The 72089-nt window shown below is 39.5% G+C and overlaps 1 protein-coding gene and 1 pseudogene across 1 annotated transcript; both read right to left on the bottom strand.

The window, feature by feature from the left end:
• Positions 1-2079: 2079 nt before the first annotated feature.
• LOC129530252 (proline-rich protein, Y-linked) lies at positions 2080-5173 on the bottom strand. Its single transcript, XM_055377115.1, has 5 exons — positions 5142-5173; positions 4166-4172; positions 2808-2857; positions 2329-2691; positions 2080-2197 (listed from the first exon to the last, which is right to left on the bottom strand). The coding sequence occupies exons 1-5, from the start codon at positions 5171-5173 to the stop codon at positions 2080-2082; spliced, it is 570 nt and encodes a 189-aa protein (XP_055233090.1).
• An 8608-nt stretch (positions 5174-13781) lies between these two features.
• On the bottom strand, positions 13782-70905 carry LOC129530327 (RNA-binding motif protein, Y chromosome, family 1 member B-like; annotated as a pseudogene).
• Between the last annotated feature and the right edge of the window lie 1184 nt (positions 70906-72089).

Here is a 72089-nt window from a genome sequence, read left to right as displayed (position 1 = left end):
TCACTCAATACAATTTGTTTTTAATGTTTTATTTAAAATATGTAATCTCAAACGATTACACAAGTAGAATAATGTCGTTGGTAATAAACAATGATTCAGAATTTCCTTTAATTTGTTGATTATTTAAAATGTAAGTAAAATACTAAAAAGTAGTAGTACTAAAAAGCAGCCATGTAGTTTCTCTATGGTTTTTTTGTAAATTAATAGTATCAGTGGAATTCTTTTACACAGAGAAATCTCCTTATATCATTTTATTATTGTACTTCTACTTTATTACTTGCTTCCATGTCACAACTGATAGAAATAAAAATATTTTTATTTATACATATATAAAGCATGGATTTTTGTTTATGTTTTCTAGTGAGAGAAAGTCACCAATAATTTTATCTATATAGGAAAATTTTGACAAGCCCAAAATTCTTAACTTTCTTTTCTTTTGAAGGTTCTTATTTCAGTCTAGGTATGAGATGGAATTGACTGTGATCACTTTTTTATTTCACTATGACTACTGAGTTTCTGATACAGTGTTACAAATGTATAGACTTAAAAAGTTGCTTTCTTCTTCTTCTTCCTTTGGACCTGTATCATGTGATTTCTGCAGTAATGTGCACCGTTATCTGAAATGAGGTTGCTGAAAGATACAAGCATAAATGGAATTTTTTACTTCCGTGAACCTTTAGGAACAGACAAGTGAAGCTGTAAGATAATTATGATATGAACTTAAATCCACAGTTTCTCACAGAAGCACATAAGGGTGAAAATGCATTTAAAAATACATGCCGCATCCAAAACATGACGTAGGAAAATGAAAATTTATTTTGACATAAAGAACAGTTTAAAAGCTGTGATTATTTCTGGTGAGAGCAACTACCACTAAAAATCCTATTTTCTCTGTTTTAATACATGAAACTATTAATGTATCTTCATGCTCTAAAAAGAGTTAGCTCTAACTTAAGCAACAACTTTACAGCCATTTCAAACACTGGGTGCATCATCTTAGAATTTCTCCAAGAATCTTTTGGGAGAAATATTATCTAATCTAGCTATATAAACAATTGAGTTAATCAATAAAATTATTATGACTGTAGCCTTGCAATTTCATTGTCCTTCTCTTTTTGGTTCTTACATATTCTCATTAAAATTCAAAAGCCCCTAGGAAGCATATGATAAATAACAATAACTGAAACAGCTGAAAAATAAAAACTGAGCAGCAGACACATTTCAAGGTTTCCTTTATGAGAATGCTACATTGACCATGTGACATACACATGGTATCAATCCCTGTGAGAAAATAATATTTGGGTAGCACTTGACAGTTCATCCAGTAACAACAAATATTCTCATTTGACCTTCAAAAGGAATTTTAAACTTGTGTTTCATAAGTGAGGAAAATGTGATTTAGTAACAGAAATCAGAGCTGTTACATCTCTTTAAGAACATGTCAACCAGTAAAGCAGAGGCATGAGTTTTCTTCTGGAGTGAAGAAGGCAATGTTTATTAAAATCATGAGTCTTTTTTTAACGTTTCATCTTTTATTAATGTTTTGCTTATCAAAATCGTTGCCCTTATTTCCAGTTATATTGCCTGTATTTGCCTATTACAGCAGTTATCACACTTACTATTCCTCATTTATCTCTGTACCTGTTTCTACTGCACACTCAAAATAGCAAGGAAACAGTGTTTTTCTGAGGTTCTTGCAGACTGCCAGGCTTATTGTGGCATTTAGAAACTATCTGCTGAATGTTTGTGACATTTTCATTTAAGTTACATTCTAGGCCACTTGATTCTCATTTTCTATTTAGTATTTGGGTTTGGAGAGCTATTTTTAATTTTAAGGTTTTTTTTTTTTTTTTTTTTTTTGTTTTTTTTTTTTTATTATCCTGTAAGTTCTAGGGTACATGTACACAACGTGCAGGTTTGTAACGTAGGGATACATGTTCCATGTTTGTTTGCTGCCCCCATCAACTCGTCATTTACATTAGGTATTTCTCCAAATGCTATTCCTCCCTCAACCCCCAACCCCCGTGACCGGCCTCGGTGGGTGATGTTCCCTGCCCTGTGTCCATGTGTTCTCATTGTTCAACTCTCACTTATCAGTGAGAACATGCGGTGTTTGGTTTTCTGTCCTTGTGATAGTTTGCTTAGTATGATGGTTTCCAGCTTCATCCATGACCTTGCGAATACAATGAGATACCATCTCATGCCAGTTAGAATGGCGATCATTAAAAAAGTGAGGGAACAACAGATGTTGGAGAGGATGTGGAGAAATGGGAACGCTTTTAAGTTTTTTTTTGTTTTTTTAAGTATATTTTAAGGATATACTTACACAGACGTGGAGCGGACAGTGTACCCCGTTCAAATTGGAGGCTCTGCTGGAGAGGGCAGCCGGGGCACGGAGCGTGGAGGCGCCCTAGGGGGAGGAGAAGGTGCTGCTGTGGACGATATCGTGGCAGTGGTCCAGGTGGTGGTCGAGGAGAAGTCTGACATGGAGAGGCAGGAGGAGGATCAGCGGGCACAGCCATGCCCTGGCGCCAGCACTCCCCAGCCAGTAACAGACTCGTTGGAGCTCCGTGAATGCCCCAGGCCGCATGGCCTGCCAGCGGCTGAGGTAGAAGCTTTGGCAGAGGTTCCTGCCCGGCCTCCGGGGCGAGCAATGAGGACAGGTTGTGGGGCTCCGATCCCAGGCAGCATCTAGGGGTGGATGTTTACAGCTCCTGAATCCCCAGCGGCCATGTGTTATACGGTGTTAATTTAGTTTATCCATCTGTAGGCGGCTTGTGTTAGCTCAATAAGACACTCTGCCTTACTGCAAAAACAGAAGGCTTTCTGGATCCCGGGGTTTCCTGCCTTGGTGTACCTGAAGAATTGGCTCACACGTGGGCTTGGAGAATAAGTGCAAGGTTTCATTGAGGGGAAGTTGTCAGCAGATGGATGGGGAGCCAGAAGGGAGATGGAATGGGAACGTGTGCACACCCGTGCCTGTGTGCATTTGTGTACCTTGGTTTGGGGGGGCCCACACTCCGGCCCACAGATGTGCCTCAAACTCAGCTCTTGCGCTGGCAAGCAGGGCACCACCAGGTTTGGCAATCCAAATTCAGGACCCCTGAAGCCTACACGCTAGGGAGACGCGAAGACTCCTCATGGTTCTCACAAATGGCAGAGGGAGGATGAAAAGGGTGGCTGGCTCAAGCTACCTAGAAGAGATGCCATGGACCTGAAATGATATCTGGAGGGAAACAAAACCTAGCTGGTGCACGTGGGTCCCTTCCACGCCTTGAGGCCTGTTAACACCTGGGGCTCAGTTAGGCTCAACTAAGGCCCTCTTACCCTCCACGCAGAGGTGCACAGGAGGCGAACCCAGGTCTACGGCCTTCTAGAGTGGCCAGTCCTATCATGTTCTGTTTCAATGACTCCAGGGTCCCCTGACATGCTTTCTCCCCTCTGCCACCCTCACTCATGCTTCCCCAGCCCTGAGACATTTCCTATGACATTAAAAAACAGACATAAAATTTGTAAAATACCTTAATACTATAGATGCAGATAAAGTAATTTGTTATGAAAAGTGCTCTTCCTCCTTACTTGTATCAGTCTTTTTCATGATGGGGGAAAGAATGCAACATACTTTGGTAAATTAAAAAAGTATAAAAGTAAAAATAAATCTCACTGTAGATGATCAATTAACTGGCAAGGAACCTTCTGTGTGTGTCCAGTGAAGCAATGTGGCTGAGCATTAAGGTTCACCTGAGTATTGGTGTACACACCCAGTTTCCCTCATACCAGTGTGAGTGTGGGCATGTTCCCACCTGCGTGTCTGAGCTGGTGCACGAGTGTGCACACCTGTGCCTGTGTACCTTTGTGTACCTTGGTTTGTTGGGGGACACACTCCTGCCCTCAGGTGTGCCTCAAACTCAGCTCTTCAGCTGGGAAACAGGGAGCCACCAGGTTTCGCAATCCAACTTCAGGACCTGAGAAGCCTGTGCGCTAGGGAGACGCAGAGTCCTCATGGTTCTCCAAACGGCAGAGGGAGGAGGAAAAGGGTGGCTGGTGTAAGCTACATAGAGATGTCATGGACCTGAAATGACATCCAGAGGCAAATGAAACCTAGCAGCTGTTTCTATCTTCCTGTGTGTTCAGTCGGGGCATTCAGGGAAGAAGCAATGGAAACTGCGGGGCTTTGGGATTCGTTGTCTGGGAATCCCTGTGCACCAGAGAGTGTCCAGCCCATGAGACAGGAGGACAGCATGTGGGTCCAGCAGGGCCTGAGTCTCCAGGGAGGCTGGCATTCTCCCCAAGCGGGCATGGGTCGGTAGGTGGAGGAGAAACCCGGGCTGCGGGGTCAGGTAGATGAGACACTTATCACTTAGTCAGGTGTGAGCTCAGAAACAGGCCGGTGACACCCAGTTCCAGTGCTTCATGTGAGCACACAAGCTTCGCCCCACGCATCCTCTCCAGGATGCCTAACCTGGGCGGATAGGAAGCAAGGCACACAGCATCCTAAGCTTATGGTCATGAGTGGACCCAGAGGGAAGTCTCCAGTATCACTGGTCCCAGGAGAGGCAGGCATGCACGGTCTCTTCAAGACGGGAGTAAAATGCATAAGCCCAACTCTCCACCCAGTGGGTGTCTTGCCCTGATGATGTCAGCCATGGCAGACACAGCTCTTCCACCTATATTGCAGATCCACAGGCTTAAAACATCCCCCCGGCATTCTCCAGGAATGGTGCCTGGACTCTGGACCAGCCAGTGCCCCAGGACTGTTCCTTCCCAGCCGCCAAGCTCATGGGAGGCTCAGTGGGGACTCTCCTCCTAGTACATGGCCACCCACAGGCACTGTCAACAACCCAGGGCCCTTCTACAATCCGGGGTCCTGTCACCTTACCTAGCAGCGGGATAACGGGAAGGGAAAGAGCTGGAACAGACAGAGTGGAGGCCACAAGCCTCACACTCCTGCATGGCAAGTGAATGGGGGGATCCTGTTCAGCCCAGGGAGCTGCTTCCTGAACATACCTGGAAGCCCAGCACAAGCTGAGGGATTCATTCCACTACAGCTGGGCATGGGGGATTTCAACGTGTGCCGGAGCCCCGGATCCTAGTCACCCTACCAGGTGTACTTCTCCTCCAGGTCACATTATGTTCACAACCTTTTTAACCCAGATGGACTCCTCCTCCTCATCACATGGTGTTGGCTGTAAGGGTTACTTCTGGTGCCCCAGCTGCTGTTTCAATGTGCAGAGATGGACCAGCAGACCCCTGAGTCCTTGTCCTCCTGTCCAAGTAATATCCATAGAAATAGTAAAATAGTGGCACATTAGACCTCTTGACATTTTTAAGGCTGACATGTTTACAGGCATTTCATCCAGATATTTATGAGTTTATCTCATTTATTTTATTTATTTATAGCTGTCATTTCAAAATCTATTTTTGCTTGAGAGTTATTTATACATGTAACCAAATGTTCAGAGCTATGACATATAGGTTTCAAGGTTAAAAGTCTGTATCTGCTATTGTGTTGTTTAAAACCCATCCAGCACTTATAAAAATAATTATTGATTAGGCATGGCCACTGTAGTGGTCTAAAACACACTTTGAAATTCTTCTCAAACTCATTTGAAAATATTCCTGATGTAACTGAACATAGTACTTGCTTCTAATGCTTTCTAATAGAAAACAGGGCAAGCATTTTCTAGATACTGGGCCACCTCTGGCCTAGGCTAGAGAAGGTGACACAGCTCTGCCTAAGTCTCCTGCTCTCATGGGGATAAACCCCTTAGGAGAGCCCTGGACCAGTACATCATGAAGTCTAAAACCCTGATAACACTATACAGAAGGGACATGCCATGGAAAGACTCATAGAAATAGGAGATGCCCAAGGATCTCAGCATTCCGGCCCCAGCTATTTGAGTCATGCTAGCCATGGCACCAGGGACACAGGAAGACAACTGACAATGTCCCCATCCTGAGCCATCACTAGACTGCATCCTCCTGAGTGCCCCTGAACCACAATCACTTGGCTGAGAGACTATGGAAGATTGCAGAGATTGAGAGTTAGTAAATTATAATGATTGTTTTAAGCCATTACGTTCTAGATAATTTTGAAAAGCTCTTTAGACTCCTAGAAAAACTGAGTTGTCTACTGATTTGAATAATTGTGGAGAGCTTTAAAGGCCAATGTCACGAATGCTAATACCCTGGAAAAATCAAACCATCAAGACTCTTCAAAACACAACAGATCTTTAATGTCCCTTTGCTATGGCTGGAGAATAATCTAACATGTATCTGATAGACCTTTTGGAAAGCCTCTGTTCACATCTCTCGGCCTGGTATGGGTCAACTCTGGTCTGGCTTAATTCTAGGCAACTGCAGCAGCTCACCTTTCATTTTAGGTCATGGCCTACACTGATTTTTTGATCACTGACTGTGTCTGTGTCTGTGCGTATATGTTTTGTGTGTTACCATACTTTATCCGAAAGACCTAAATAATAGTGTTATAGTTTTTTTGTCAACATAAAGCATTCCAGGAAGACAATATTGCTCATCTACTGAGCTTTAAAACAGATACGAGGCAGGGCACAGAGGCTCACACGTGCATTCCCAGCAGTTTGGCAGGCCAAGGTGGGCAGATTTCTTGATGTCAGGAGTTTGAGACCAGCCTGGAAAACATGGCAAGATCTCATGTCTAATATCATATGAAAGCTAGCCAGCCTTGGTGGCCCATGCATATTATCCCAAACCCTGGGGACAGAGTTTGCCCTGTATTAAGATTATGCCACTGTGCTCCAGCCTGGGCACCAGAGTGAGACTCTGTCTCAGAAATAAAAACAAATAATAAAATACTAAAATAGATAGGAGAGATCACTGAAGAGAGAAATGAATAAAACTGGGTGGGTATTATGGCTTATGCCTGGTTTCCCAGCACTTTGAGAGTCTGAGGTGGGTGGATCACTTGAGGACAGGAGTTTGAGACCAGCCTGAGCAAATATTGTGAAAACTGGTCTCTACTAAAAATACAAAAAAGAAAAAATAGGTAGGATTAGTGTCATATGCTAGCAGTTGCAGCTGCTCAGGAGGGTGTGATTGGACAATTGCTTGAACCCAGGATGGGGAGGTTGTAGTGAGCTGAGATCATTCCACTGCACACCAGCCTAGGCAACAGAGCAGAATTCTGTCTTCAAAAAAAAATCAAAGAGAGAAAAAGAGAGAGGGAGGAAGGAAGGAAGGAAGAAGGGAAGGAAGGAAGGATGGAGGGAGGGAGGGAATAAGGAAGGGAGAGAAGAGAGAATGAAAGGTATAAAACCAACAGGAAATGAATAAAAATTAAAACTTGCCATTTTGCCCATTATCCACATGAATTTTTGAACTATGTTTAAAATAATATTTGGATCTCTAGTCGACTAACTGAAAGTTTAAAGTAAGCTAGTGTATATTGTCAAAATTACTCATGTAACTATGGTATTAACTAAGATTCTTATAGTTTTCAACAACAAAATCAAATTAATGTTTATCATCAAATCACATACTAGTGAGTGCAGGGTAGTTTGTTATGCTGCCTAATCTACACTAAATTAAAAATGAAATCAAATCTGCAAAAGGCTTTACAGTTACTATTACCAGTAAAGACTGTTTTGTTTCCTGACTTGTGGAGGGTTTTATTTCCACAGTGTTGAGGGCTCTGGCAGAAAGCCTTCTTGGTCCAAACTCACCACTTATCATCACAGTATTTATGTGTCAGGCATTAAGGGGAATGAGCATCCAATCCCACTGCTTTTCTGCATTGGTTCCCATGCACAAGCAAATGTGCTGTGTTAGTGACTATCAAATATTCTTACATTTGATCAAGGAAATTTGTGTTTTCCAAGCTGTAAAACAAAAATATTACTATCAGTTGTATTTTTATTATTTATTTACTTAGAGGCAGGATGTTGCTCTGTCATCAGGCTGAATCATACATCACTGTAGTGTCAGACTTTTGGGCTCAGAGGATCCTCCAACAGCAGCCTCCCAAAGTACTGAAATTACAGACCTGAGTCATTGCACTCAGCCTCAAGTTTAGAGATAAAGGCTAAGGAATATATTGTAAACTATGTAAATAAACATAATTGCATGTTCTCTAGAGAGCTGTAAGAAACCCCTGCAAAACTGCCATTGTGGACAAGGCTGCTGACAACAATGTAATGCAAGCAAAGGAGTGGGTCCTTCCCCACTGAGCCTTCAGATGATACCAGAGGCCAGCTTGGCATTTCCACTGCAGCTTTTTGAGAGAACATGAAACATAGGTGTGTGCATTTGTGTGTGTGTTTGTGTGTAAGCATACATACAGAACCTGTTGAACAAACTAGGATCACCCACACAATGGAATATGATGTAGCTTTTTGTAGATCTGGTAGAATTCATCCGAATCTATCAGTTTCTGGGATTTTTTTTTTTTGGCTGGTTGGTCACTTATTACTAATGATTCCATTTTGGAAATTGAAATTGGACAGGTTGGAGCTGAGACTGTGTCCACTTACATTCTCTTGTGGAACACAGAATGGCATGGTTGTAATTTTGGCTGTGATGGTTACTGGAAGGTCTCTGCACAGATAGGCTATCTTTCTGCCAGCAGCAAGAGGGCCTAGGACTACAATCAACTCCCTTGATATCTGCTGTTGAATGGTGGGAAGGGCTGGAGCTGAGACTGGGATTCTCTGTTTCTGAATAAAGTCATGTGCTCTAGAGATTCTAACGCCCCAGTGATTTCCGTCAGATATATCAGAAGTGATCTTCCTTCCAGGGGTACTAAGGCTTATTATATAAACTACTTGCCCACTGGGTCCAGGTAGGGCCAGAAACTTCATCCTTCACTACTAAATTGCCTCTGCTTTTCAGCCTGGGGATGGGTGGAGCACACAGGGCTAGGATGGTCAAAAGTATGGCAGCTGGGATTGGGTGGGGACACATGCTCCTTCTGTGGACAGTCACCAAGCTGCCTCTTTGTCACAGCCTTGGAATTTTGCAGAGAAAATCATTGTGGGATTTGGCAGTTAGCCAGTGATTTGAGCCTGGCAGACCCATCAACCATGGTTCGTTGCTGCAGAATGATGCTGTTGCTTCCTTTCTCTGACGGTGCACCTCTGCTGGCTGGAATGCAAAGCCACCGGTAAGGTCACTGTTATGGGCACTGTGAGCCCCCTCCATGTACTTTGTTTCTAACTGACCCCAGTTGTCTGATACCCCTAGTGTTTCCCACAGGGTAAGAGTAGAGAGAACATCATGTGAAGAATTGCAAAATGGAAAAGAAAAGGCTGAATGTACACCTTCAACTCTCTCCGCCCTGAAGAAACTGTGAGTCCGGGGAAATTTTTTGTATGCAACGCTATGCTGGCTTGAGGGCGAGAAAAGTATCACATTAAAACTGTTATTTTATCCTATTTGTGTGGCTATTCTTAGTTCTACAGTCGAAGAAGGTGTCTCAGATTCAATCGCAAGTTATGGAATCATTCACTAAGGTGTCCTTACCTAAGGACAGTTGTGAGTTAAGGTTTTTGTTTTTCATAGATGGAGGGAGTTAGTAGAATCACAGAATGCCTGTTGTGTCACATCAGATCCCAGAAACAGGCAAGTTGAAAGACTGTTCCAGGCTGAGCACAGTGGCTCACACATGTAACCCCAGAACTTTGGGAAGCTGAGGTGAGCATATCACGAGGTCAGGAGGTCAAGACCATACTGGCTAACAGGGTGAAATCCCCTGTTTACTAAACATACCAAAAAATAAAAAATAAAAAATTAGCCAGGCCTGGGGGCACATGCCTGTAGTTCCAGCTACTTGGAATGTTGAGGCAGGAGTATCTCTTGAACCCAGGAGATAGAGGTCAAAGTGAGCTGACATCATGCCACTGCACTCCAACCTGGGTAACAAAGTGAGACTCAATCTCAAAAAAAAAAAATAGTGGTCCTAAGGGAGGAGGAGTTTAAAATGTTGGGGTGCTTCCATGGAAAAGCTGAAAGCTAGAGCAAGCCAAGGGTTGGATTTAAAGAAGAGCTCACGGGACCACTGAAAACCACCTCTTTGCCCTCTATGGAATGAAGGAAATAGTGAATTCTGAGCTCCACTACTTACTGATATAGGCAAGTTATCAGCCAGAGATACATGTCTTAATCTGTTTGTGTTCCTATAAAAGACTATGAGACTGGGAAATTTATAAAGAAAAGAGCTTTCAATGGATCCTGGTTCTGCAGGCTGTAAAAGATGTGTGGTGCCAGCATCTGCATCTGGTGAAAGCCTCGCCAGGTTTCCACTCAGGACAGAAGGTAAAAGGAAAACAGACATGTCAGGTGTGGAGAGAGCAAGAGAGAGAAGAAGAGAAGGTATCAGGCTCTTTTCAACAAACTATTTGGATGTAATCTCCACTGTGGGAATAATACGGTGGAAAACTCACTTATTAACCATTGCAAGGTAGCCAGGCCATTTATGAGGGATCCATCCCCATGACCCAAACAAACACCTCCCACTAGGTGTCATTTACAGTGTGGAGGACCATATTTCAACCTGAGACTTGGAGGAAAAAATGTCCAAACTACATCAATAGGCAAGTTTAAAAATCATGCAGAGTTATTGTAAAACAATCCTTTTTCCTCTTTAGAATCCTGGAACTACAAAATGCTGGGATTCATTAGCTTCCAGAGATTGGTAAGTTAGTGTGCAAACTCTTAGGCAGCAACCTGAGAAGTCAAGGCCATAGTTGAGTAGTTTGACTTCTTGGAAGGAAAATTTAGAAGCTCAGTATATTGCTAGAGTGAGTGATGATGAAGACTGATGAGAAATGCCTATGTGCCTGCTCTCAGAGGACCTTGACAGATCCAAGAGTCAAAATTAGAAACAAGATACCTGGACAAAAGCTATAAAAGTCAAGATAAGGCTGGGTGCAGGCTCACGCCTGTAATCCCAGCACTTTGGCAGGATGAGGAAGGTGGATGAGCTGAGGTCAGGAGTTTGAGACCAGCCTGACCAACATTGTGAAAACTTGTCTCTACTAAGAAATACAAAAGTTAGCCTGGCATGGTCACAGGTGCCTCAGGAGGCTGAGACAGAGGAATATCCGTTACTTGGGAGGCTGAGACAGGGGAACCGCTTGAGCCTGGGAGGCAGAGTTTTCAGTGAGCTGAGATCATGCTATTGCACTCCAGCCTGTGCAGCAGAGCAAGACTGTGCAGCAGAGCAAGACTCCATCTCAAAAGAAAAAAGAAGAAAAAAATATCAAGACGTTAAATGTACAATCTAAGATCTTCGAGGAACAAGGTGGGAGCTGAGCTTTCTTGATTGCTTAAGATTCAGTAAACCAGGAGGAAACAGTTTTACAAGTGCTTGAATGTCTACTTAAATCCCTCTTTTATCTTGGAGGTCCTAGGAGAGCTTTGAATGCCAATCTGTGCTAGAATCCAGAGATAGGCAACCATTTCGTTAAGAAGCAGCTGTAAGAGTTGGGGCATTACATATGTGGCTTAATACTTCAGTCCTCTGAGAGAAGCTGTGAAATAACAGTTCTCTATTGACTCTAGGGTCATGTGTCAGCCACAAATTCTAGAACAAGATCGCGATTCAGTTTCTCTTACTTCTTTTATTTAAGTGAGTATTTTCATAATCCTATGTGCAAGAGTATCTCAACTAGTTTGTGAGTTTATCTCATAGGGAATTGATGTGGGTGTGGCTTTTTATTTGTTGCATTTGTGGATGGAGGAACAAATTAGAGCCTCCCATTTTATCACCTTGTTGGAGATACCCTTTTAATTTTTTACTTATTTAAAAAAATTTGTACATAACAGTTGTAGATACTTTTGGCATACATGCGATATTTTGATACAAGCAATGTGTACTGGTAAGGAAGGGATCAAAGAGGGAATGGGGGTGGGTTAAATTATAGTTGCTTAGAAGGAATAAGATCTAGTGTTCAGTAGCACAAGATGAGTACATTTAATAATGGTTTATTATATATCTCAAAAGAATTAATAGAGCGAAGGTGGAATGTCTCCCAGGTTAGAGTGCATGGTGCAATATCGGCTCAATGCAGCCTCAGTCTTCCAGGTTTAAACGATTCTCCTGCCTGAGCCTCCCAATTAATTGTAACACACTACAGGCGTGTGCCACCACACTGGGCTAATTTTTATATTTTTGCTAGAGAAGGGATTTCATGGTGTTGGCCAGCCTGGTTTTCAACTCCTGACCTAAAGGTATCTGCAAGCCTCAGCTTCCCAAGTGTTGGAATTAAAGACCTGAGCCATCACACCTGGACAGTAAGATACACAAGACTAGGGAGTTGTATCTTTTCACTTCATCCTCACAATCCTATGTTATAGGTGAATGAAAACACAACTTCATAACATGAATAATTCACTTAAAAATCGAAGTTGGTAACTTCTCCCTTTAAAATTATTTGCACCCTTACCCTATAAAAAGTGATGATCTTATAAAATTTTCTAAAGAAAATACTCCTTCCTTGCAGATTAGTCTGTTAATTGTAAAAATTATGGACTGCAAAACTAGGTTGTATAATCAGGAAAAGTAATTGGTTTAGTTATTTAGGTCCAAATCTTTTTATTTTTAACATTCGATGATTTCTTAAACCTTTAAGCAATCCCATCTGAAACTTTATGCAGTTATGTTTTATACACTTCATTGTCCCAAAAGTGTGAGGTTTAAAGCATTTCCATTCATATCATCAATTAAATCTGATAGGCTGAGAGTGGTGGCTCATGCCTGTAATCTTAGGATTACACTTTGGGAGTCCGAGGAGGATGGATCAGGATTTTAAAGAATGGCCTGGCAAACATGGTGAAATGCAGTCTGTACTAAAAATACGAAAAATTAGCCAGCTGTGGTGCATACTTATCTAATACCAGTTACTCAGTATGCTGAGGCAGAAGAATAGCTTGACCCAGAAGGCGGAGTTTGCAGTAAGCCAAGACGGAGCCACTGCACCCCAGCTTGGGCGACAAAGCTACGTTTCATCTCAAAAAAAAAAAAAAACTGATAAAATCCCAACCATTCTAAATTATTCCTATTTGTAAGAACTTATTACTAAACTGTTATAACAACCATTGCCAAAACTTTCAAGAAAAAATTATCATGAGTACCACCCAAGACAAAACACCTACTTTCCACTATTTAAACTAGGAACATTTAATTTCATTATGCTATGCACTTCAGAAACTTAGCTGGTTCAGTTTTGATTTAGGTAAAAAAAAAAAAAAAGGTTTCATTATCATATCCTCTTTCAGTCACAGAACGCTTCAAGTAGTATGTTCCAGATGTTTTAAACTTTAGTATCAACCACATCTATTTATTTCCTTTGACCTGTACTATTCCTCTAAAAAATAAACGTTTTATGGTGAGGCAGACAGTTTTGTAGTCTTTCTGAAGGCTTCTCAAATATTTTAAGCTTGTAAGTTTTTAAAGAGAAACAGCCTAATTAGAAAACTTGCGCCGCTTGCAAGGGAGATGTAACATATGCCTAATTTTGTATCTATTTATGTTCAAAGAAACAAAGGAAAATGTTCAGCAAACAACAGAATTTACTCTTCTATTGAATTTGCTTTTAAGCATGTGCAGCTAACCAATAACATCATGAATTTTCTATTACTGTAAAATTTTATTCTGAACATTTTAATGTAGATATTACATCTAAACAGATAGTTTTCAAATAGCATTAACAAGTATGAAATTACTTTGAAGAAAATTCCTTTTCCTTTGAATACCTCAAAACCTTCATGGAGGAAGTTAGTATCTACCTGTCTCCACAAAACCCATATGCTTCTTTTAGTAATATGCAGGTAACAATGCAGAAATAACATTTCAATTTTCGATTTGCAAACAAGCTTTGGTATGCAATAGCTATTATTTGGAATACTTGCTTTAATATCCGCTTCAGTCTCCTTTTCAGATCGACTTTCCCGACCATCTACTGTAGATGCCACATAACTTCAGTTACCATATGCTTCACGACAAGCAGGGTGAACCCTACCCAGAAAAGGTGGATTCCTTTGGTCTTTTCTGCCAGTGTGCTCATGACCACAAAAGTAAAAATCACCGCAGCTTCTTGAGTAACTTTCTTGACTTCTGCCATATCTATCTTGTGTATTGTTATAATCAGAGTGGCTGCTTCCACCATAAGATATCCGAGGCCCTCTTGCAGGTGGTGCACCATGAGAGGTCCCTGCAGGGTTGATAAAATAATACATTGGACTATATTTAAACACTTTTACTGCCACCACTAAAGGATGAATTAGTTAAAGTGCTATTTGGAAATATCTGCTTTCCTCTGCCCTTGTTGACAGGATAGATATTAATTAAGCCTGCATTGGTCAGAAGGTTTTATTTAAAAGAAGTGTAAGAGTAGTATTTTGAAGCTTAACAAATTTAATTCTGAAGTAAACATTGAGTCACTTTTTCTGCACATGAAGTTCTCTCCTTCATATTGTTCCCTACACTTTATACTGTTAAGACTACTCAATATTTAAATATGTTATATTGTCCTTTATAATTTTCCTTAGAATTTCATTAAAATAATGATCTGGACTATTACATAAAATTCTTTAATTTAAAAATCCATCCTGGACTCTTACCATATCCCTGAAATGCATCTTTGTAAGAACTTCCACTTGTACGATCAGAATGATCTCTACCACAGGTTTCATCGTAGCCACCACTATCACTAAATTGAAAAAAAATTTTTTTAATGTCAGAATAAACAATTTAAGAAATCTATTTGATAAATCCAGATAACGTTATAGTACCTATATCCTCTAGAGGAATGTTCATCCCGACTAGAGCGACCATTATCACGGTATGCATAGCCTCTAGATGGTGGAGCATAATCCCTGGTTTCTTGGGAGCTTGGATGATTTCTGTGTGAGTAAGTTTAAGCAACAAATTTTAAATTTTCAACTTCTACTATCCAACATATAACTAAATTACAACTTAAACACAATTAAATTGCCAAACATCTAAAAAGATATTTCTCCAAATAAAATAGGCAAATGCCCAAAAACACATGGAACAGATACTAATAATCAGTGATTCATAAAATGCATTTCAAATCCAAAATGAGATTCCAGACTTCACACACACACTAGAATGGCATTACATTTTAAAAAGCAGGAAGTAGCAAGTGTTTGAGAGTATGTAGATAAATTGGAACCCTAATACAATGTTAGCTGGAATGAATAACTTAAGAAATCTTTTTGACAAGTCCAGAAAAAGTTATAGTACCTACATCCTCTAGAGTAATGTTCATCCCGACTAGAACGACCATAATCATGATATGCATAGTCTCTAGATGGTGGAGCATAATCCCTAGTTTCTCAGGAGCTTGGATGATTTCTGCGTGCATAAGTTTAAGCAACACATTTTAAATTTTCAACTTCTAGTATCCAAAACGTAACTAAGTTACAACTTAAACAAAATTAAAAGGTCCAAAATCTAAATGGATATTTCTTCAAATAAAATAGGCAAATGCCCAAAAAGCACATGGAACAGATACTCACAATCAGTGATTTAGAAAATGCACTTCAAATCCAAAATGAGATACCATAATTCACAAACACACACACACACACACACACACACACTGGAATGGCAATAAAAGCAGGAAATAGCAAGTGTTTGACAGGATGCAGATAAATTGGAACCCTGATACAATGCTAGCTGGAATGGAAAATGATGCAGCTACTATGGAGAAATGTAGTGGTTCCTCAAGAAAACAATATAATTATCATACTACCAAGCAATTCCACTCATATACACCCAGAATTGAATATGTGTACTCAAACAAATATTCGTGCATAGAAATACTGCAGTGGAAACAACCCAAATAAAATAATGAGTTAACAGCTTGTGGAAGGAGTGAAGTGCTATGATGTAAATGAACCTTCAGGACATCATGGAAAAGGAAAGGAGAGAGATACAAAAAGTCGTGTAGTGTTTGAGCCCATTAACATTAAATGCTCACAACAGTAAGTTCAGAGGCAGAACACTGACTGGTGTTTGCTAGCAGCTGAGGGAAGGAAGAAAATGGAGGGGACTGCTTAACTGGTAGTTGGAGTTTTATTTTGGAGTCATGAAAATGTTTTGGAACTCGATGGAGGTAGTTGTTTCATGACTTAGAATGTATTAAATGTCACTTAACTGTTTACCTTATAATAATTAATTTTGTTATGTTTATTTCATCTTCAAAACAAAAATAATCAACTTTTTAAAATTTTTTCCTTTACCCATCCTTAGTTGCATAACCATCACATTTTAGAGACATATGGTCATTTCTCCAGGAAGACATTGGCTCTCTGAGTGGAGGACCTCCATAATTCCCTCTTCCATATGATACGGGACCTTTAACATCAAAATGATGGAACATTATGTAAAGAACACCTAGTCTGAAAGACTATTTTCTCTTCTCTCAAACAACTTTTTAAAATTATTTCTTCTATGACTCCATTCTTTGTTTCCTAAATTACTAGACAGTCATGACACTGTGAATATTTCTTATGGCTTTGGATAATCCCATGGCTCCCACAAGGCCAGTTCTTTTAATGAAGCTGAAGCCAAACATTAATTCTTAGGTAAAAGTTCATTTGTAATGGTTAAGAACTACTTAGTTACTATTTTCCTTTTCATATGAATTACTGATGACTACAAATGACACAGGGAAAACATGTAAAACCACCAAATCTTCACAATTTTAAAGTTTACATACATTGTCCTTTCTCAGCTGAGGAAGGTAAATTTTCCCACATATTTCAATCTACCTCACAAACACAAATACTGCTACCTTTGAACGACTGCATGCTAAATTTTTACATAAAAGTTCTTTCTCTCTAAGTGGTTGGCTCTATCTTAAATGTTGACAAATTAAAATGTACTAGTGAAAACTTTCTAATGATAGCCAAGATTTACTTTTACTGCAATAAACAACACTATCAAAGGGGTCATTACAACATTGTTGCTATTTCAAAATAGAAAAAATTATCCTTTAATATACTCTTCACAGTGCTATTCCTTAAAGGTCAGCCTTTCACCTGTGATATGTTCACTAGCTAATTTTACAACGGAAATGTGTTGGCTTGGGTATCCTGAAGTCAATAAATACCTGACTTCACTGATACTCTACCTATGAAATGTAAAATTGAAAATGTCAGTTTTTAATTTCCTCCATATTAGGATGGAGGACTAAGTAAGAATTTTAATTTGTTCTGCTTACTTTCTTTGCTGAAAACTTCTGTTTCTTGTCTTGCTTTCTTCTGTTCAGTCTGAAATCTTACAATTGTCCTTCTCAAAAATATTACTTCTACTCAATCCTACTGCTCACATCATGTTGCTTAGTTCTAAATTCTCTCCTCAAATAATTTCCAACCTTACACTAAGGATATTGTGTTAATGTTTAAACATCCTAGAACAATCTTAATTATTGATTTACAGTTCAGCTAATAACTTGATTTAAAAATTACACGGATTTTGTTATTTGGGGGAAGATCTTAAATCCCTTACAAGACCTCTTGCAGCCACGTCGCCCATTGTTTCTACCTTGAAACTTCTTTTTTTTATTTCTGGGCCCAAAATATTTGCCCAGATTTGCACATGACTGCTTCCTCCCCAGTGTTCCAAAGTCATCCAAAATTCCTTAAACTCTTTATTCACCTTGAAAACTCTAAGAATCTCCTTTACTAGTCTTCTCAACATTTATGTGCACATAACATTCATATTTATTTTTACACAACAAAATATGTGAGATTAAGTAGTTTAGAAATAACATTGGCTGGGTGTGGTGTCTCACACCAGTAATCCCAACACTTTGGGAGGCCGAGGCAGGTGGTTCATGAGATGAAGAGATAGAGACCATCCTGGCCAACAGAGTGAAACCCCCTCTCGCTCAAAGTAGCAAAATTAGGTGGGCATGGTGGTGTGGCCTGTAGGCAGGAGAATCAGTTGAGCCCAGGAGGCAGAGGTTGCAGTGAGCCAAGATCGACCCACTGCAATCCAGCCTGTTGACACAGCGAGACTCCATCTTAAAACACAAACAGACAAAAACTCTACACAAATTACCTGCTCTTTTGCTTGAAAACTAGGGGGAAAAAGGAAATTATCATAGATTACTATACAGAAGTCAAAATTATATCCAGAGTTACCACAAAGCCATGAACCAAAAGCTACTCTTGGTTTCTACCACAGCTTGAAATACTAATTTATAAGAGTGAATAAAAATGTACTTTCTGCTATGTGCCAGGAAATGTGCCAGATGTAACAGAAATAAAAGCAACTACGAAGACTTAAATATGCACTATATGCAATTTCACAATCAATAGATTAGTACATGGTACAGCAAGTACAAAATACCTACAATACGCAATGAGGAAGAAAATATGAAATCTAAGTGGTTTTTGAAGCATAAATTTTTATTTTTGAGACACACACGGGGAAGGATAATTCTTAAGAAGTCCAAGAAAGCATTTTGGGGATAGCATAAAGAGGAACAGAGGCTAAAAACAGATTGGGATAATGTTATTTATCATTTTTTTAATTTGTTATTTTTTTTGCTATAGAGTCTTGCTCTGTTGCCAGCCTGAAGGGCAGTGGCGTGATCTCAGCTCACTACAACCTCCGCCTCACAGGTTCAACTGATTCCCCTGCCTCGGCCTACCAAGTAGCTGGAGCTACAGGCACACACCACCACTCGCGGCGGATTTTTTGTATTTTAGTACAGACAGGGTTTCACCATGTTGGTCATGATGGTTTCGTTCTCCTGACATCATGATATGCCTGCCTTGGCCTCCCAAAGTGCTGGGATTACAGGATTTAATAAAAAGTGCACATAAAAACAATGGCGCCTTAGCACCATCTCTCACAACTTGCCCAAATTTCAGACATGTCTGACAGTTAAAGGTAGAATCCTCAAGAAAAATCAATGAGTTTAACAAAAATGAATTTCTTAAAAGGACTAATATCACACTGCTCCCACCAAGCCCAGCCTGATTGGGATCATGTTATAAAGCAAAAAAGTTCTAAAGGGCCCAGAATGGAATGAACTTGACACAATGTAAAGGAATTCAACAGTTAACAGAATTACATAAAAGTTTAAAGCTTTAGTAAATACACAATCCCTAGATTTAAGACTCAATAGGACAAGAGACCAATGGTTGGATCAAAACAAATCCTCAAACACACTGGGGAAATGAGTAATTAGGTATTCATGTTACATACATCACTCTGGTGACAGGAAAAAAATGTCCTTAGGAGAAAAGAGCAAGGATGGGGAAAAAATGCCAGTTACTTCTTGTGTTATCCAACTTCAATGTTCTCCTATTTTTTTCTATTTTCAAGTACTTAACACTTCCTTAAATGTAAAGGTCTTATTTAAACACACTTTCTCAAAAATATATTTTCAGAAAATGGGAGAGAATCTTTCCTTCTTGTGAGTCTGTCGAGATGTCTATCCACAGTTTGTCTGTGCTCTAGAAGTATTTCCATGAATTGGAAGTAATTGCATTAATGGCATGTAATAAATGTTGACTTATTCCTTTCATTTACATGAGGGTCCCTTATAAGTTTTAAAGCTCTTCAAAACCTTTGAAGATCTATTTACACTCATATTGAAATACAAACATAGAAAAAGGTTACCATATATTAATTTATATAAGGTTAATTCCAATACCCTTCCAACTACAGTTGAACGTATACGGCACAAAGAAGAGGATGTCTTCATATGGCATTCTACTATCTTCAAAAGTTACATAATACTAAAAAGACCTAGAAATACTGTTAACTGAAGAAGAGAGTTAGAATATTATTAATAAAGGACTCTACTCTCCATTCATATCTTTGGCAGCATTCTTAGCATCTGCAGGGTTCTCAAAAGTAATAAATGCAAAGCCTCTGGATTTGCTGGTTCGATCCTTTATCAAAAGAACTAAAATATATGAAAACACTTTACATTGATATAACGGACTCATCAAGGTACTAACCATCTAAAAGTTACATCAAACCAAAAATAATTGCATTTCACATCACTATAGTCAGCCTATTTTGTTCCAGTTTGTTCCCTAACTCCACAACACGTTTACTTTTCCTTATTTTCGTTTCTAAGTAGTAGGTGATCCTTACCACAGATCCTTAACCTGCTACTATGAAAATTTTCCAAATATCAACTAGATAACTTCAAAATAAGAGTTTAAAAACAATAAGGCATTTTAATGTAGGTATACAATGAACTTTGAAAAACATGTTTTTTCAAAACATATATATAACAGACATATTTTAAATATACATATTGAAATATGAAAATACACACACACACACACACACGCACATACGGTTTTAAGGGTTACCTTCTGATATGGGACCATGTTTCTCAAATACTGCTTTAAGCATCTTTTCATTGGTTTCCCTATTGAGGCCACCAATGAAAAGTTTGCCCGCATGATCTGCTTCTACCATTGTGCTGCAAATGGTCAAAGAAAAATCTATATTTAGATAAAAATAAATAAGCTAAAAAGATAAAATTTTATTACATACCATGTTGAAAACTCAAGTGAAATTCCCTTTCAGAGGCTGACATCTTTTTAGTACTTCTTACTTTAAATACAAAAATCAATTCAAGATGGATTAAAGACTTAAACGTTAGACCTAAAACCATAAAAACCCTAGAAGAAAACCTAGGCAATACTATTCAGGACATAGGCATGGGCAAGGACTTCATGTCTAAAACACCAAAAGCAATGGCAACAAAAGCCAAAATTGACAAATGGGATCTAATTAAACTAAAGAGCTTCTGTACAGCAAAAGAAACTACCATCAGAGTGAACAAGCAACCTACAAAATGGGAGAAAATTGTTGCAACCTACTCATCTGACAAAGGGCTAATATCCAGAATCTACAATGAACTCAAACACATTTACAAGAAAAAAACAAACAACCCCATCAACAAGTGGGTGAAGATATGAACAGACACTTCTCAAAAGAAGACATTCTTGCAGCCAAAAGACACACGAAAAAATGCTCATCATCACTGGCCATCAGAGAAATGCAAATCAAAACCACAATGAGATACCATCTCACACCATTAGAATGGCAATCATTAAAAAGTCAGGAAACAACAGGTGCTGGAGAGGATGTGGAGAAATAGGAACACTTTTACACTGTTGGTGGGACTGTAAACTAGTTCAACCATTGTGGAAGTCAGTGTGGCGATTCCTCAGGGATCTAGAACTAGAAATACCATTTGACCCAGCCATCCCGTTACTGGGTATATACCCAAAGGACGATAAATCATGCTGCTATAAAGACACATGCACACGTATGTTTATTGCGGCACTATTCACAATAGCAAAGACTTGGAACCAACCCAAATGTCCAACAATGATAGACTGGATTAAGAAAATGTGGCACATATACACCATGGAATACTATGCAGCCAAAAAAAATGATGAGTTCATGTCCTTTGTAGGGACATGGATGAAATTGGAAATCATAATTCTCAGTAAACTATTGCAAGAACAAAAAACCAAACACCGCATATTCTCACTCACAGGTGGGAACTTAACAATGAGATCACATGGACACAGGAAGGGTAACATCACACTCTGGGGACTGTTGTGGGGTGGGGGGAGGGGGGAGGGATAGCACTGGGAGATATACCTAATGCTAGATGACCAGTTAGTGGGTGCAGCGCACTAGCGTGGCACATGTATACATATGTAATTAACCTGCACAATGTGCACATGTACCCTAAAAGTATAATAATAAAAGAAAAAAATAAATAAATATGTAAAATTTCTAACATACAGAGCAAAGGGGGCACTGACTTCATGGATAAATGCTGCATTTTAATATGGACCTGACAAAATCTCATTTCTAAAACTTAGATAAGAAAAGTTATTGTAATTTTCCTAAGTTGTAATGTAAAGGAGTGCCCCATTTAAATAATTTTATTTGAAAACTATATATGTATGAGGTACAGTGTGAGGTTTTGTGTATTTTCTTTCTTGAGATGTATATCCCCTGTTGCCAAAATGCACTGCTCATTGCCGCCTCCTCCACCCAGCCTCAACTGATCTTCCCATAACTCAGCTTCCCAAGTAGCTGGTACTACCGGGGCTTTTTACCAGAGCTGGGAAATTTTTTGTGTTTTTTTTAAATAGACATGCGTTTCCCCATATTGCCCAAGCCAGTCTCCAAATCCTGGGTTCAAGTGATTTGCTGGCTTGGGACTATTAAAGTGATGGCATTTCAAGGGTGAACCACCACGCCTAGCGGGATATGTGGATAAAAGATTAAATCAAGCTAATTAAAATGTTCTTGGGGGAGAACATTTAAAATATCTTACCATCTTTAGGTGATTTGAAATATACAATAGGTCAAAGATCCCTAAACCCTGGCCTTCAACCCATACCTATCTGTGGCCTGATTGTGATGCCGGAGGATGAACTGTAATACCTGTCTGTGGAGAATGTAACGCCTGAGGATGACCTGAGGTGGTACAGTTTTATCCGGAAACCATCCTCCCTACTCCCTCGCTGGCCCTCCCTGTCCCCGTGACAGCCTCACTGCCCCACCTGGCCTCTGTCACATTGCTCCTACCGGAAGACCCGCCCCACCACGTGCCCCTCGGAGACCTGCCGCCAGCCCGCACTCCCAAACCTGTCCACCTCGCCGCCTTCTTCCCCTGCGCAACCCTTGTCTGAGGAAAAACTGGCTTCCACTAAACCAGTCCCTGATGCGAAAATAGCAATGAAAGAGTCCATTACGTTACCCAGGCTGGTCTCAAACTCCTGACCTCAAGCCATCCTCCTACCTCCACTTCCCAAAATGCTAGGATTACGAGAGTAAGTCCGTGTGCCGGGTTAATGGAATAACTTAAGCGCATCTATTTAGTTCCCGTTTTATGCTATCTAACTCCATTTGTCTGGATTACACCTACTTATTCGGTTTAAATTATTTATGGTGCCAGGGATACATGAAACATGTTTCAAATACTGTCATGCAACGAAGGAGACAATTACAGGCTTTACAGAGGCAAACTGAAACTGAGATTATTTACGGCCCCAGACTTCTACATAAACTAACGTAATACAATTTATGTCAAAATTTGGTAATTCCCGTCAAGCAAATCAGACATGTGACATGCGCTGACTAAGAGTATAAGTTTTTAATCGCTTTGGTTAAGTATATTGCCTGTATTTTGAATGATGACCACATTCACAGAGAAAACCCTCTTTAATAAAAAGTGCACATGAAAAAAATGGCGCCTTAGCACCATCTCCCACAACTTGCCCACATGTCGGACATATCCGACAGTTAAAGGTAGAATCCTCAAGAAAATTAATGAGTTTAACAAAAATGAGTTTCTTAATAGCACTAACGAGTTCTCTCCCCACTGTCTCCTCCTATAATTCAACACCCTCACATGGAAAACCCATCCCCTTTTACAGATAAAATCGCAAAACTTTTCTTTCAAGAGACCAACCTGTCCAGAGAAACAGAAAATACATTTGCTTTTCAGCAGGACAAACAGCCTCAGGGTCACCCAGCTCTCATGTCGTATGCATCCGGCTTTGGGACACCACGGGGCCAACTGCGGGAAGGACAGCTGGAGCTGGCCTGAGGGGGAAGGACGCCGGAAGCCGTGCCCGGAAATCCCGCCTACCTCCAGCAGCCAATCATTGCGAGGGCGGGGGGCGTCGACCAATTATTGTGAGGGCTGTAGGCGTCTTACGAGGCACCCTACCCCTAGTTGGCAGGCAGCTCCATCCTCCCGCGGTAAGCCTCCTCTGAGAAGCTGCTTGTGCCTGGCGGCGGAGGATTCCGACACACGCGTACTGTAAGCCCTTTGGCATTGTGGGCATAGAAGACCTACACCCTAACTGGCATCCTGAGTGTGGCAAGACATTAACCCACAGGGAACACATGAAACATCTCACTTCATTAGGCAGGTTAGGCTGATGGTACTAAATACTGCAGATCCAGAGGGGAGAGAGAAGAACCAGGCGAGGACGCCGCAGCTGCGGTGGCTTGGAGGGGAGAGGGGCAGGGCGGGTGCCTGGGAGAAAAGTCGACGGGTAAGTTGCTGGGGTGGAATTCGTCTGCACCAGAAGCTGAAACCCCGCAAGGACTCTATCAGGTCTAGGCAAACACAGACTCCGAGTTCCATGCTTCCTCCCTGAGGATGCTGTACTCACAGGGGCGTTCCAAAGGACCTCTCATCCTGTGCCCCTGGGCACAGGGGAGACCAGCCGCCATGGTCTCCAATGCGATAACCCGTGTGCACTGCCTGGCTGGCACAGATCCTCCCGCAAGCGCAGCACTGGCCGTCGTGCCTGCCAGCGAGGCTCTGGAAGCCCAGGGCCTCGGCCTCCGACTCCAGGGCTACTGTGTACAGCTAACCCTGCTGAGTATCTGGGCCCCATGGTGAGTGTGGCGGGCTGTGGGCCCTGCGGGGCTCCACAGGAACCCTGTATCCACATGGGTGTGGCACATGTTTCTCAGAAGGGCAAGGCCCAGGGGTCCTTCCGGGAGCTTCCTCTAGAGTCTAGGAGTGCCAAGGACATGAGAAGGGCAGTGTAGGCCTTAGTCTGTGGGAGCCTCAAGGAGGGCACCATGTTAAGGTGGAGGTGCTGCAGGAGAGGGCAGCCTGTGCGCAGAGCAGGGAGGCAACCCTGGGGGAGGAGGCATGCTAGTGGCTAGTGGGGGATGACATCATGGCAGAGATAGAGGTGGTGGCCAAGGAGGAGGCCAATGTGGAGCGGCAGCAGGAGGACCCGCAGGCACAGCCTGGCCCTGGCCCCAGTACGCCCCGGCCAGCAACCAACTCGCTGGACGTCCTTCACTTGGAGCTGGGCCCCAGTGAATGTCCCAGGCCGCAGGGCATCCACGGCTTCTGGGCCAGAGCCATATCCTTGCAGCTGCCAATTTGGGATGGCTGACAGCAGTGGGTGGGCGCCGAGCTCCCAGGAGCGGGGTTGGGTGAAACAAGGTGGTAGGCACAGGGGCTCAGCCAGGATTCAGGACATGGGGGACAATGAGGGGAACCAAGGACAGATTCATGCAGATAGAAGGGCAGCTTAATTGCGGGCACCCTGAGGGCACGTTATAGGGACAGGAAGCCAAGCACAGCACTCACAAGGGAGAATAGCACCTCAAAGGACCCTTCACAAACAGCAGAAAGTTGAAGGGCACGTTTCACTGGGAAAATCCCTGGAGGAAGAGGAATCTGCGCGCCCAGGCCAGCCATGGAAATACCCCTGCTCCCGGTACCTGTGTCCAGCAGGCTTATCCTAGAAACACAAGGAGCTCAATACTCGGGTTCACCGTGCACGGGGCTGCTGTCCTCTGCAAGGCAGGCACCAGTTCCCCAGACACGATTTCTTCCCTCTGCCGGCGCTGCATCCAAGGATCTTTAGGCCCTGAGCATATACAACCTCCCATGAAACCACTGGAGTCTCAGGGAGAGAGCCAGGCACAGCCCTGCAGCTACTTCTACCCACAGCGGTTCCCTCGGGTGAACACGACCACCCCTCAGTGAGACCAGGAGAAGAGGACACCGCACACACGGACAGCGGCAGAGCCTGTCCAGCACCCAGCACATGAGGGCCTCCCACAGCTCAGGAACCCTGAGCAAGTAGCTGCCTCACACCACAACACCCCGCCGGCAATCCCCTCCCTACTTTTTCTGTGCCTGTCCCTGGTCAGAGCAGGCTGTCTTGGCCTGCCTCCACCCGCCGCCAAGACCACCACAGCTGCGAAGGTGCCCCCCAACACCAGACAGAGGACCAGGAAGGGAGGGTGCCAGACCAAAGGCCTGCGGGGTAGCCCTGCCCCACACTCTCCGTGCTCTTGCAAAGTTGCAGGGTGTTTCCCTGTGAGAGGTGACAGCGTGCTGGCAGTCCTCGCAGCCCTCGCTCGCTCTCGGTGCCTCCTCTGCCTGGGCTCCCACTTTGGTGGCACTTGAGGAGCCCTTCAGCCCACCACTGCACTGTGGGAGCCCCTTTCTGGTCTGGCCAAGGCCGTAGCCGGCTCCCTCAGCTTGCAGGGAGGTACTGAGGGGGAGGCGCGAGCGGGAACCGGGGCTGCGCGGGGCGCTTGCGGGCCAGCTGGAGTTCCAGGTGGGCGTGGGCTTGGCGGGCCTTGCACTCGGAGCAGCCTGCCGGCCCTGCCAGCCCCGTGCAAGGAGGGGCTTAGCACCCGGGCCAGCGGCTGCGGAGGGTGTACTGGGTCCTCCAGCAGTACCAGCCCACCGGCGCTGTGCTCAATTTCTCGCCGGGCCTTAGCTGCCTTTCCTCGGGGCAGGGCTCGGTATCTGCAGCCCTCCATGCCTGAGACCCCCACCCCCTCCGTGGGCTCCTGTGCGGCCCGAGCCTCCCTGAGGAGCGCCGCCCCCTACTCCACGGTGCCCAGTCTCATCGACCACCCAAGGTCTGAGGAGTGCGAGCGCATGGCGTGGGACTGGTAGACAGCTCCACCTGCAGCCCCAGTGCTGGATCCACTGGGTGAAGCCAGCTAGGCTCCTGAGTCTGGTGGGGACATGGAGATCCTTTATGTTTAGCTCAGGGATTGTAAATACACCAGTCGGCACTCTGTATCTAGCTCAAGGTTTGTACACACACCAATCAGCACCCTGTGTCTAGCTCAGGGTTTGTGAGTGCACCAACTGACACTGTATCTAGCTGCTCTGGTGGGGCCTTGCAAAACCTTTATGTCTAGCTGAGGGATTGTAAATACACCAATTGGCACTCTGTATCTAGCTCAAGGTTTGTAAACACACCAATCAGCACCCTGTGTTTAGCTCAAGGTTTGTGAATGCACCAATCAACACTCTGTATCTAGCTACTCTGGTGGGGCCTTGGAGAACCTTTGTGTCCATACTGTGTATGTAACTAATCTGATGGGGATGTGGAGAACCTTTGTATCTAGCTCAGGGATTGTAAACGCACCAATCAGTGCTCTGTCAAAACAGACCACTGGGCTCTACCAATCACCAGGACGTGGGTGGGGCCAGATAAGACAACAAAAGCAGGCTTCCCCAGCCAGCAGTGGCAACCCACTCGGGTCCCTTTCCACACTATGGCAGCTTTTTTCTTTCATTCTTTGCAATAAATCTTGCTACTGCTCACTCTTTGGGTCCACACTTGCTTTTATGAGCTGTAACACTCACCGCGAAGGTCTGCAGCTTCACTCCTGAGCCAGCGAGACCAAGAGCCCACCGGGAGGAACTAACAACTCCAGACGCGCTGCCTTAAGAGCTGTAACTCACCGCAAAGGTCTGCAGCTTCACTCCTGAGCCAGCGAGACCACAAACCCACCAGAAGGAAGAAACTCCGAACACATCTGAACATCAGAAGGAACAAACTCCAGACGCGCCACCTTAAGAGCTGTAACACTTACCGTGAGGGTCCGCGGCTTCATTCTTGAAGTCAGTGAGACCAACAACCCACCAACTCTGGACACACCTGCACGCTCACCTAATCATCTGGCGGCTCCTTGACCAGAGGCAGATTGTGCATCACACTCAGATGTTGGTTGGCAGGGATTACAAATGATGATGAAGTCAGTCCTGCTAAGCTACATGATGGATTTGCGGGTCAGGCTAAGGAGCCTGGGTCTGCGGGAGGGGTCCGTTGTCTGGGTCAGGTTGAGATCCCCCTTGGACCCAGGATGTCTCAGCTGGAGAGCTAGGAAGGGGAAATACATGCCTCACTCCAGCTAGCAGGTCACCTCAGCCCAGCTACATGAAATGGTCTTTTGAGTTCGTCTTCTTTCTCCATCTTGGCCAGGTAAGGCGAGGAACTCAGCCATCCCAGGTACCGACGGTAGGACGAAGTTTTCCTTTTGTCACAACCTTTATTTCCACAATGAAGTGATTGTTCAGGAGTATTGCCTTGGCCTCCTCAGTAAGGAGTGCCTCCCAGCATGGTAGGGAAGCTGATGTGTGGGAGGGTAGGTCTGTCATGAACCTTCCTGACTTCTTTCTTTCCAGGATACAGGATGTCTCATTCCACTGCAGTCCAGTGGTTGTGGGATCATGAAGGTCAAGCCTCCAGCTGCAGGCGCTACACCTTCTACCTGAGCTTCTACGGTCGGTTGGCTGACCATGACTGCCCAGGTTCTGGCAGGATTCCTGAGATGGGTGCCACAGTGGGACATCATGGGAAAGAACCTTGCCTTGGCCTCTGTGGAACTGACTTGAGCCATGACCTGACCTGTCATGTACCCACTTCTGCAGTACCCCAGATCATCAGCCAAAGCCTGCCATACTCAGGATGCCAGTTAGGGTGTTGCTCTTCCATGCCCACAATTCCAAAGGGCTCACAGTCCGCGTGTGCCAGGCTCAATCCCCTGCAGTACTTCCCCAGAGAGGGAGGCCATTAGAGAGGGAACAGAGAGGAAGCCAGGTGAGTGGTCTAGGGCTGGGGACTGAGAGACCTTTGATTCCTAGAGTTGTGACCCACGTGGAGAATCCAAGCCTCAGGGAGGTGACTGCAGTGAGCAATCCCAGGCCATCCATGGGCTGTTGGAGAAATGGCCATCAGGGAACTGTAACATCCTCATTTCAGGATTGGGGCACCTTAAGTCACCTAAGAGGCATAGGTGTCTAAGGTCAGAGGGTGAGAAGCAAGTCTCAAGGGGTAGCTGTCTCATCAAACTTAGAGGGCTCCCTTCCCTGCCCTGAGGCTGGCTACCACTTGAGACTCAGTTTGGGCTCAGCCAGGGCCCTCTCGCCCTCCAGGCAGATGTCCCCCCCAGGCAGATGTCCTCACAAAATGGCTCTCTGAGGCCCATCGTTTTCTGTTACAATGACCCGAGGGTCCCCTGACATGCTTTCTCCCCTCTGCCATCATCACTCACACTGCCCTGCCCCCCAGGGACAAGAGAGGCCACTGCACAGGGAATCTGGAAGACCACACTGGGCTCACAGGGGAGGAAATGTAAAGAGATTGCACAATGGCTGGGACCTTTGGTGTTTGTCCAGGGAGGGGAACTGGCTGGGATTTAAGGCCTACCTGAGTAGTGGTTTGGACACCCAGTGTTACTCATCATGATGAAGACCTGGTTTTTCACATCCCCTAATATTAATATGGAAGTTATTTTCTTAGAATAGTGAAACAATGAGTACAAAGAAACAGTGTTTGTTCTGATTCATATGGAAATGCTGCAGACGCGTCCATTTTCCATTACAATTCTTATGTGAGAATTGAAATGTATATTGAGTTTTAGGATACATTTTGATTGTTCTACTCCTGGCAAATTTTGTGGTCGTGTTTGCAATGTAGAGCCATAGAATCCAGAACATTTTTGAGTGACTTTCAGCTTCTTTTAGGGTACTTACTTGTACATTTTTATTTTCTCACCCTGTGGTTCTCTCCAGTTTATTATTTGAACTTTATATGCAAGCTGATAAATTTGTTTTCTTATTTGTCTCTTGTGGAAATTTGTTTTAAAGGACTTTTTTTTCTGTTAGATATGTGAGTTTGACTGTGAGTACTTTTTCTAGTACAATTTTTTTATTTTCATTTGCTAGTTTTATGTGTTTCTGTGTGCGTATGTGTGTGTGCGTGTGTGTGTGTGTGTTTTTAGAAGGAGTCTTGCTCTGTCACCCAGGCTGGAGTGAAGTGGCAGGATCTTGGCTCACCTCAACCTCCGCCTGCCAGCTTCAAGCGATTCCCCTGCCTCAGCCTCCTGTAACAGAAAACGATGGGCCTCGGAGAGCCATTTTCGGAGGACATAGAGATGGGCCTCGGGGGGATATCCGCGTGGAGGGCGAGAGGGCCGTGGCTGAGCCCAAACTGAGCCTCAAGTGGTAGCTCCTCAAGTGGAGCTGGGATTACAGGCACATATCACCATGTCCATCTAATTTTTGTATTTTTAGTTAAGACTGGGTTTCATCATATATGCCAGGCTGGTCTCCAACTCCTGACCTCAAGTGATCCACCCACCTTGTCCTGCCAAAATGCTGGGCTTACAGATGCAGGCCACCATGTCTGGCCTCACTTATGTGTTTATGTTTTTGAAGCCTCCCTCTATTTTCTTCATGGACACATATTTTAGAGTTATTGAAATAATATATTTTATTTATTTACTCAATACTTTAGTAGGATTTTAAAGGTAATGTTTTTATTCACTAAATGCAGTATTATGAATAGGTTAAAACCTTGTGTAGTATTGCCATTCTCTCTTTCACAAATTCTTCAAGAACTCTGATACTGTTTTTCCCCCACCTGAGGAGAACATGCAGATAGTTACAATAAATTGTGTGAGTGGGTATGAAAACATAATTTGAAGGCTGGGCAAGGTGGCTCACACCTGTAATCCCCACATTTTGGGAGGCCAAGGCTGGTGGATTACCAGATGTCAGAAGTTCAAGACCAACGTGGTCAACATGGTGAAACCCCATCTCTACTAAATATTCAAAAATTAGCTGGGTGTGGCGGCAGGTGCCTGTAATCCCAGCTACTTGGGAGGCTGAGGCAGGAGAATCGGTTGAAGCCAGGAGACAGAGGTTGCAGTGAGCCAAGATCGCACAACTGCACTCCAGCCTGGGCCACAGGAGTAAAACTTTGTCTCCACTGTCCTAACACCCCAAAAAAAAGCATCAAATTTACATAATTTTCTTAAAAGCCAGCATAATTTTATTTTTATTGTAGTCATCACGGTCAGACATTGTTTATTTTGGAAAAGTGATTACCAAAATCTGAAAAATCAAGGCCTGATGAAAATATTTAAATTAAACAAATTCCAGATGCCCAAGTCTGAAAAGCAAAGGTGTTTCTGATATAATAGCCCAAATTCTGCATTTCCTCTCTATTGGGCAGTGTAATATTGCACATATGAAAAACAAACGCAGTGTTAAATAAAACGTAGTAGAATTAAGAGGAGTTGCAGCTTAGTGAGTTAAAACAACACACAAATAAATTGAGAAGGAAAGAAAGACAGTGATAGAAAATATATTGTCTATTGATTTAATTCACAATAATTTTCATTTTTGTCTATTAGCATTAAATAGTACCATTAACATAATATTATTTTGTATATTGTCTTCTAACATGTAAGTGGTTTTTATTTTGTAAATTTGGAAACCTGATCAAAGATTCTTTATACATTTTATTTTTTCCCAAATTTGCTACCTAATAGCTACCTAGTGCTAGTTGCCTGAATACCTCTCACTAAGTAGTTTGTCTTTTCCTATTAATTTAAATATGAACTTGGTGTGTATTTTGTTGGCATCTTTACTAAATCTACAAGGGTCGAAGTTGTTCAGATTTCAGTCATGGATCCTCTTGGGTTTTCTCAAGGCTAAAACACCCTTTCTATGCTGACCATTAAGAAATTCCCAACTTCAGGCCAGATCTTTGTTCTACCTTCAGACTTGACATATCCAACTTCATGCCTTACATCTCCACATACCAAAACCAGACCTTCATTTCGTGCCCAAAACATGTTTCCTCGTACAGTATTCCACTATTTCAGAAATTTGCAGCACCAAATACCGTGTATTTCAAGCTAGGAATGTAGAGGATGATCCTTGAGGCAGCCTTTTCTCAATGACACTTCATCATTCACATCCAACTCTTCACAGGTTGTGTGTCCTCTCCAAGAATTACAGTCTTAGTAAATAAAGAATGGCCACTAAGTAACCTTCAATCATCCACTTTTTTTTGAATTCATATCAGTTTCTTTACAGAACAGCTGGAGCTCTGCAATGTCAATGTTGGAGTAAGTACTATTATCTGCCAGTATTACTATTTTATTTATCATGAGATAAATGTCCCTTAAAAATGCCTACACAAAGCTATACTAAGTAACACAATTAAATGATGTCTTTTTTTACAGATAAGTACAAGGCAAATAGAATCAATTGTTATAATATGATCCTTACAACTACACACACAGGTCCTAGATATTTTGGACCCCACTTCATACATCTGAAATTTGAGTCTCAAAATCATTAACTTCTCTTAAAGTCTAATTTCAGATTACAAAACTACCTCTTTCCACAATATTTTGCTATCTCCCTTGAAGAACCAGCTGGGGAATCATTAAGAATAAAAAAAAGTCATTTTCTTCAACATCTCCTAGCTGAGCCAAAATCTAAATTTTCTGTGGAGATGTTGTTATGTGCAATTTCGCCAAAACTTTTACAACTTTATCCACAGTTATGCTTCAGTGGCCTACCTGTCATCCAATACCTGCACACCTGCTTTAACACAGGTAAATTTGGAAGTTAATACAAGTATTAAGTCTTATCATTGTAGAAATGACATATGAAGACACTTTCCAATCTTCTTTGAATATATGATATTCAAAATGTCAGTACAGTCTCCGAATTGTCAATGTAATCTTAGTAGCAGTGGAACATTTACAGAAGGTAATTTTGTGAGAGTGGTCAAATATTTTTGTTAAATACTGCTATTTTATAACCATACATAGCATTAACTGACCCATGGTATATAGCTAGAAACATGTTTCTAAAGAAAATGTTCAGAAATAGGTTTCATGTATTTTGCTAAATTGCAAACTAACAGGTTAATTACTACTGTGAAGTGCTAGATGGTTCACAGTATTTACCAAGAATGAAAAAGAATATAGGGCCATATGACTTGAGAAGGCTGGAGTTAGGAAAAGATAAGGTATTTATTCCTGACTCCTGGCTTGATATTCTTTGTGTGGTTTTTTTTCTTTTTTAGTTCATTTTTTGTTTGTTTGTTTGTTTGCTTGTTTCTTTGTCATTGCTGTTTTACGTTCTCTTATGTATCAGATCAGAGTTTCATAAACATTCCCAAATAATTTCGTAGGTCATAAATTATATATCTAGATACTTCTAGCTATTTTCCTTCAAAATCTTGGTTCAATAATCTGAAATGAGACCTAGAGAATCTGTAATTCTCACAAGTATGCTAAGTGATTATTGCCAAAATGACAATTGTGAAATATTTAGAAAACCATCTGGGAGCTAGATAATCAATTTTAATAATTGATTCTTACTGTAAAGGTAAAGGATTTTCTTGAAATGACTACTTAATTGCAACTTTTATTAAAAAGATAGAATTGAGCACTTCAGTGCTTTCTAATTAGTATCTTTAAAGTATGTTTTCCTAAAGTGGCAAAATTATGTTTTCATTTGAAGTTAGCATATGGCCACAAATGACTTCTGAGTTAGCTTTTTGAAAATCTTCAGATCATAAATTCTAAAAATTATCTTGGGTGTTTATAAAACTCCAGAAAATGACTAAGACAATATAAATAAAAATACCAGTATCCAAAATAATCAGAATAAGTCTTACAAATATACAAGAAAACATATATACAATCTAGCCCAGTAGAAGAAAGCAGTACAGGTAAATAGTTAGATCCTTTTTAGAAAGGAATAAAGTCAAATGACCAAGGAAAAATGGCTAGATGCTTGAGCTCATTAGTAATCCAGCGACGTAAATCAAAACCACATTGGGTTCCAACTTTTGTTCATTAGCTTGGCAACTATTAAAATAATAATACTGAGTGCAGTCAAGAATGTAAGGAATGGTCATTTTTTTCCATCAATCCACAGGACTATCTAGTGACATTTATTGAAATTAGGGTGACTAAAACCTTTATTGTCCCAATAGAAAGTTTTTTTAGGATAAAAGAGTACTAACATATATAAAATCATTTATTATTTAATTTATTGTTTTATCAATTTATTATTCATTTCCTTACAGTCAAATTGTTTTTACTATATCAATAGATCTATGAAATAGTTATCTTCCAACTATTTTTGAAACTCAAGCTTTCAAAAATTTAAAACCACAATTACATATCTTGATGCAAAACAGAAAAATAACTTCTTTACATTGTTATTTAAATATTAGAAATAGTAGGCAGAATAATTCTGGAATATATTTATGTGACTTAATCTGTTTCTTAACAATAATTATCCATAGTTCTTTTCTGAAAAAATGCATATCTTTTAATTTTATATTGATGTTTAAATGAAGTTACTTGCAAGCTTTTCCAAAATTGCTGCTTCTTGTCACCAATAAAAGTCATCAACAATGTTTAGTTTTTTAACTGAACATGAAAAATTATTTATCACATTGTTCAATGTTTTATTTCTGGAACAATAAGATTTCAACAGCTTTATTTTGGTTCCAATGATTGATGAAAAATTCAAACCATTTTTTCATTTAATTTTCTGTTTGAAGCGTCTAAATGGCATTAATCAATGCTTTTGGAATTTCTTCGGTAGTTAATGGAGTTAACATACTAACAACTACTCATGCATATTTCTTAACTGCAGAAAAATTAAAATTAAAAAATATACACAATTGATTTAAAAAAATAGTGATGTGATGTAAATAAAAAGCCAAGTACCGCAGAATTATATGCTTAATTTTTTTCCAAATTCACATATTAAACCTGTTGAAATGTCGTCTTCAGGCATAGTTTTCTTAATGTAACTAAGTGTTTCCTTCTGAAATAGCAGCTGGTTTTTCCCCTCAATCCTCTATATTCTGGATTGCAGGATATCACTTTTAGCCTTGTGGTCCCAACATGGACTACAAGGCTTTAAGATTACACCATGACACTCTTCAACCCATAATTTAATTGAAAGGGAAATTGTTTTTATTAATAGTTTAAGTAATTAAATCATTTAATTAGTTTAATTAATTAAATCGTTTAATTAGTTTAATTAATTAAATAGTTTAATTAATAGTTTAATTAATTAGTTTAATTAATAGTTTAATTAAAACTATTAATAGGGAATAGTTTTTAATTAAATATGTAGTTGCATTTTTTTAGTTCATTGCTGCTGAAACAGATTTTTTAAAAAATAGTCATTAGCAAACAGCCCATAAATAAATAGTTGTAGGTATATGAGAAATGACAAAACCACTGTGGCCAGACCAATTAACTACTCTCTGTGTGCTAAGCTGCTATTTCCAGTACATAATTTACATATACCCAACCTATTATTTCCTTCATTTTCCCCAAACCTACCATATGATGATCTGGGAGTGTCATTAAGTGGACCACATACAAAACAAACAAACAAAAACTATGTCAAATACTTCTCCCATCACCAGGCAAGATTGGAGGAAACTACCCATCCCTAGGCACCATGTACTCAGTGCATATTGATTTATTATTACTCACTCTGCTGCATGCTTCCTTGAAAAAGTAGCAGAATCTATGTTTTGTGTGAACTGTGTCAGGAAAATAAAGTTGATTTTCAGATTTGTCTCCCTACTAAAGTCATCATTCTGTTAACATTTTATTTTTCTCATGTACTGATAGAGGCCTCACAATAGCCATAATTATTAAACAAAATGAACATTTAACACACATGCTGGTTCTAATCAATATAACATAATAATACTTCATTAAAAATGAGAAATCTAAGACAAGTGCTAAGCCAATTAGCATGGATGAAAAATATTAATAAAGTGGTAGTGCAGGGAGCTAATGAGAATATTTCATCCCCTCAAAGTTAAAATGGTACACACACTGCAGTCCAGCCATTCTTCTAATGTATTCATTAGAAACTCTCACACGTGTACCCGGAGGCATAGGGAATGTTTTTCATTGTAGCATTTCAATAAACACATCGTGGAACATGAGAATTCAGTAGAATGAGAACTATGCCATCAATAATGGCAGCTCTCACCAAGAATGTTAACAAAAAATATGCAAAATAATACACACCTTATAATATTCACATAAATATTAAAAATTTACAAAGCACCAGTATTATTTACAAATAAATATTTTAATAAATTTAAAAAATACAAGGTAATAACAAGTTCATGATAATGGTGCCTCTGGAAATGTAAGAAAGGAAACAAACCTGAGGGCATATATTCCAATTACAACCAGAGGTCATGTAAATAGAACAGGGAATGTATCAATAGCTGTTATTTTTTAATTGGGGTTAGTTGGTATTTTTTATATTATTTTGTATTTGTATATATTTTTTAAATTTTACTCAAAAACAAATTAATTTTACAATGAATAATATACCATTTACATTGGAATCATCTTGTGAACTAATTGCTTTAAAATTCCCCCGTCCGCATTGCCACTTCCAAGGAATTAAAAAAATTAAAAATTAGAATGTGGTATTTTTAAAAGAAAAACATTTTACAAGTATGAAACCAGCACATCACATTTTTTGACTGATTATCCATGTAAAATCATGTAGTAGGACGAGAAGGACACAGGCAGAATTTCACGTATCAGTACAGGAAATAATTGTATGTTTATATAAAATACCTTCTTAAGACATACTAGTGGCCAAGAAACGTAACAAAAGTGCTCAACATCACTGATCATCAGAGAAATCCAAATCAAACTCACAATAAGATACCATCTCATACCCAGTCAGAATGACTATTTTTATTAAAAAGCCAAAATAATAATAATAAGAATAATATATGCAGGCAAGTTTGCAGGGAAAAAGGAACTCATACACTGGTGGTGAGAATGTTCAGTCACAGCGGAAAGCAGTTTGGGGATTTCTAAAAGAACTAACAATAGAAGTAGCATTCCACCCAGCAATCCTATTACTATGTATATGCTCAATGGAAAATAAATCATTAAAGCTACCAAAAAGACACTTGAATTCTCATATTCATCACCATAGTGAAGACATGGAGTCAGCCTAGGAGCACATCCATGGTGGACGGGATGAAGAAAATGTAGTACATATGAACCCTGGAATTGTACACAGCTATAAGAAGAAAAAATCATGTCCTTTGAAGAAACATGGATACAGCTGGAGGCCATTAACCTAAGCACATTAATGAAGAAACAGAAAATCAAATATAGAATATTCTCACGTATGAATAGGAGCTACTGCTTGGGTGCACACAGAAATAAAGATAGGAACATTAGACACTGAGGACTTCAAAGTGGGGACAGAGGGAGAGGGGCAGGCGCTGAAAATCTTCCTATTGGTTTCAAGGTTCCCTATCTCGGTGATGGGATCAACAGAAGACTAAACGTCAGCATCACGCAATATACCTTTGTAACAAGCCTGCACATGCACTCTCTGAATTTATAATAAAAATGGAAATAAAAGTAAAATAAATTATTAAATGAAATAATATATTACATTATAGAATGGACCTTATTTCAGTGATGCATAACTGAAACATGCTAATAAAATGGGATGGCTACCTTTGTGCAAATTAACTAGACTTTAGTTGCACTAATTAAGAGAGCAATAGCTGAGACAATCAAATGATAATAGACAAGTTATAATTGATGTCAAAATTCTACCTTATTATATTACCTTCGAAATCATATCCAGTTTCCTTCTAGTTTGATAAACCTCTCTCTACATATATATAGAAAAAAGATTGCTTTTGCAGATTAGCATGATTTTAATAGAGGAAATTTCATCTTCAAATTTCATAAGCACCTTCCAATCCATAAGACACTGTTAGAAAAAACTGTCAATCAGGCTAGACACACATTTGAAAGAGCCTATGAGGTTGCAAATCGCTTATGCCTCACTCTCGTGTTACCAAGATAATGCAAAGCACTTATATACTGTTTCTTAGCTTGAAAGAGCCTAGGAACTTTAACTAATTAATCCTTAGACTACCTACTGAGAGAGTGATAAGAAGCCCCTTGAAGAGATCATTTAACTATATAATTCACACTTGCTTAAATGCAATTCACCATATGTGCCGTGTTGTGTTTTCCTGCTTTCTATTTCAATCTTCAGAGAAATAATATTTATGTGTGACTATATCATGCATAGGCATCTATTATGAATACAATTATGTAGACTGCACTCTGTCTGCCACTAAAAGCTAACAGATATATGTACATCCAACACATAAAATATATCTGGTACATTCTGCTGTATTTTCTTTTCTTATTCATTTCATATCTCATTTTCAGGTATTTCAGAGTGGACTTCTCAGATTTGAATAGGCTGAAACTTTTTAAATGAGGAATACACAATTCTCTTGTTAATTTTTATAATTAGTTTTTTGGAAAGTGTATTAAAACTAAATGTTTATAATTATGCTGAATGTAAAAGAATATCATATGTGAAAGCTTCACCCAAATGAAAGAATATTTAACTATTCTATTTAGAATTCTCTCTAGTAGGATTTCCTTCTCTGTAGGTAGCTGGCTACAGGAGTCTACCAAAACAAATCTATTTCTGCAGTAAATACCAACACTGGCTTACTCAGGAAAGCACTCCTTCAGGCTGCAAAACACAATACATCTTTTCCCTGAGCAGGATAAATTCTTATACAGTTTTACTGTTCAACTAAAATGTCAATTAAAGTTAAACATTTTCCTTTTTATTACAAAGAGAATCTCATTACTTTCTAATTACTTGCCTGAAATCTATTCTCTATAACTATCTAAAATTACATAGACATACACACATGCATACAAAAGAAACTGTACAACTGGAAGACCAACCAATGTGTACACGTACTCTGTTTTAGAAACATTTCTACTGTACTATTTGCAGCAAGGTTATAGTTGTAATTCAATGACCTATTTTAAATGAGTGCCTAGAACATCGCTGGAGAAAGTGTGTACAATGCAAGAAACATTTCCCTATGCATACACTTTATTTGTAAATATGTTTATACTGTATAGTTAAAATGGTTAACTTTGATGTCAAAGACTGATGCTGGCTAAAGTTTTGTTTCTTAATATATTCTTCTTTAATTTTTTCCAGTATGTTTTGAAATGTCTTTCATATGTTTACTCTAATTTCATCTGGGAATAGATAGCCAAAGATAAATGGAGAAAACCATTTTTTTCCTATAAATTTATCATCTCCTGAGTGTCAAACTTGTCATGAAAGGAGAGCTGCATCTGCTGCTCTTACTTTAGGACCAGACTTTCCACCAATAGATTATAAATGTGAAAATATCTGCCTACTTAAAGCCACTGTTCTGCAGAAAACACTATTACAGTCTGAGATTGAACCCTAAGAATTGGCCTTGGGAACTTTGAGACTCTGGTCAACTAATTTATAAGCTAATTTCTAAGGATGTTCTCTGTTGCAAGAGTTATTGACTCTTTAGTCAAACACTCTATCATGGAAAAATCTAACCTAGTGGGCCATTTTGTTGTGAGATGGTAATAAATAATAATAAAAATATTCCTGGAATGCAGATAGCCAGAACTATAGGTCTTCAAGGAACAGTCCTCTCAGTAACAATGTGAAAGTTTGTCTGAATTTCCATTTCCACATTATGATAATTATGCCACATTATGTAGCATTTCTGTAAATTATTTCTGGTTTTGAAAAACTTTACTCTTGAATGTGGATTTATGTTTAAAAGATAATGTTTCATAGGACCATTTGCATGTATAAATTATGCATCATTTTATGGGAGCTCATACATGGACATCTCATACAGAGCAAATGATGAGACAGATGTGTGAGATGCATTAGCGTGGATGAAGAAGAAGCACTGTTTCCACTCTCTGGGTCTCTAATTTCCAATAAGACAAACTACAAAATAATTACAAATAAGAGTTTAAAGAAGAATGACTCAATTTCTTGCGTCTGATTGTTGTTTTGTATCCTATAAAAACTTTATGCTCTATCTAAGACTTAAAATGTTTTAAACATTAGATGTTGGTCTTTAGGACACCAAGTGGAAGCCAGGGGACACATGCAGTTGCTGCCTGGGGGATCTTGTCTAACGGAAGAAGTCAGTAACAGGCAGCTGAATGGGCAGTGGGCCAGTGCCAGGTGTTTAGCTGAGACTTGTATAAGTTTTTCAGAAATTCCCAGAAGTATTTGACAGAAATGAAACTGGTTTACCAATGCTCTTTAAAAAAATCAGCTGAAGAACATCCTATAGTGTCCTGAGGAGAAAAATGGGCAAGGCACATAATTTGAGATAGCAAAAATACTAGGTGACTGCAGGAGCATAGAAAATCTCAGGCAGCTGTTTCACATGACTAGCAAAAATACACTATTAAAATAGTTGCATAAACTAGGAGTTGGTAACACTGGGGAAAACCAAGATGTGGGCAAAGTTGGCTAGGAACAACTGGACTCAACATGGGGATGAATTTCAGCTAGGTTTCACCTTGGAGAAAATAGCAAAAAAGTCACTGCTACTACCATGCAGCAGAGCAACTGATCAAAGGCAGCAACTGCCTAAATATGGCTGGTTCACATGTGAAAAATAGAAATCCCTTACTTACTTTTTATGTTATCTGAAGTAAAAACATTCCTTACTGATACAACGTTTCATTTTCTTTCTTATTCTCCACCATATTTTTTCTTCTCACATTACTGATAGCTTGTAACTTATTTTGTCAAATATATGCAATAAGATAACACTGCAGTATTACAGAAAGCACACTGCATGGGAAACAGACTCATATTGAAACGGGAAAAAGTCCCTAATCCCCTCTCCCGCGGGGCGTGCAATGAGGACAGGTTGTGGGGATTTGATCCCAGGCAGTGTCTAGGGGTGAATGTTTACAGCTCCTGAATCCCCAGCGGGCATGTGTTACATGGTCCATTCGTAGGTGGCTTGTGTTAGTCAGCTCCATCAGACATCCTGACTTACTGCAAAGACAGAAGGCTATCTGAATCCCGGGATTTATGGCCTTGGTGTACCTGAAGAATTGGCTCACACGTGGGCTTGGAGAATAAGTGCAAGGTTTCATTAAGTAGAGGTTGTCAGCAGATAGATGGGGACCCAGAAGGGAGATGGAGCGGGAAGGTAGTTTTCCCTTGGAATGGGACAGGTCAGCGCTCTCCTCCCACAGCTCCGGGAAACTCGGTGTTCTTCTGCGGTGGATGGCCTGCAGCCTCAGTCTCTGTGCTCTCCTTCCTCCGGTGTCTTCTCGAGGTCCAGTTGCTGTGTCTTTTTCTGCTAATGGTCCCTCTAGACGTCCAGCTGCTGTGTCACTGCCTGCTAGGATCTGGGGGTTTCTTATATCACAGGATGGAGGTGTGGCAGGATGGAGGTGTGGCAGGCCAGGGTGGTCTTGGGAAATGCAACATTTGGGCAAGAAAACAGAAGTGCCGTCCTCACCTAGGTCAGTGAGCACAGGCCTGAGGGTGGAGCCCTAGCCAAGGAACACGCCCTGCTCTACCCAGCACTTCCCTGTCCCCCTTCCACATCAATATATTTTATTTAAATCTCCAAAAATAGCACCCAAATCCTTTAGAGAAGACAATTGGAGAAAATGGCATTAGAAGAGCCAGTCTGGGATTATGGTCACTACATGGAAAATGGAAACACACAGAGTGTTTGTTTCCTGCAGGCCATGGAATCACTGCTGAAACGTATCCCCTGCTGAGAAGGACAGGGAAACAAACTGGCTTCTCTCATGTTCTTGTTCTCTAATCTCTGCAGCGTCACCCCTTGACTGAACTGAAACAGGAAGTAATTTTTATGGGAGCCTAGGAACCATGCCTCACAGGGGCCAGGCCTTTCTATTACAGAACAGTGCCAGGAGAGGTGATTGACCTCTGTGGTATCTGTGGGCATATAAACCCAGGAGCACACACAAAGGAAGATCAGAGAAAAATATAATATCAAAGGGTCAAGAGAGGAGCAGTCTGAGGAATGATTCATGCATGATATTTGTGAAAAGAACAAAAAGTAAAACGGAGCTTATGAGGTAGTAAACTAAGAAGAACATAGAGAAAAACAGGCAAAATTGTAAAGTCAAGGGTATTTACCTTTCCTTTTAGGATTTTTAAAATCCCTTCCAGAACGCTTTTCCCAATATCTTTTATTCATTGATTCATTCAAGAAATATTTATGATCTAAGAATTGGGCAGATGGCATCATATGCACTGTTAGTGCTTCTATCATTGACAGAAAGAATGTTTCTTTTCTCCCGCAATGTTTTTCTCCTAAACATTCTTCTTGCAAATTCGTATTCATACAGATCCTGTTCTTTGTTCCTGCCCTAAGAAGCTTCCCCACACCTGTCTTAACCCAGTTAAGAACTTCTTTCCTCTCCAACTAAGTTATTATGTTTTATATGTTGTAACACTTGTCACAGTACATTGCAATTATTGTTCTTCTCTTCATTCTCCAATTAAGCTATGAATGTTTTGAAGGAAAAGGCTATAAAGACAATGACTTGACATTTGTCAGTAATTATTTCACAAACGATTATTAGGTATTTGTACATAATATTCTAAAATATTTATCTTGATTTTTGGAAAACAATATAAACCATTTTCTCTGCCCATTCCCCATGAACTGCTCAATTTTAAACAATGTCTATGCTCTTGGAGCAATTATACAAACTTTCAAAAAACACCTGAAAGTGTTTTTGTTTTGTTTTGTTTTGTTTTATTGTATTATTTTTTAGAGACAAATTCTTGCCTGGTGAAGTGCAGTGTGCCTTGACTGCTCACTGCAACCTTGAACTTCTGAGTAACTAGAAGAGATGCATGTCATGATGCCCTATTTAATTAATTAATTACTTTTGTAGAGTTAGGTCTTGCTAGGTTACCTGTGCAGGTCTCCAACTCTCAGCCTGAAGCAGTCCTCCCTTCTCAGCCTCTCAATTATTGGGATTCCAGGCATGAACCACTGGACTTCAAAGAGGAAATTTTAGATTTTAGAATATTGCAATATGTTATACTTAATTTTTTTTTCAAGTTTGCTGTTGCAGTGGCACTTGAGAATAATTATTTCTTATGGTGAAAGTGTGATTTCTTGTATCTAGTCATCTACTTTTAAAATCTTTATTCTGTTTACTTAAACCCTAATAAGTGGTAGTCAGCTCAACTGAAAACGGATTCCATGGGTGTTTTGTGTTGAGGTTATTAAGACAAGTGTAGAGAGATATTAAAGGCAAAAGACATTTACTTTGTATATAAAACACTTATCTTTTTGTTATGGCCATATATTTGAAGAATTATAATAGGCATTTGATATGAGAAGGATTATGTATTGCTTAGTATATCTCAGGTGTTATCTAGGCAAATCTATATTTCTTGAGTCATATTATCCCATAGTAGAGTATTGTGAGCTAAGTACAGTTACCTTCTCACTTTACAGATACACTGAAAGTTATCTAAGCATTCACAGTTCATAGGAAGATTAAAACAAGCTGATAGAAATATCAGTTACACAATAGAGTAAGAACTCATTTTTTTCTTGCAAATAGTGAAATATTTGTTTGTTTTAAATAAAAGAGGTACTGGGGAGAATGAAAATGGTAATATTACACACCATTTAAGTTGCCTCCCTAGAGGCACAAATATACACTTGAGCACATGATTGGGATGTAATGTTGCCAGTATTGTTTAGATTTCTCTGCTTTGAAACATTTATGCTAAGGCTTCATCCTTGCAGATAGGGCATCATATATGGCATGGGTAGTTTTTAAAAATACCTTGAAATGCATACTTTAATAACCAATTTTCCAACTTTGTTTTAATCAGGGGTTGATGATATGTGGCACTCCTAGTAAGTAAATGAATGTTTGAATTGCTGTGAGTTATTTTAGCAATTGCTCAGTTTACCATTTAAGTTATCAAAGATCTTTACTTGTGCAATATCATAAAAATGTGGGACATTAAAAATTAATAGCAGGATTTATGTAACTAAAAGCTGCCGTCTACTATGATATTTTTCAGTAAGATGACAGCAGCAATTACGCTGAAAAATAGTCATTCCCATAGTTTGAGCCATTATAGCAATTTCCACCTGGGGATTTCACAGTCAGATTCCAGTTCTGGACAACAGTGATTAACGTAACGGTTATTGATGAGAAGAGATTTTGAGACGTGTAGCCTTGTTTAGATGTCAGTGCCTTGAAGCGATGGATTTGGCATATTAGTAAGAAAGAGTGCTTTGGACTGGATAATAAGAAACATATTGAATTGTCTTTCTTGTCCTCTATAGCATGAAAAGTCAGTCAGAGATATAGAAACAATGGAACATTTCACAGCGTGGCCTACATTTCACTTCACTTTTATCCTTTTAACCATGCACAAAGTTTATTAAATATGCGAAGTAGGAATGCTATAGGAAGAAAGAGTAGTCGTCAGAGGTCACAATCCACAGCAAGGTGACAGTCTCTTGTGGATTGCACCCTAAGAGCTAATTAGAGTGAGAATCTACTTTCAGGTTGCCAGCACGGAACAAGGAAAATGAAGCTATCAGCAGTTAATATTATTGTATTAATTGAAATGAATGCTGACAGAGATTTTGTTGGCTTTACAACAAATTGAATATGGATAATGTAACCGCTTATCAAATTTCACGCATATAAAATTGTGGATTAATTAAAAAATTACACAACCCATATATTTTGGGTATCTCATATAAATTTCTATGTACATGTGCAAACTTGCAGTGTACAAATATGTGTCTACATCTAAACATGTACAACTGCATTGACCAATAGTTAGAAAGTTAGAAATTATTCTCCCATTTTACCATTTCCCTTCCTTGAAGTTTGTCACAAATATAATTTTTCCATCTGTTCGAAGCCTACTCTCTGGAGGCGTGTAATGTATGGATACAGTAAAGCCATAAAATAACACAGGGTTTGTATCAGACAAAACAATAACACTCGTGTTATAAAAGATCCATTGTGAGAAGAAAGTTATACTTCACATTACTACAAATACAGAAGTATGCTTTCATCAAAAGCTGAAATCAGTCAATATAATTTGTTTTTAATGTTTTACTTAAAATAATTTTAAAAGGATTACTCAAGTAGAATAACAGTATTGGTAATAAATAATGTTGAAGAATTCCCTTTAATTTGTTGATTATTTAAACTGTAAGTAAAACACTAAAAAGTACTATGTAATGTAGTTTAATGAAGATTCTTTATGGTTTTCATAAAATAAATAGTCTCAATGGAATATTTTAAGACTGAGAAAGTTCCATATATCATTGTATTGTACTTTCACTTTATTACTTGCTTGCATGTCATAACTGATGGAAATAAAAATATTTATGTTTACACATATGCAAAAAGTGGATTTTTGTTTATGTTTTCTAGTGAGACAAAGTTACCAATAATTTTATCTGTATGGGAAAATTTTTACAAGCCCAAAGTTCTTAACTTTCTTTTCTTTTGACGTTTCATATTTCAGTCTAGGTATGAGATGGAATTGACTGTGATCATTCTTTGATTTCACTGTGATTACTGAGTTTCTGATACAGTGTTAGGAATGTATAGACTTTAAAGCTTGCTTTCTTCTTCTTCTTCTTCGTCTCCCTTTGGACCTGTATATGTGATTTCTGCAGTAATGTGCATCGTTATCTGACATACAGTTGCTGAAAGATACAAGCATAAATATAATTCTTAGTGTCAGTGAATCTTTAGGAACAGACAAGTGAAACTGAAAGATAATTGTGGTATGAATGTAAGTAAGCAATTTATCACAGAGGTACAATAATGGTGAAAATAAATTTAAGAATACATGCCTCATCCAAAACATGAGGTAGTAAAAATGAAAAACTTAATTTGACATAAAGAGCCATTTCAAAGTTATGGTTATTTCTGGTGAGAGCAAGTAGCTCAGAAACCATGAGGAAGTTCTGCAAAGCCACATGATGGATTTGCAGGTCAGGATGGGAAGCCTGGGTCTGGGGGAGGGTTCCAAGGTCCTGGTCAGGTTGAGGTCCTCCTGGGGCTCGGGGATGTCTCAGTGGGAGAGCTGGGAAGGGGAAACACATGCTTCACCCCAGCTAGCAGGCCATCTCAGCCCACCTAGATGAAATTGTCCCTTGACCATCCTCTTTCTTCTTCTTGGACAGGCAGGTGGAAGAACTCAGCCATCCTGAGCACTGGTGGAAAGATGAAGTCTGCCTTTCATCACAACGTTTACTTCCACAATGAAGTGATCATTAAGGAGTACTGCATTGGAATTCTCAATAAGGAGTTCCTCCCTGCATGGTAGAGGGGGTGGTATGTGGGAAGCTAGGTCTGGCATGAACCTTCCCAACTCCTCTCGCTCCAGGATAGAGGGTGACTGGCTCCACTGTGTCCAGTGGTTCTAGGGTCATGCAGGTGAAGGCCCCAGTTTCAGGCAGGACACACCTAACTGAGTTTCTTCAGCTGGTTGGCTGATGGTGACTGCCCAGGATATGACGGGTTGCTGAGGTGGGGTGGCAGTGGGGCATCATGGGAAAGGAGCTTGCTGGTCATTGCTTGGCGTCAGAGGAATTGGCTTTGAACCAGAACCTGACCAGTCATGACCACTTTGCCCAGTTCCCCAGATCATCAGCCAGGGCCTGTGGCTCAATCTCATGCAGCACTACCCAAGGGAGTTAGTCCTTCAGAGAGGGAACAGAGAGGAGGCTAGGGAGCAGCCCAGGGCTGGGGGATGAGAGGCCTGTGGGTCCTGGAGCTAGGACACATAGCGAAGCCAAGGCTCAGGGACTGCGGTAAGCATACTCAGACCATGCATGGGCTGGGGGAGAAAGGCCCATCAGGGAACTGTAGTACCCACATTTCAGGATTGGGGGACCCTAAGCTGCTTAAGAGGCATAAGTAACTAAGATCAGTGGGTGAGAAGCCAGGCTCAAGGGATAGCTGCCTCACCATCCCTTGCTAGCTTCGTTCCCTGCCCTGAGGCCTGCTACCACCTGAGGCTCAGTTTGGACTCAACCAGGGTGCTCTCACCCTCCACACAGGTGCCCTCCTGAGGCCCGTCTAGGTCTACATCCTCCCAGAATGGCTCTTCCAGGCCTGTCAAGTTCCATTTCGATGACCCCAGCCTCCCCAGACGTGCTTTCTCCCTTCTGCCATCCTCATTCACCCAGCCCCTGCCCACCCCCAGAAAAGACAGGCCACCACACAGGGAATCTGGAGGACCACACGGGGCTCACAGGGCAGAAAATGTGAAGAGATGGCAAAATGGAAGGGGACCTTCTGTGTGTGTCCAGGAAGGCAATCTGGCTGGATATTAAGGCCCACCTCACTATTGGTGATGACACCCAGCATTTCTTGGCCCTGAGCATGTGCACACAAACACACACATCGTCCATGGCATTGACATCAATACTACCTAAGTGATCCTCAGATTCTATACAACCCCTATAAAAATATCAGTGACCCATTCTTCATAGAAAAACAATCTGAGAATCCTAAATTTGCTATGAAATGGCAGAAGATTCTGAAGACTCAGAGCAATCCAGTAAAAAGTTCAAAGCTGGAAGCATCATACTACCTAACTTCACAATATACTACCAAGTTTTATGTACCGAAATAGAACAGCACTGGCAGAAAAGCAGAGACATGAACTAATGAAAAGCAACAGGGGACCAGAACTAAGTCACTGCATTTACAGCACATGACCTTTTCCCAAAAAAGCAAGAACGCCCAATGCAAAATCAAGTATCTTCTATAAACTAGGTGGGGGAAAACCTGAATATCCACATAAAGGATTTTACAAGTAGATTATTTCTCACCAAACTCCATTGTCAGACCTGCAATGATAAAAGTACCAGAAGAAATCACAAGGAGGAAGTTGCATGACATCCGTGTGGGCAATGAGGGTCTCAAAGTGACTGCAAGAGCACAGTAAACACCATCAAAAACAGAGAATGGAGTTATATCAAACTAAAGTGCTTCGGCCACCAAAGGAAACTAAACAGAGGGAAGGGACATCCTACAGGATGGGAGAAATTATTGGATTACCATACGTCCGTTAGTGGGTGAATATTTACAATACATAAGGAACTCCAACAACTCAATAGCATGAAAACAAATGGGCTAAGGATGTGAATACTCGTTTGTGAAACTAAGACAAACAATTTCCCAAAAGACACACTAAAAAGCACTCATCATCCCCAATCCATCAGGAAAATCAAACCACAATGAGATTTCATCTCACTTCAGTCAGAATGCTTATTATCCAAAAGAAAAAAAAAACTCATTTCTGCTAAGGATGCAGAGAAAAGGAAATCATTGCACACTTTTAATGAGAATGTAAATTAGTGCAGGCATTACAAGAAGTTTTATGGATTTTATTTAAGTATAGAGTCGCTGGGCGTGGTGGCTCACGCCTGTAATCCCAGCACTTTGGGAGGCCGAGGGGGGTGGATCACGAGGTCAGGAGGTAGAGACCATCCTGGCTAACACGGTGAAACCCCGTCTCTACTAAAAATACAAAAAATTAGCCGGGCGTGGTGACGGGCGCCTGTAGTCCCAGCTACTCGGGAGGCTGAGGCAGGAGAAAGGCATGAACCTGGGAGACAGAGCTTTCAGTGAGCCAAGATCGCGCCACTGCACTCTAGCCTGGGCGACAGAGCGAGACTCCATCTCAAGAATAAAAATGAAAAAAGAGTCTCCAGAAATCTACAAGTAGAACCACCCACTATATGATCCAGCAAATCAGAATACCGGGGCACACGCAGAGGTACACAAATCAGTATGCTGAAGCGGTGCGTGCACCCATGCAATTATTGCTGCACTCTTTACAGTTTCGCTATGGCCAAGATACGGAAGCAACTTGAGTGTCCCTCAATTGATGAGTGGATAAAAAAATAGGGCACATAAACACAATGGAAAAATGCGCTGCAATGTCAAAGAAGGAAATCCTGCCAGTTGTGACAATGTGTGTGAATCTGGTGAATATGTACATGCCATTTTGTTAAGTGACATAAGCCAGGTATCAGAAAGGCAAATAGCCCACTACCTCATTCCTATGTGAAATCTAAAAGCAGATCTCACAGAGGTAGTGACTCCAGTGGTTGGGGTGGTGTTTAGTGAAGAGGGTATACTGAGGAGATATTGGATCAAGAATACATATTTCTAGTTAGAAAGGAGGAATTGTTTAAAAACCTTTTCTGCAGCATGCTGACTTTAACTAGGGGTAACACATTCTTTCTCTAATAAATGTAAGATGGGGCATATCATGTTTTATCACCTCAAAATGACAAGTATGTGAGGTCATGCATGTGTTGATTACTTTCCACTATTTAAACTAGGAACATTTAATTTCATTATGCTATGCACTTGAGAAACTCCGCTGGTACACTTTTGATTTAGGTTAAAAAAGAAAGTTTTCATTACCGTTATCCCCCTTCAGTCACAGAATGCTTCAAGTAGAATGTTCCGGATGTCTTAAACTTTAGTATCAACCACATGTAATTATATCCTTTCACCTGTACTATTCCTCTAAAAAATAAATGTTTTATGGTGAGGCAGATAATTTTGTAGTCCTTCTAAAGACTTCTGAAACATTTTAGCTTGTAAATTTTTAAAGAGAAAGAGCCTAATTAGAAAACTTGTGCAGCTTGCAAGGGAGATGTAATATGTGCCTAATTTTGTTTCTATTTGTGTTCAAAGAAACAAAGAAAAATGTTCAACAAATAACACAATTTACTCTCCTATTGTATTTGCTTTTAAGCATGTATAGCTGAGCAATAACATCAGGCATTTTGCATTACATGTAACAATGTATTCTGAAAATTTTAATATAGATATTACATCTAAACAGATAGTTTTCAAATAGCATTAACAAGTATGAAATTACTTGAAAAACATTCCTTTTCCTTTGAATTCCTCAAAAACTTCATGGAGGAAGTTATTATCTACTTCTCTCCACAAAACCAACATGTTTCTTTCAGTAATACACAGGTAACAATGCAGAAATAACATTTCAATTTTCAATTTGCAAACAAGGTTTGGTATGCAATAACTATTATTTTGGATTCTTGCTTTAGTATCTGCTTCAGTCTCCTTTTTCAGGTCGACTTTCCCCACTATCTCCTACAGATGCCACTTAACTTGACCTACCATATGCTACATGAGGAGCAGGGTGCACCCTATCCAGAGAAGGTGTATTCCTTCAGTCTTTTCTGCCAAAGTGCTCATGACCACAGGAATAAAAATCACTGCAACTCCTTGAGTAACTCTACCGACTTCTGCCATATCTATCTCGAGCTGGCAGATGGCTGCTTCCACCATAAGACATCCCAGGTCCTTGTGCAGGTGGTGCACCATGAGAGGTCCCAGCAGAGTTGATAAAATAATATGTTGGGCTACATTTAAACATTTTTACTGCTATCACTAAAGCATGAATTAATTAAAGTACTATTTGGAAATATCTGCTTTCCTCTGTCTTTGTTGACAGGATAACAATTAAGCCTGCAATAGTAGAAGGTTTTATTTAAAATAAGTGTAAGAGTAGTATTTTGAAGCTTGACAAGTTTAATTCTAAAGTAAATGTTGAGTCACATTTTCTGAACATGAACCGAAGTTCTCACTTTCATATCGTTCCCTATATTTTATACTGTTAAGAATACTCAATATCGAAGCACGTTATATTTGTTCTTTATAATTTTCCTTAGAATTTCATGTAAATAATGATCTGATCTATTAAATGTAATTCTATAATTTACAAATCCATCCTGGACCATTACCATATCTCTGAAATGCATCTCTGTAAGAACTTCCACTTAGACATTGAGAAAGATCTCTACCACAGGCCTCAGAGTAGCCACCATGATCACTAAATTGAAAAAAAAATAAAAAAGTGTTCTTAATGGCAGAATGAACAATTTAAGAAATCAATTTAATAAATCCAGATAACATTATAGTACTTATACCCTCTAGAGGAATGTTCATCCTGACTAGAATGACCATAATCACGGTATGCATAGCCTCTAGGTGGTGGAGCATAATCCTTAGGTTCTCGGGAACTTGGATGATGTCTGTGTGCATGAGTTTAAGCAATAAATTTTAAATTTTCAAATTCTAGTATCCAAAACATATCTAAATAACAACTTAAACACAATTAAATTGCCAAACATCTAAATAGCTATTTCTCCAATAAAATAGGCAAATGCCCAGAAAGCACATGGAACAGATACTCATAATCAGTGATTCAGAAAATGCATTTCAAATCCAAAATGAGATGCCATACTTCACACACACACACACACACTGGAATGGCAATAAAAGCAAGAAATACCAAGTGTTTGAGGGGATGTAGATAAACTGGAACCCTGATACAATATTTGTTGGAATGGAAAATGATGCAACTTCTATGGAGAAATGTGGTGGTTCCTCAAGAAAACAAACATAATTATCATATAACCAAGCAATTCCACTTATATACATACCCAGAATCGAATAAGTATACTCAAACAAATATTGATGCATAGAAACACTGTGGTGGAAACAACCCAAATAAAATAATGGGTTAACAGTTTGTGGAAGGAGTGAAGTGCTGCAATGTAAATGAACCTTCAAAACATCATGCAAAGGGAAAGGAGACAGATGCAAAAAGTCATGTAGTGTTTGAGCCCATTAACATTAAGTAACCACAACAGATAAATTCAGAGGTGGAACACTGACTAGTGTTTGCTAGCAGCTGAGGGAAGGGAGAAAATGGAAGGAACTGCTTAACTGGTAGTTGGAGTTTTAGCTTGGAGTCATGAAAATGTTTTGGAACTCGATGGAGGTAGTTGTTGCATGACACAGAATGTATTAAACACCACTTAACTCTTTACCTTATAATATGTGATTTTGTTATGTGAATTTCATCACCACAACAAAAAAAATCAACTATTTTATTTCATTTTTCCTTTAACTCTCCTTAATTGCATAACCATCATCTCTTGGTGACATGTGGTCATTTATCCAGGAAGAGATTGTCACTCTGCATGGAGGACCTCCATAATTCTCTCTTCCACCTGATATGGGATATTTAACACTCATGTGATGGAACATTATGTTAAGAACACCAAATCTGAGACACTATTTTATCTTCTCTCAAACAACTTTTTAAAATTATTTCTTCTATGACTCCATTCTTTGTTTCCTAAATTACTAGCCAGTCATGACACTGTGAATATTTCTTATGGCTTTGGATAATCCCATGGCTCCCGCAAGGCCAGTTCTTCTAATGAAGCTGAAGGCTAACACTAATTCTCAGGTAAAGTTAATTTGTAATGGTTAATAACAACTTAGTTATTATTTTCCTCTTCATATGAATGACTGATGACTACTAATGACAGAGGGAAAACATGTAAAACCATCAAACTTTTCACTGATTTTAAAATTTACATAAATTGTACTTTCTCAGCTGAAGAAGGTAAATTTTCCCATGTTGTTAAATTCATCTCACACACACAAATACTGCCACCTTTGAATGACTGCATGCTAAAGTTTTACATAAAAGTTCTCCTTTATCTCTAAGTGGCTGGCTCTATCTTAAATGTTGACAAATTAAAATGTATTAGTGAAGATTTTCTAATGATGTCCAACATTTACTTTTATTTCAATAACCAGTAACATTAAAGGGGTCATTACAACACTGTTGCTATTTCAAAATAGAAAATGTTCTCCTTTAATATCCTCTTCACTAGCTATTCCTTAAATGTCAGTCTTTCACCTATGATATATTCACTAGTGAATTTTCCAATGAAATATGTTGGCTTTTGTGTCCTGAAGTCAATAAATACCTAACTTCACTGACAGTCTACATATGAAATGTAAAATTGAAAATGTCAGTTTTCAATTTCCTCCATATTAGGATGGAGGACTAAGAATTTTAATTTGTTCTGCTTAAACTTCTTTGCTAAGAACTTTTATTTATTGTCTTGCTTTCTTCTGTTCAGTCTGCAATCTTAAAATTATCCTTCTGAAAAATACTGCTTCTATTAAATCCTACTGCTCACCTCGTGTTGCTTAGTTCTAAGTACTCTCCTCAAATAATTTCAAATTTTACACTAAGGATCTTGCGTTAATGTTTAAACATCCCGGTACAATCTTAATTATTGATTTACATCCCCTTATATTTCACAACACCGTACTTCTGTGATACTCACTTAAGAATATTGAACTCCTTCATGTCTACCTTTCAAGCCTTAAATTTATTTTTAAATTATATTTAGGCCCAGTGACTCCTTTTCTGCTAAATGCTCTTGTAGTTCTTTTGAATCTTCATATAAGCAATAAGAATGCCTTGCACATAAGCTTATTGAGGTCTCAGAAGCTGGATGGCCCAGCTCAGTGGCTGACACTGTGAGCCAGTGTAGAAGGCTGAGGCAGCTGGACTGCTCAAGCCCCAGGCTTTAATGTCAGTTTTGAAAATGTAGTGAGATCCTCTCTCCACAAAAAAATAGGAAAAAAATTTAGCTAGGTGTGGTGGTGCATGCCTGTAGTTGCAGCATCTCAGGAGGCTGAAACAGGAGAATTGCTTGAGCCCAGGAATTTGAGGCTGTAGTGAGCCATCATCTCACCAACGCACTCTGACCTGGTAAGAACAAGACTCCAACCCAACAAAGAAACTGAACAAGCAATTTTCAGATTGGAACACCAGGCGACCATTACCACGGGACCTAGGAAATGGAAGAATTCATTAGATGAAGAAGCCTACCATCAAAGAACACTGCTAGGAGCTTTTAGAAAAATTAAGGGGAATCCTCTAGCAAACACAGGATTAAAAGAAATGTTGGCCTCACTCTAATCAATTCTTTGATCTGCAATGAGAAGCTAGAGTATTTCTTCACCACAAACCTGAAATGTACCTAGTGAGAGAGAAACTATACTTAAAGTGATCGATCACCAATTAAGCCAATGTGTATGTCACTTCTATTTTGTTTGATAAACTTAAAGTTAAGCATCCAGGTAAAATAGCTCATTTTTAGTCCTACAAAAACTATGGTCTTTCTGTCAGGTAGCATTTACCTTGGCCTCCCATCCAACTATTGCTTCTTACCATAGCAGAAAGAGCAGATTTTTAGGAGGAGGACCTCCACTTCTTGAAGAGGGACCACTTTTAACTGGAATGGGTCCCCTAGAAGAACTCATGTTGAGATCAAGAGTGTATCCACCATCACCTGTATTTCAAACAAACTCTTCTTTTTTTTTTTTTTTTTTTTGAGGTGGGATCTTGCTCTTTCACCCAGGCTGGGGTGCAGTGGCATGATCTCGGCTCACTGGAAGTTCAGCCTCCCGGTTCACGACATTCTCCTGCCTCTGCCTCCTGAGTGGCTGGGACTACAGGTGCCCGCCACCACGCCTGGCTATTTTTTTTTTTTTTTGTATTTTTAGTACAGACAGGGTTTCACTGTGTTAGCCAGGATGGTCTCGATCTCCTGACCTCGTGATCTGCCCGCCTTGGCCTCCCAAAGTGTTGGGATTACAGGCGTGAGCCACTGCGCCCAGCCTCAAACAAACTCCTTAGTTAACTAACATCACTGTTTCTTAAATGGCTAAGTTTTAGTTTTTTATAAAGATTTTCTACATATTATAATCTTACAAATTCACATTTGTCTAAACTAATAAAATTAACATTTTTATATGAAATTAGTACAATTCAAGCAATAAAACTCCATTTAGAAAATCTAGAAAGAAACTCAACAATCATAATATTTTCTATGAGAGAGATGTGGGAAAAGTAGAGAGTGAACAGGGAGCAGATATTGATCAGTAAAATATCTAAGTATAATATACATAAAAATATTAAAAGAAAAATGATAAATGACTGTTTATATCATTCTGTTATGAGGAAAAATTTTGAAAGCATATCATAAAGATAAACTAAATTCTATTCAAAGAAACTCAAATATTTACAATATCAAAAAGTGACACGTCAGGAAAATACCTTACCTCTAAAATTTGTTAACAGAATATAGAACTCTTACAATTCCCTTATAAAACACTAATTTTCAGATTAGACTGTTAAATTTTAATAATCTTTAAGAATTGCATATTAAATAATATAAAAATATTTTTCATATATCTACAAAAAATATAGACATATGCCAATTGCCAGTGGCGTTACAGGTTAGAATACACACATTCTCTTACATGACAGAATATTATTGAACCTCACCCTCAAGATCAATGGAGACAAAATAATCATGAAGCTATGCATCTTAAAATGGAGCAAACACTGCAATTTCAGCTTCAAAAGAACATCTCCAATTAATTACACATCTGGTTATTAAAACCCAAAAATAAATGATAGATTTTTGAAGGTTGGTTAATAGACAATACAAGTTAACGGATATATTTATTTATTTATTTATTTGTTATTGAGATGGACTCTTGCCCTATTACCCCAGGCTACAGTGCAATCGTGTGATCTCACCTCACTGCAGCTTCCGCCTCCCAGATTCCAGTGATTCTCCTGCCTCAGCCAAGTAGCTGGGATTACAGGTACAAGCTACCATGCCAGCCTAATTTTTTATACCTTTAGGAGAGACAGGGTTTCACCATGTTTGTCTAGAACTCCTGACCTTGTGGTCCCCCCATCTCATAATTCCCAAGTTCTGAGATGACAGGCATGAGCCATCTCACCCAACCCATCCAATCATTTTGTTTTCTTTTGTTTTGTTTTCAAATATATGGTTAGTTTTTCTTTTTTATGTAAAAATTGACCCCTCATTTCTATGGTGTAAATCACTCATAAATATCATTTTCAGTGACTCATCCTTCAGCAAAGAAAGATACATATATATCTGTGGAGCCGTGGTTATTAGACCTTTCCAGAGTCACTGACTGTTTTCAGAAATTAAAGTTCTACATTTCTTAAATTGAAAATGCTTTATGGCAGACCAATGTACAAACTCTCTATCAAAATTACAAAGCAATAGATTTGCATAGATGTTAGCACATGTATACCCCCCAAAAAAATATTGCAAAATCAATCTTAAGTACTGAGTTACTTTTTTCCTATTGGAAAATTTTAAATATTCCATCCTATTTTGATGTTACAACTGATATGAAGTTCTGGGCCCCAAAGTTGAAAACTCTAAAGTATAATGAATATAAATGAGTTCTGCAGAAAACTTGTTGAGTGCAGGCAATCAGCATTCATAAACTCAATTCAGTTTGAAATTTTTGTTATTTCAATGCAAAGTTATTACAATTTTAAAATGAATTTTAGATATTAGTTCAATCATTCTGATAATACACCTTTAGTACTTAGAAATAATTTTATCTGTAAGTTAATTTTCTGTTCATAAAGGAAATAGATAAAATTGAGAAAATTTGATATCGTCAAACTTATTTTCTTTCAGTCCTGTGGTTCCATTTTTATGAGAAGTCACCCTCTTGCTCCTCCACTACTTCGTCTTCCAGATCTCAGACTTCCTGCAGGTGTCCTGTTTTTTGAAGAAGGTGGTGGTCTCCGTCTACCACAACTTTGAAAAGATGGTTTCCTGGCTTGTTCTAGTTTTATTGCTTTTCCATCCAAAGACTAAAAGTATTAAGGGTACTATCAATAACACTGGCACATTTAACGTAAGCACATTTTACAAACATTTTTTACATCAACTATAGTTCATAGTTAATTTGGTGATGCAAAGATGTTGGAAAAAGTGTTTTTGGAGTCACATGCGTTTAAAATGCTTTACTTGAGCAAAGACTAAACCCTTGGGGAAGTAATCTAGGCAGACATTTGGAGGAAGAGAATTCCAGGCAGACAAAATAACCATTGAAATAATTCGGAGACTAGAATTAAGCAAGTAGTCATACTCCCAACATGTGGCAAGATGAACAAAGGAAAACACTTAAGTGAGATCAAAGACAAATCCTTTTGTTTATTCTGAGTATAATTCTGACTACTTAGAGAACAAACTGTAAGCTGCAAGTGAGTATCAGATTCAAGCAGAGAAACTAAACAAATGATGATGCTTCAACAAATGTATGGCAGAGGAGGTGATACATGCAGTCGTTTCATGTGACTGTATAAGTTGTGCTTTGCGTAAAGTTACTTGGCTGAGGGCATATGTAATATGCAAATAATGGTGTTGAGTATGTAGGTGATTTTTTATTGTTTTGAACTTTCTTCTAAATTCCCTCTGGTATTTGATTTCACTTTTTAAACCAGTGTTACAATTATTTATACTTAAATGTTACATGGAACTCATGTAGTATGTACCATGTAAAATTTATTACTGTCAATCAAGTAATATGAAATTTACATGTGACAGAAATGTATAATTTATAGTTTTAATATCTTATAATTTAATATATATAAACCATATAAGCTATATAACTAACTTATAAATGTAAGTATTCCTAAACATACATAATATATGTATCTGTATATGTTATAACTAATATATATGTATTGCATATAGATGAAATGTATGCATTATATATTTTAATACAGATATACTATATGTCCACATGTATTTCCTTTTTTTATATACTTTAAGTTCAGGGGTACATGTGCAGACGTGCAGTTTTGTTACGTAGGTATATACATGCCATGGTGGTTTGCTGCACCCATCAACCCATCATATACATTAGGTATTTCTCCTAATGCTATCCCTCCCCTAGCCCTCCAGCCCACTAAAGGCCCCAGTGTGTGATGTTGCCTTTCCTGTGTCCATGTGTTCTCAATTTTCAACTCCAACTTATAAGAGAGAACATGCAGTGTTTGGCTTTCTGTTCTTGTGTTAGTTTGCTGAGAATGATGCTTTCCAGCTTTACCCATGTCCCCGCAAAGGATATGAACTCATACTTTTTTATGGCTGCTTACTATTCCATGGTGTATATGTGCCACATTTTTTTTATCCATGCTATCATTGATGGACATTTGGGTTGGTTCCAAGTCTTTGCTATTGTGAACAATGCCTCAATAAACATAAGTGTGAATGTGTCTTTATAGTAGAATGACTGACAATCCTTTGGATGTACAACCCATAATGGGACTGCTGGGTCAAATGGTATTTCTAGTTTTAGATCCTTGAGGAATAACCTGTCTGTACTCCACAATGGTTGAACTAATTTACACTCCCATCAACAGTGTAAAAGCATTCTTTTTCTCCACATCCTCTCCAGCATGTGTTGTTTCCTGACTTTTTAATGATCACCATTCTAACTGGCCTGAGATGGTATCTCATTGTGGTTTTGATTTGCATTTATCTAATGACCATTGATGATGAGCTTTTTTTCATATTTTTGTCAGCTGCATAAATGTCTTCTTTTGAGAAGTGTCTGTTCATACCCTTCACCCACTTTATGATGGGTTGGTTTTTTTTATTGTAAATTTGCTTAAGTTCTTTGTAGATTGTGGATATTGGTCCTTTGTCAGATGGATAGAGTGCAAAAATTTTCTCCTATTCTGTAGGTTGCCTGTTCACTCTAATGATAATTTCCTTTGCTGTCAGAAGCTCTTTAGTTTACTTAGATTCCATTTGTCAATTCTGCTTTTGTTGCCATTGCTTTTGGTGCTTTAGACATGAGGTGTTTGCTCATGCCTATGTCCTAAATGGTATTGCCTAGGTTTATCTTCTAGGCCTTTTTTGGTTTTAGGTCTTACATTTAAGTCTTTAATCCATCTTGAGCTTATTTTTGTATAAGGTGTAAGGAAAGGGTCTAGTTTCAGTTTTATGCATATGGCTAGCCAGTTTTCCCAACAACATTTATTAAACAGGGAATCCTTTGCCCATTGCTTGTTTTTGTCAGGTTTGTCAAAGATCATATGGTTGTACCAGTGTGGTGTTACTTCTGAGGCTTCTGTTCTGTTTCACTGGTCTATATCTCTGTTTTGATACCAGTACCATGCTATTTTGGTTACTGTAGCCTTGTATTATAATTTGAATTCAGGTAGCTTGATGCCTCCAGCATTGTTCTTTTTGCTTAGGATTGTCTTGGCTATGTGGGCTCTTTTTGGCTCCATATGAAGTTTAGAATAATTTTTAACAATTCTGTGAAGAAATTCAATGGTAGCTTGATGGGAATAGCATTGAATCTATAAATTACTTTGGGCAGTATGGCCATTTTCATGATATTGATTCTTCCTATAATGAGCATGAAGTGTTTTTCCATTTATTTGTGTCCTCTCTTATTTCCTTGAGCAGTGGTTTGCAGTTCTCCTTGAAGAGGTCCTTCACATCTCTTGTAAGTTGTATCCCTAGGTATTTTATTCTCCTTGTAGCAACTGTGTGAGTTCACACATGATTTGACTCTCTGTCTGCTGTTGATGTATAGGAATGCTTGTGATTTTTGCACATTGATTTTGTATCTTGAGATTTTGCTGAAGTTGCTTATCAGCTTAAGGAAATTTTGAGCTCAGACAGTGGGGTTTTCTAAATATACAATCTTGTAGTCTGCAAAAACAGACTACAAGACTTCCTCTTTTCCTATTTGAATACCCTTTATTTCTTTGTCTTTCCTAATTGCCCTGGTCAGAACTTCCAATACTATGGCGAATAGGAGGGGTGAGAGAGAGGGCATTTTTGTCTTCTGCAGGTTTTCAAAGGGAAAGCTTCCAGGTTCTGCCATTCAGTATGATATTGGCTGTGGGTCTGTCATAAGTAGCTTTTATTATTTTGAAATATGTTCCATCAATACATAGTTTATTAAGAGTTTTTACCATGAAGGGGTGTTGAATTTTGTGGAAGGGCTTTTCTGGATATATTGAGATAATCATGTGGTTTTTTTCATTGGTTCTGTTTATGTGATGGATTATGTTTATTGATTTGCTTATGTTGAATCAGCCTTGCATCCCAGGTATGAACCCAACTTGATCATGGTGAATACACTTTTTGATGTGCTGCTGGATTCTATTAGCCTTTATTTCATTGAGGATTTTTGCATCAATATTCATCAGGGAAATTGGCCTGAAATTTTCTTTTTTTGCTGTTTCTCTGCCAGATTTGGTTATCAGAATGATGCTGGCCTCATAAAAGGAGTTCCTCTTTTTCTATAGTTTGGCATATTTTCAGAATGAATGGTATCAGTTCCTCTTTGTACCTCTGGCAGAATTCATCTGTGAATCTGTCTAGTCCTGGACTTTTTTTTTCTTTTTCATTGGTAGGCTATTAATTACTGCCTCAATTTCAGAACTTGTTATTGGTCTATTCAGGGGTATGACTTCTTCCTGGTTTAGACTTGGGAGAGTGTGTGCCTCCTGGAATTTATCCATTTCATCTAGATTTTCTAGTTTCTTTGCATAGAGGTATTTATAGTATTCTCTGATGGTAATTTGCATTTCTGTGGAATCAGTGGTGATCTCCTGTTTATCACTTTTTATTGTGTCTTTTTGATTCTTCTGATTCTTCTCTCTTTTCTTGTTTATTAGTCTGGCTAGTGGTCTATGTATTTGTTGATCTTTTCAAAAAACCAGCTCCTGGATTCATTGATGGTTTGAAGGGTTTTTCATGTCTCTATCTCCTTCAGTTCTGCTCCGATCTTAGTTATTTCTTGTCTTCTGCTAGCTTTTTAATTCATTTGCTCTTGTTTGTGTTCTCTTGTTCTTTTAATTTTGATGTTAGTGTGCTGATCTTAGTTATTTCCTACTTTCTGTTGTGGACATTAAGTGCTATAAATTTCCCTTGAAACACTGCTTTAAATGTTTCCCAGAGAGTCTGGTAACTTGTCTTTTTTCACATTGGTTTCAAAGAACATATTTATTTCTGCCTTCACTTCATTATTTACCCAGTAGTCATTCAGGAGCAAGTTGTTCAGTTTCCATGTAATTGTGCAGTTTTGAGTGAGTTTTTAAATATTGAGTTCTAATTTGATTGCACTGTGGCCTGAGAAACTGTTTTTTTTTTAATGATTTCTATTCTTTTGCATTTGCTGAGGAGTGTTTTACTTCAAATTATGTAGTCAATTTTAGAATAAGTGCTTTTCCTCTGAGGGTAATTGCGGCTATAGGGAGAACAAAATGTTAGCTACAAGTGGGCATCAGAATCAAGCAGAGAGGCCAAACAAATGATGATGGCTTCAACAAACATAATGGCAGAGGAGGTGATACAAACACTCATTTCACATGACTGTATAAATTGTGCTTTGCCTAAAATTACATGACTAAGAGCATAAGTAATATTCAGATAATCATGTTGCGTATGTAGGTGATTTTTTATCGTTTAGAACTTTCTTCTAATTTGCTTCTGGTATTTTATTTTACTCTTTTAAACATAGTTAGAATTATTTGTGCCTAAGCGTTATGTGGAACTCTTTAAGTATGTACCATGTAATATTTAATACTGCCCATCAAGTAATATGAAATTTACATGTAATAGAAAAGTATAATTTACACTTATAATTTAATATATGTATAAACCATATAAGCTAAATAACTAATTTATAAATATAAGTATCCCTAAACATATACAATATATGTGTCTGTGTATTTTATAATTAACATATATGTATTGCATATATATGTAATTTATACATTATATATTTTAATATATGTATACTATATGTCTATATGTATTTCTAATATATATGGTTATCTTTGTTTCCACCCATTCAGGTACAGCAAGATAGTCCTGTTCTTTCCCTCTTTGGCCGTCACTTGGAACTGGTAGGCCTGGTCAGTGATACCTCAGAAGCCTGTTATGACCCTGTTCTTGTCATCAGGACAGGTTATACATATCTTGGATTAGATGGCCTATCAAGACATCCCAGAAACCACTGGGTCGTATTTGTTCCCTACCCTGCAATTTTCCTCCCGGAGTAGAAGATAGTCCACAAAACACACTAGCTGTAACACAGGCTCTGACACTTTGGTCTTCCATGGATTCTCAGTACAAACATGGAGAAGATTAAGCATTTCCCCAGTGAACAGAAAGCACCGGCATACTTATTCAATGTTTTTGGTTCAAATAATAGAGACTTTTTTCATGCCAAAAGACTATTACCCTTTCAAAGTGGTCACCTCTCCTCAGCTAGCAAATTCCAAATGGTATGATCCTGGATTTCTCCTGTTGCCAAACCGTGGGATCATCCTGATGCAGCTGAATGCTGGAGTACCCCAGAAACTGATGCTTCTCAATATTTCTTTTTTTCTGGACCCCAGAACTCCCAAACAGCTATTATACCTATACCTTGGAATCTTCCTCAGAAAAAGACAATGAATTATAAATATCAAGCTGTGACTGATTCAGCAAGATCCTGGATTAATACATTAGCTAGTAAAATTAGGCTTCATACTCTACCATTAGTTAATATTGGTGGATCCTGGTTTCTCTTTTCAAGGGGCCTAGGTGGATCTCAAGTTCCTTCTGAGATTGATACTGGTCAGTCTCAAGTTCAATCTATTAATGGTCTGTCTCATGGACAACTTGTAGCTAGACCTTGGCTAGAAATTACTCCTGAAGTTGAAACTTGGAAACAATCTGTGTCTTATAAAACAGAAACAGATTCAATCCAGTGAAGAGAGTATTAGACACCAAACATATCATGTAGCTCATAGAGTTAACCCTGGTGCTAAACCATCAACTTGCAACTAGATTCCACCAGTACCTTTCATAGTTAATAAAATTGAACTATGGGCTCATTCATCCCTCAGTGAAGATGGATTTCAGTATCCTACAGTAACCCATATTTTTGAACCATGGTGTCAGCTACTCTTGAATGTATTTGGATCCCAAGAAACTATAGAAAAGACAGATAGATACTGGACTCTTGCGGAACCTAAGTCAACTTGGTTCTGGATTTCTTCTATACTGCATACTCCATATTCATGATTCATGTGCTAAGTCAAAAGGTGACACTATTAGGTCTTGGATGCAAAATAAAACAGATATGATCAGGCCCTCAAATCAAACAGATAGATTTAGTACCTTGAATAAACATTAGGCTGTTATACTCAAACCCCTGATGCAGACATGTATCCTATTGTGAACATGATTGAGCCCTTACTTCACTCGAAAGTTGAAATGATCAGACCCTGGAGTCAGCCTGAAACAGCCATAGTCCAAATGTGGACCTAGCCAGAAACTCAGTCAGGAAGACTCTTGACTTGCCTGAAAGCTGGTACAATTAATCCATGGTTACAAACTGAAATTGAAAGAATGAGACCCTGGATTCAGCATAAATTTAAAATATTGAGACCCAGAACCCAGAAAGAAGAATGGAAAAAAGAACATTGGACCCAACCAGAAACAGATCCAGTTAGCTACTGGGCCCAAACTGGAATGGAAACAGTGGTACCTGGGCCCCAACCTGAAGGTGATAAATGCAGACCCTGGAATCACACTGAAGCTGATATCAAACTTTTGTTTCAGTCTCAAGCAGAGACATTCACACAGTGGAGAGAACCAGTAACTCCAACAGATCATCATTAGATACAGTCTGAAACTGCAATAGTGAGGTTTTGGAACTGACCTGTGACTGATGAGAGACTGGATACATCATGAGATTATGCATTTAGACTCTGGGGTGAGGTTGAAAGTGATAAAGTTAGATCCTGGACCCAAGTTGAAGATGACACTTTGAGACACTCGATTCAGAAAGACATTGGTGTAATCAATTCCTGGGTACAAAATGAAGCTACTATATTAACACCATGCATTCAGGGAAAGTCTTGAGAATTAAATCCCTGACATAATCTGAAACTTCCACAGTGCCACTGTGGACCCGGACTGAAACTCCAACAGTAAACTCTTGGACAAATATGTTATCAGATACAGTCACAGTATGGACAAAGGCTGAATTTCAAGGATTAACATCCACCCATCTATTGAGGGAAACTGATCCAATCATGCTGTGGACTATTGCCAAATCTCCAGCAGTGAATCTCTGGACACATTCTGTATGTGATGAAGTCAAATTTTGGAACCAAGAAGAATTTCCAGCCTTATTGCCTTGGACAGAGCCTATAGCTAAGACAGTCACACAATGGATCCAGGATAGATTTCCAGCAATGAACCCCTGGGCAAAAACTATAGCTGAAACTGTCATACCATTGACCCTTGATGAAATGACACCAATAAGTCCTTGGACAAAATTACAGCCTGAATATCTAGAAGGAAATACCTGGCTCCCATCTGAATTTAATCCAGTCTCTTTGTGGACCTAGGCTTATTTGCCAGCAGTAAACAACTGGATACATTTTGATACTGAAGCAATAATGTTGTGAAACCAGGTTGAGTTTCCAGCAATACATTCCTGGAAACAGTTGGAAACTGATATAATCACACTAGGGACCCAAGCTGAATCACTAGTGATGAATTCATGGATACACTCTCCTATATCTGATATGGTCACAATGTGTATCCAAGCTGAATCACTATTATTACATCCTTGGACACAGTCTGAAACTGATATACTCACAAGATGGATTCTGGCTGAAACTCTAGGAGTAAGTCCCTGGGAATAAGATATATTCCAACCATGGACCCACGCTGAACATCCACCAGTATCTTGGACTCAATCATTGATTCCGGGTAAAACACCAGCAATGAATCCCTGGAGAGATGCTACAGCTGATATGGTCCTACCATGGAATCAGGCTGAATTTATAGTAGGAAATGCCTGGACACAGTCTGAAACTTATACAGTCACACAGGGGATCCTGAATGGTTCTCCAGCACGATATTCTTGGACACAACAAATAGCTGATACAGAAAAGCTGCGGACCAAGCCTGAATTTCCCACAATAAATCCCTGGACAAAGTCTGTAGGTGATAGTACTATACAACAGATTCAGGATGAGTCTCCAGCAATAAAACCGTGGACACAGTATGTGTCTTATACAATCAAACCATGGGCCCCAGATGAATCTTCAGCAGTAAATCTCTGTACACTCCCTGAATCTGATAGCATTATCCTGTGGACACAAGCTGAGTCTCCAGTGGTAAATCTGTGCACAGAGGCTGCAACTTCCAAAGTCACACCATGGGCCCAGGCTGTATCTCCAGCAGTAATTCCATGGACACAGCCTATACCTTCCATAATCATACCTTGGACCCGGGTTGAATGTCCATCAGTAAATACCTGGACAATGTCCATAGCCAATACCATCACACTGCGGAACCGGGCTGAATTAATAGCAGGATATCCATGGATACTGCCATGGGCTGCTACTATCACACTATGCACAGTCTGAATCTGCAGCAGGAAATCTTTGGACACAGCCTATATATGACACAGACACTCCATGGCGTAAGGCTGAATCTTCAGCAGTAGTTTACTGGACAGAATCTGTAGCTGATACACACACACCATGAACTCAGTTTGAAGTAAAGTTTACAGTTTTTAACAGTAAAGTCTTGGATCCAATCTGTATCTGATACACTCATACCCTGGACCCAGGCTGAGTCTTCAGCAGAAAAACATTTGACACAGGCAATAGCTTATACAATCAAACGATGGAACCAAGTCAAATCACCTGCCATAAATCTCTGGAAACAATATGAAACCAATATGTTCACATGGTGGACTGAGGCTGAATCTCCAAAAGTTTTGAGGAAACCAGCCCCACACTGCCTGGCAGGTACCCTGAATGCAGTGGAGACAAAGGAGTTAGTCCAACGGAGACAAAGGAATTAGAAAGAGACAGAATAAGAGTTTAAAAGGTGGGTTCAGGGGACCAGAGCATCGGACACTTGCAAACGGTGTGGAGCTCTCGGCCTCCACCTAATTTATTAGTCTACAAGCTCTTTGTTCTCAGGGCAGATGGGAGGGGGAGGAAGGGAATGAGGAAAAGGATTAATCCGTGAAGGAGAACTTGTGAGTCATTCACACAGTGGAGAGAACCAGTAACTCCGACAGATCATCATTAGATACAGTCTGAAACTGCAATAAAATGTATAGCAGTGGCAGTTTCTGTGAATTTCCTAGAGCAAAGGCATGTGTCTAAACGACTTAAGATCTTTAACTTATTGAGACTAAAATGGGTGGGAGTGGATTTCAGGAGAAGCCAAGATGTTTGATTATACTCCACTTCTTCAAGGGAGTGTTATTTCCCCGAGCAACCTGTGGCATTCCGCTGAGCTCTTATGCTCTCAGGGCATAAAGACATAAAGGCAATAAGGAGACTTTTCTCCTTAGAGGCCGCCCACATCTCCCCATGGGTGTCTTACACAGGAGAGACAAACTTATCTGGCATTCCAGAAACTCTCTTTCTCATGTGTCCTCCTTTTTTGTCTCTATTATTTTTTTTTATTAGAACTGCCATTGCTATCATTCATGCTCTCTGGCTTCTCTCCCAAGGTATCCTCTGCAACTATAGACTAAAAACAAACAGCATAAACAGACACAAACCAAATAAAATTTGCAATTGTTGATCTACCTATGGTGTTCATCCACTTTAAAGGATTACTGTTAGAAAGGCCATCAGTGGCTCTAGAAAGAATATCAGCCTGAGGTGTCTCGAAAAGTTGTGCAATAGTGAGGTTTTGGAACCGACCTGTGTCTGATGAGAGACTGGATACTGCGTGTATCTGACACATACGTAGGCTCACCTAAGCCTGTTGTCTGAAGCTGTTTTTTTCAGTTTAGCAATATCTAGTGTTAAATTGTCTTCTTTTCCTGGTAGGTTATGTCTAATCATCTCCTAATGGTGTTCAGTGGCATTATAAGAGCTAGGAGTAATACGAAGATCGGAAATATTCCAATCACATTGCATTTGAATTCTATGCTCCAAGCTCATAATCCGATCTCCCATCCAAACTACTGTTTGATGGAGCTCATTAATTTGATTTGCCAATTTTTGATCTATTTGGCTTTGGGAATGCCAAAGCTTAGAATAATTTTTCTGCCAACTATCCACAAAACCCACAGTTTGAATAGAAGAGTGCAAATCAACACCAGCAGCAGCAGCAGCAGTAGCTGTGACAGATATAAGGCCCATGATCACAGCTATTAAAGTAAATATGAATCTCTTTGATCTATTAAGTATTCTGTTTAGCACTTCAGTGATACTACATATGGAGGGAGAAGGTCTATTGAGGGAAACAGGTATCCAAACTCCTTCTCAAGACTTAACCAGTAAAATGCTATTATCTTTATTAAAGGTAGAATTAATGCAGGTAAAAAGATGAAAGTTGAATCTTCAGCAGTAAATCCCTGTATATTGCCTATATCTAATACATTATCATTGTGGACCCAGCCTGTATCTCTACCAGTCAATTCATGGATAGAGGCAATAGTTTCCACAGTCACACCATGGACCAAACCTTTTTTTCTAGCAACAAATCCCTGGACACATCCTGTATCTGATATAGTTGCACTTTGGACCCAGGCTGAACCTTCTGCAGTCATTACCTCCACACAGCCAGTTTCTGACAAAATCATACTGTGGCTGCAGGCCCAGTCTCTAGTAGGAAGTATCTGGACACAGACTGTATCTGATATACTTATATTATGGAACTACGAGGAATACTCAGCAGAAAACCCAGAGGCATGGGCTGTAGTTTCCCCAGTGTTACCATGGACCTAGCATATCCCTACAGCAGGAAAAACCTGGAAACTACCTGTGTCTGAATCAATCACTCCATGATCCCAGTCTGAGTCTCCAGTAGTAAACACAACCTTTGATCCAAGATAAAAATCAAGAGTCTATTTTATGGACACATCATGAAATTGAATGTATCAATGAATGGACTTTGCCTGAATTTGGAACACTTATATCCTGGATAGTGCCTGGGCCTCCAGCAGCAAAACCATGGTCCCAACCTGAGCTCTAGTTATAGAACTTTGTTTAAAACTGGAACAGAAAAAAATAAAACCTTGGATTCACCAGAATTTCAAACACTGAGCACATTTACTCCCTTTGGACCTGGTAAAATAGAATCCTGGGCCAAACATAGAACTACAACTTTAATAACATGGATCCAATACGAAAGGGATGCCTTCTTCCTATGTACACAATCTGAAGTAGGTACAATGGGATCCAAAACAATTTCTGAAGCTGTTACAGTAAAATATGGATCCAGACTGAAGCAGGCACAATCCACCCTTGGACTCAAGCTAGAACTAATACAATCAGACCTTTGACTCATGCTGAATTTCAAGCAGTCAGACTCTGGACCCTGTCCTTGTCTGATACACTACTGTATCAGACTGAAATACAGGCAGCAAAATGCTTGACCATGCCTGATATTAATATTCTGAGTGCTTGGCTTCAGACCCAAAATTATGTAAGAAGAAATGGTACTCAACCTTACTCTCAAATAGTTACTACCTGGATGCAGCCATAATCCACCCATGGAACAATTCTGAAAAGAATGCAGTCAGACCCTGGACCCAGTCTGAAGGTGATGTTATCCAACCTCGGACCTATGCTGAAACCAATACTGTCAGACACTGGACCCATTCTGAAACTGATAAAATAAAACAATGGACTGAGCCTGAATCTCAAGCAAGTAGGACCTGGCCTGAGGCAGGTATGTTGATATGTTTGTCCCCAAAACGATGCAGTTTGACCCTGGACCCAACTTGAATCTCAAGCGTCACACCCCTGGACCCAGAATCAAATTAGCATAAATTACTCTTGGATTTAGCATGTACCTGCTACAATCAGACCATGGACTTACTCTGGAATTCATCCCTGGACCCACCATGAAACCAATAGAGTGATAAGATACTGGTTCCAGACTCAAATAAATTCAGTGAGATACTGGAACCAACCTGAAACTGAAGTATTCCAAATTTGGACTGTAAGCCAAGGAATAAAACCCTGTAACATGACTGAAATTGATACAGTCACATCTTGCTTACAGCCTCAATGTGATACAGTTAAATCCTGAATTCATCCTGAAAGTCAGCCACTTTCTCCCTGGCCCCAGACTGAAGTTGGTATATTTTGTCCCTGGACTCAGCAAAGAGCTGCTACATATCAAACATGGACCCACCCTGAAACCCAAGCAGTGACACCCTGGAACAAGCAGGAAACTGATATGGTCAGATCTTTGTTTTACATTCAGGTGCATAAAGGCAGCTCATAGGCTTATTCAAAATCTCAAATACTCAGTTCCTCGATCCAGCCTGATATTGATATAATTCACAATTTTATTCGGTCTGAAACTTTGGTTCTAAGATTCTGGCCCAAGGTTCTACCTGCAGTAGTCAAACCATGGACCTTGCTTAAAGGAAGAACACTCATGTCTTGGATACTGCCTGTAACCCAAGCAGACACACACTGGATCCAGTCTGAAGCTGATATTATTGAATCCTTTGTGGATTTTAAAGGTGGCAAAGTGAGAACTTGGATCTAGCCTGAAACAAAAATACTAAGACCCAGAACCCATTATAAGGCTAATATAATTGCATCGTTTTCTCCTCCTGAAATTGAGCTGAATGGAGAAACACTATTAATGAGTCATTTTCTCTCCTTGTCTAAACGTGTATCCTTTTTGCCAGTAAAAACTGTGTCTTTCCCAGATCAGTATTTAATAGCTTTGTTAACTGAGATAACTGCCACAGAAAGCCAGGATAAAATCAATTCTCTCCAACCAAGCCAGCTTACAAGCATTTGGCTTCCTGGAAGAGTTGTTTACCAGCACTATGGAAGGAAATTAAAAATTATCAAGATAAAAGAAAGCCCTGACGTCCCAGCTACCTCTCTTGTCTCTCTTTCTTCCTCCTTTTTCTTTCTTCTTTCTTGTTCTTTTCCATCTCCATGTACACTGTGTTCTTCTTAAGTCTTTTCTTCTTGTACATTCCCTTCATTCTGCATTTTCCCATCTTGCTCAGTTTTTTCTCCTCTGGTCTCTTCTCCTATTCTCCTTTCCATAGCCTCTTCTGCTAATCCTCTTCAGAAAATATCTTCCTCAACATTTACTGAAGAGTCCATTCTTTCTCAATTTTTTCATCCTTGCATGCTGCTCCAGCCACACTTTGAATAAAACACCCTCTCCTGATGCCTGGATCTCAATCTGGACCCAAGCCTGTACAACAACCTCTTAGGCATTCAGAACGCAATGTTCCCTGGATGAGTGTCAACTAGCTGTGATCTGGAAAGAAAGTTTACAGGCTTACTGGCTCTTCAAGACAGGTGTTATTTCTCATGAAACCACAGGCACCTTTAGTCTAGTCATATGTTTGAGTTAATATACTTAGTACGAAGACTCTTGTTGAAGCCTAAAACCAGAGTTTGTAAGATAAGAGGTTATGTTCTCAGATCTTTGCAAAACCAAAATTTATGTTATTATATGAATCAGCAGAGATATCTAAATATTAACACAATATCTTATTTTTGCCAAACAAGATTTATGAGCTATGTTTTGTGAACAGAATTCTATTCAGAGAACAGTACGTTAAAGATAGTCTTACTTCTTAGAAATGTTTTATTATTTCCACTTGAGGTATGTACATATAGATACACACTGTTGGATAATAGTATTATATCTTGGATATAAATAATAAGATATATAACATATGTACTTTATTATTTGAAGGGAAAATATGGAGATAACCTCTGTAGTTTATCTAAAATTATTGGATGAATAATGTACATTTCCAAATATTTTCTCAGAATTGAAGATACTGAATTTCCAAGCATATTCCTAAAAACCTAAAATTAGATTTCAGAAATGGGAGACTAGTAACACTAATCTCACTCTATTCTACAGGTTTATTCCTTCTGCAGAGTGTGGGTTACACCCTGGCCATGTCCCCCTCTTTCCCAACTGCTGGGAGGCAGAAATTGGTGAATTTCCTTGGATAGTTTCTTGCAACTGTCTTTCTCTCATTTCTGTGCTGGCTCCATACTAAATGAACAGTGGATCCTTACCACAGCTAGATATGGCAATTTTATGTAAGTCTGAGTAATTCATTTCAAGATTAAGATATCATTATAAAGCAATTACAACATTGAGATTGTTAATGAATTCTTTCTCTTTGTGTGTCTGTGTCTGTGTGTGAGAGAGAGACAGAGAGAGAGATGGAGACAGGGTCTTGCTGTATTGCCCAGGCTGCAGTGCAGTGGCATGATTCACATTAGCCTCAAACTCCCAAGATTAAAGGATTCTCCCACCTCTGCCTCCTCAGTACATGGGACCACAGGCATGCACCACTGATTCTGGATAATTTTTTTTTTCATTTTCTCCAGAAATAAAGTCTTATCATGTTGCCCACCTGGTCTCAAGTGATCCTCAGAAATAGTTTATAAAGTAGTATTTGTACTTTAGTGCTTACCTGGACTTCATCTGATTCACATGATGTACAGGGCTTATTCCAATTGGGAAATAATAAGACTTTTTCTTGATTTTTTCCCCAGAAAAAGCTCTGGAGCGCTGGCCCTGGTCCAAATGGGGCTTAGTCATCTTCTGGATTCTGCCTAAGCTTAGACAGTCAGGCTTGACAGTGCCATACCCTACCTAGGTCCCAAGGGACCACTGGGTTGATCTTCCTGAGGCAGCCACTACATTTTCAACCCCTGGTCCTTCCTATATGCCCAGAGGAAAGTCTGGAATGGAGTAAATTTATACAACTATGTGACTATTAGCTACCTAGTTGGTCCCTTATGAGGGGTGACTAATGAAGAAGACAATGGCATGGAAGAGAAGTATGTTTGGAAAAAGAATATTATCCTCTCTTGAATAATAAAAAAAATTGTCTTTCTCTTCACTATGTTTCTCTCTCTAATCTAAGCTAAATTTGAAAACAAACAAACAACCACAAACACCTCTTCTCTGTTTTTCATCAGAAAGTCCTGGAATTCAGCAAAAAAAGCACCCAAGCATTCCACAAATCAGCACTTGTGTCCAATTTTGCCCCAAGTTGAATGAATTCACTTTTTGTATGGTGGCCAAGAAAGCTATGTGGGAGGCTGGCTGTAAGGTACAAATTCATGGGGTGTGAATACCAGAGAGAAAGAGAAATATCTTGAACAACAAAAGTTACTTCTGGCCCTCCTTCAAAATATTGATTGATATCTTGTCTCTTGTTTTTTGCAGGGTGACCTGAGAGCACCTTTGGTGTGCCAGCTACAGCAAAAAGACACTTGGGTGCAAGTGGGAATCTTGTCACTTTGAGGAGCATTGCACAAAGCCCTATGTCTTCAGCCAAGGGCACCCTTTCCTTTTCTGGCTCCAGGGAGTAACATGGCCTAGGCATGCACCCTGGCACCATCAAGGACATATGACTACCTCTGCTTCCATGTCCCTTTCAGTCTCTACCTCTACAAATGCCTTGGCTTTTACCTCCACTGCCAGTGCTTTTCGGCCACACTTCTTCTTTCTGCCACAGCCTCAGAGTAAGGCTCAAAAACTTGGTAGCAGAAGTAAAGGAAGAAGAGAATGGAAATAGAAAAGAATAGAGGGAACAAGAATGGAGAGAAAGCTCTTCTTGAGAAATGCTTGAAAAAATTATTTTCCTTATGGCTCACATAGCCATTTCATACTTGATATATGATTCAATTTCCATAGTATCCCTACAGATTACTCTATGCTATAGATCAAATAACATGATTATTATAATTATCTTAAATGCATATTCTGATAGTAGA

This window comes from Gorilla gorilla, chromosome Y, assembly GCF_029281585.2.
Source record: "Gorilla gorilla gorilla isolate KB3781 chromosome Y, NHGRI_mGorGor1-v2.1_pri, whole genome shotgun sequence".
NCBI classification, from domain to species: Eukaryota; Metazoa; Chordata; class Mammalia; order Primates; family Hominidae; genus Gorilla; species Gorilla gorilla.
This window is presented reverse-complemented; position numbering and strand designations above follow the sequence as displayed.

What these genes read in the sequence shown, in the direction of transcription:
- LOC129530252 (XM_055377115.1), bottom strand. Translation starts at nt 5,173, where the DNA reads ATGAGGAGGAGGAGTCCATCTGGGTTAAAAAG. An exon ending in GAAAGCCTTCTGTTTTTGCA is followed by an intron (nt 2,692 to 2,807) that starts GTAAGGCAGAGT and finishes ATCCACCCCTAG; the next exon opens with ATGCTGCCTGGGATCGGAGC. An exon ending in ACACTGTCCGCTCCACGTCT is followed by an intron (nt 2,198 to 2,328) that starts GTGTAAGTATAT and finishes AACTGGCATGAG; the next exon opens with ATGGTATCTCATTGTATTCG.